The following is a 66,835-nucleotide window of genomic DNA, read 5'->3' on the forward strand; positions in this document are numbered from 1 at the left end:
AGATTATTTTGTAGCTTTCCTGTAGTAAAACTTCTGGTTTAGGACCATTTGTTTGTTTTCTTGTACTGGTTCCTGGTATTTTGGGGCCCTCACAGATGCTATTGTAGAATTAATTTCAGCCAATGAATAGATTGACAAACTTGACTCTTGTGGAAATAACGCAGTGGGATATTCTGTGTGATGCTATTTAAAGAAAGTGTTGGAGGTACAGGACTAAGTCTGAAAATCAAAATGCTAACTTGTGTGTTAATTCTGCTGAACACTGCTAATTTGTCACATTTCCAGAATGCCACCATCGAAAAGAAAACGTGAATGCGTCTAGAGAACACTTGCTGCTTACCTGAATGAAGATCCTTCAAAACTCTAGAAGGAGTACAAAAGTTATTTAAATTAAAATTGTATGTTTCCCTAAAACAAACTCCCCCTTTCACCCCTGGTCTGTTGTTAATTTTCTTTTTGTATTTGACTTTTTCTTTTTATTTGTATTTTTTTTTTTAGGATGTTTTCCATGATGAAGCCCTAACCTCTATGCGCAAGACCGCCCTTGGAATCTATGTGGTCTCTTTGTGGACTTTTGAAGTGTATTCTCAATGACTTCTGGCTTTCTCTAAGTGCAACTTGAAATTTCTCTTGCAGTCTGCCTCCTTTAAATTGGAAAAAAACAGCTAACAATGCATCAGTTGTTCAAAAAAAAAAGACCAATATTTAAAGGACATGGTAACATGGTCATACTTGAAACAAATATACTGTAACACAGCCAACAAGTATTTCAAGTTGCACTTAGAGAAAGCCTATATGAGTATTTTAAAATCCTTTCACTTAAAGGCAAGATGCTTTTATTTTTTTTCTTGTAATAAGGAGAATTACTTCTGGATTTTGAAATCTGAAGGTAGTCTTTTACAGAGTAAAGATTTTGTAAAACTATTTTCCCTAAATGCATGCTAAACCTACTCCTACATGTTCACTGAATACATTATTCATTGAATAAACCCTCATCAAAGGATCCAGAATGTGGAAGTACAGCAGCAGAAGCAGCAGTTTATATACCACTTTTTACAGTTAAAATAGCAAAAAGAATCACTCATCATTTTCATTCTTAACTTTATTCCTGAAATTGAGCAAGAAGAGTAAAAACAGTGCCTTAAAGTGATGACATTTAAAAACAACAAAATACTGAGTCAACAAGAATAAATTAGAATTGGGGGAAAAAAAGACACAATAAAATAGATAAACGAATAAATTTGACATGGTAGAGGTTGAAAATTGTTAAATATGTGATATGTATTATAAATATTAATGGTTTTGATAGTTTCCCAAAAATCAATGAAATTAGCCATTGTGTTTATCATAAGGAAGCCAAAAATGATATCTTTCAGAGACATGGAAAAGTCTTGTATAATAAGTCTCAAAATATATGTTCCACAGAAGAAAGAAAGTCTTGAGGAGTAAATGATGACAGTATCTTCTTGTTCGGGTGAACTATCCCTTTAAGTAAAAGTACAAAAGTATGAGAATCATATATTTAAATCATCAAGAGTAAAAATTCAGAATGACACATTCCAGAATATTATATATTACTGGATTATAGTTATTGAATTTATGTGTTCATCTTTAAAGTTGTTGCTAGTAATGGTGGGCTCACTTTAATTACTGTATATTACTTAGTAAAATTACAGCTCTGCTGAAGATATATAATTTCCAATGTCACCTGTGACTAGGTATTTACCAGATGTGACAATAGCACATCAGTTTGCCTTCAGGACTTTCTAGCAGAAAGACTTTCTAACACGTGGTTGAAATTGTGAAAGGGTCTAGTATCTAAAACTAACCAAATTGCGACTGAAAACCGAAAATAAAATGTCAATAATTTCTGGCAACAAATAAGACAGGAACTCCAACTTCCTGAATGAAATAAAAGTCCATGACCCATTCAGCTGTCAATAAATTTACACTTTCTGAGTTTTGTCACTATTTTTACAACCTCACCTAAACCCTTTGGTAGAAAGCTCTGACACTAGCTTTGCATTAGGTTGATGTACCTATCAACGACTTTCTATAGCGGCGAGTACTTATCCACGACATTGGAGTAACACGTCTATTGAGGCGACGTATCCTTCTCTCACGTAAACGTTTTTTAACATCAATATCTAACATTCAATTGGCTAGATTTGAGAAAAGTTTTGGATTAAAATTATTATGTTGTTTCCATATTCATTTACAGAGGCTCAGTGCAATATCTACAATCTACAGCGTTGTATAGTGAAAATATATAGCTTTTGTTATGACAGTTACCGAATGTTTTTCACTCCTTTTTAAAAAAATCCAATCACTGTGTATCACAGCGTATAAAACATTAAACATATTTGTTTGCAAAGTGTTTGTGGTTTGCATATAGTCCTGTTTAGCTTGTATAGATGATGCCTGTCAGATGAACCATGCTGGTACAAGGCAGATACCAGCAGTCATCAGAACCATTTTGGACTGTAACTTTTAATCCTTTAAAAGACAAAGAACACTTATTTAAAGATTAAGAAATGTATAAGCCCTTAACAAATATTTAAAACAGGACTAAAGATCGCAAGAGAGGCGCAAGTAACGGTGACGGATCAAGAGGGAGGCGCAGGTAATGAGTGAGAGCCGAGGCAGGTAACGAGTGAGAGCTGTAGCAGGTTGAGTGAGAGCCGAGGCAGGTAACGAGTGAGAACTGAAGCAGGTCGAGTGAGAGCCGAGGCAGGTAACGAGTGAGAGCCGAGGCAGGTAACGAGTGAGAACTGAAGCAGGTCGAGTGAGAGCCGAGGCAGGTAACGAGTGAGAGCCGTGGCAGGTAACGAGTGAGAACTGAAGCAGGTCGAGTGAGAGCCGAGGCAGGTAACGAGTGAGAACTGAAGCAGGTCGAGTGAGAGCCAAGGCAGGTAACGAGTGAGAGCCGAGGCAGGTAACGAGTGAGAGCCGTGGCAGGTAACGAGTGAGAGCCAAGGCAGGTAACGAGTGAGAGCCGAGGCAGGTAACGAGTGAGAACCGTGGCAGGTAAGGAGTGAGAGCCGAGGCAGGTAACGAGTGAGAACCGAGGCAGGTAACGAGTGAGAACCGTGGCAGGTAACGAGTGAGAGCCGAGGCAGGTAACGAGTGAGAACCGAGGCAGGTTGAGTGAGAGCCGAGGCAGGTAACGAGTGAGAACCGTGGCAGGTAACGAGTGAGAGCCGAGGCAGGTAACGAGTGAGAACCGTGGCAGGAAACGAGTGAGAGCCGAGGCAGGTCGAGTGAGAGCCGAGGCAGGTAACGAGTGAGAGCCGTGGCACGTAACGAGTGAGAGCCGAGGTAGGTCGAGTGAGAGCCGAGGCAGGTCGAGTGAGAGCCGAGGCAGGTAACGAGTGAGAGCCGTGGCAGGTAACGAGTGACAGCCGAGGCAGGTAACGAGTGAGAGCCGTGGCAGGTAACGAGTGAGAGCCGTGGCAGGTAACGAGTGAGAGCCGAGGCAGATAACGAGTGAGAGCCGTAGCAGGTAACGAGCGAGAGCCGAGGCAGGTAACGAGTGAGAGCCGTGGCAGGTCGAGTGAGAGCTGCCGTTCGCAGTGGCAGATCGAGTGATAGCCGAGTGAGAGATGCCTGCGGTGGTGGCAGGTAAGAGCTGCCACGGAAAGATTTTACCCCTACTGCACGTGCATGATGATATACATTTGGGTCCAAAAGTCTGAAATCATAAGTGACAATTCTGCATTTTTCTATTTTAAAATATTTTTTCATTAAAATCGTATTGAGTTGTCTGCATAACAATTTAAGTTTGAAGTTGAATTGACACTTTTCTTAGTATTTGGTATGTGCCTTATTTGCTTTAATATGAAACAATTCCATCTCCATATGGATGCCTCCATTTCCCCTCTCTGTCCCACCTTTCTTGCCACATTTGGTTGATTCCGCCCCCATTTAACACATGGAGCTATAAGATTGAACCTCTGCTTTACTGATCCTAATTTGCATTTCCCCCAGAAAACCTTTCACCTCTGACCTACTTCCGTGTCTGCGCGCGTACAATCTGTGCACTGGAAACAGAGCCATTCTACCAATTTAGCCTACAGCTTTAGCAACAAAATGCATAACACGGCGGTTCCAAAGACAGTAAATGGGCGGTACACTGGCGAGGAGACAAGAGGCCGTGTTTGTTTGTTTGTTTTAATGGATGTTTATGGAGAAGGTGCTACAGTGTGCTGAATAAACTGCTTTTGTGAGGAAACAGTGTCAGTTTACGGCTCTCCCCATTCATTTGTATGGGATCCGCAAACGGCAAACTGTCGTAACACTCTAGTTGACCTTTACGCTCTCTCCTATGGTAAAAACGCGGAGGTTGAATTCCAATCCCAACATAGAAGATCTCTGTTTGAGATCTAAAGTTTCAGTTAAAGCAAAGCGAAGACTCTTTCCAATAGCACATGTCTTTCAATGATACTCAAAACTGCACGAGAAAATAGCACTAAAATAAAAACAATACTGGCCTGATACTGTTTCCTCACAGAGAATGAAGCGTCATAAGCGTCGTGTTGTCATAGTTACAGCCAGACCATTGTTAAGAAAAGTAGTTTAGACTTGTAACGAAGCGAGAATACAAGATTTTGGGGGGGGGGGTTACAATGTGACTTATTTAGTTGAGAAATGGCAGACGTCCTTAAAAATAAGGACGAGGTTGGGCATGTTTTAGTACAGGTAATTTGTTTTTACTCAAGTGACAAAAGTTGACAACAACTGTTAAAATGTGAAATAGGCCTTTTTAAGTTAAGCTGTTCAAGTATGCTGGCTACATTAGGCTATATATTATATAATCGTGCATTTCAATATGTATGAATGTTTTTCTTGTGTCACAGGTGCAAGATGATTTGAGACAACTGAAAAAGAGTCTTGTTCGAATGACTGTGCATGAGAATGGACAAATCGTTGACATTCAAGCTCTGGATGCAGCCATCAGCAGGACAGAAAATGGAATAAGGGTACGTAAAAGCCTGTTTGAAGACAACTTGACTCTGCTGAATGTCCGCTCTTTCCCATACATAGTTTGATTCATGAAATTAAACAATGTGCATATAAAAAAAGGATTCTTGTTAATATGCTATTTGTTTACTGGTTCGAAGAGGCATGCAGAAGAGTATCTGAAAACCGTTAATAATCAGGTTTTGACTCTACCCTGTATTGAAGAGCCTGAAAAGACTGCCACTGCCAAGCTTGTTAAATGGTAATTCAAAACTCATACCATATGAACAAACAAATACTTTATAAGATTTAAAAAATAAATGTTACAAAAAAATATATTTTTCTAACATTTCTTGTAGGCAGCCACGATTTGAGACAATACCAAATACGAGGCATCAGAAAAGACAGATTTCTGGAGCATTCCTGGGGGGAAAGGTTAGCATCATACTCCCGCCATCCAGTTACTCACTACTATAAACACTACAGAGTTAGCTATATTTAACATCAAGAGATTTATAATCTGTAATCTGTGAGTTGCTGTCTTCCCAACAGCACAAGTCAGCATTTACCATGCATCTGCTGAATAACCCATTTCACCCAAAGAACAAGGAGCTTGTGCACCAAAATTATGGGATTCAGCTACCTCTCCTACACAAGAGAGCTGGGGCCACTGTGAGTTCCTAAAAGAAAATATTTTTATTTAAAAGGGATAGTTCACCCAAAAATGACAATTCTCCCATCATTTACTCACCCTCATGCCATCCCAGATGTGACTTTCTACTGCAGAACACAAATGAAGATTTTTTAGAGGAATATTTCAGCTCTGTAAGTCCATTCAATGCAAGTGAAATGTGACCAAAACTTTGAAGCTCTAAAAAGCACATGAAGGCAGCATAAAAGTAGCCTGATCCATACCACTCCAGTCTATAGATGCCATGTTTATAGATGCGATACAATAGGTGTGGGTGAGAAACAGATCCATATTTAACATTTTTGCTATAAATCTCCACTTTCAATTTTATTTCCACATTCTTCTTCTTTTGTTTATTGGTGATTCGCATTCTTTGTGCATATCGCCACCTACTGGTCGAAGCTGGTCAAAGGTGGAGATTAATAGTAAAAAAAGACATATATATTGAACTGTTTCTCACTCACACCTATCATTTCACTTCTGAAGATATGGATTAAACCACTGGAGTCGTATGGATTACTTATATGCTGCCTTTTTGTTTTTTGGAGCTTCAAAGTTCTAGCCACCATTCACTTGCATTGTAAGGACCTACAGAGCTGAAATATTGTTCCAAAAATCTTTATTTGTGTTCTGCAGAAGAAAGAAAGTCATACAAATCTGGTATGGCATGATGGTGAGTAAATGATGAGAGAATTTTCATTTTTGGGTGAACTATTCCTTTAAGTATCAAGATTAGATGGTATGATTTTTTAATTTTGTAATTTTGCTAAGTAAAACAGGTAAAAGCAGTCTCACAATACCATCGTACGGTGTTTTGTTTTTTCTTTTCGCAAGACACAGATTTTACATTCGACATCAAGTGGCGACCTGACTCAATACCAAAATTGTTGACGTGCAAAAAAAAAAAAAAAAAAAAAAAAAAAAACAATTTATATGCAGCCACTAATTCACAACACAAAAGACACTGTGTCTGTTTGCACAGACAATGTTTAGCCATACTGCAAGTGCACCAATATTCAATGTCACATTTTCTGTTACCTTGCATAGCTCATGATTTGGAGGAGATGTCAAGCAAGCTGGTGAATTTGTTCCCAAATATTGTAGATATTGGATGCACAGCCTTTTGTCAACAACAAAAGATATGGAAAGCATTTTCTCCCCTTTTTTAAAAGTTAATAAGCCTATTTATTTTGATATCCTAAATATGCATGATTAAATGGTTAGTTGCATTTTTTTTGTTTGCATTTAGCATTGTATTTCCCCTTCTGGCTGTGACCCTATCAAATCCCCTTTTTTTGGGGGGTCGTGACCCACCAGTTAGAACCACTGCTATAGTCTCTCATTGTAGTCTACACTCTCATTGCTATATTCTACATGCGTAATTGCATTAGAAATCAGCAGCTATTGCAATTAAGGTTTATTGAGAGTGTTTATTATATGGTGTCCAGCACTGACTGTTGCCTCAACGGCAGCGTCTGTCACTGGAGGCTCATGAGAAAAATAATGGGATTGGTGTGTAATAATAGATGACTCTAGTAACTTTGCTTTCAGACAGGAGATGCGAATTTGAAGGTCACCTGGTTTGGCAGTGACAGTTAAATCTGTTTGTTGGTATACAAATTAATCTTTCTAAAGGTCACCATTTGTTTTGGTGCTCTGTTCTTCCCCCCTTGTGCTTTCTTCCACGAATCTCCTGCATCCTCTACCTGTCACTCGTGAGGAGGCTGTCATGTTGTTGAGAGGAAGGTATGAGACTTGGCTACTGAAAGCGGACAGACGCAGATTGTGGCACATCAGCATTCTTCAGAGGATGGCCACTGCCTGATTGCAGTTGTATGGGCTGCTGCTTTACAGCTGTCTCAGGACAGGCACTGGTTCCTGTTCCTGCATGCCAATAAGACAGCCGTGGCTTACTCAACTGGCATTCACTGGCACTCTGCCTACTGCATCACTACCTCTGTGCTGTCGGCTAGTTCTCCATTGAGTCTCTGAAGGAGATCATACTTTTTAGTTATAATTTTTTTAAAATGCCCCCTGTACCACTTAGACAGCTGTGAGCCCCCAAACCCCTCCAAAAACACCTGGCGTGCTGGTGGCCTGTCAGGGAGCTCATTGTTGTGACAACAAACCGACCAGAGAATGTCAGGGTGAGAGTTTCGGAACAGCAGGATGAAAAGAGTACAGAAGGGTTCTGTCTGGTGCCCACAGCTTGTTCTGTCATGTGCCCACAGCTTGACAAACTCTTAGTGTGTTCTCCATTATTTTCAGAGGACAATAACTGACCTAAAGCTGTGCTGATGCTGTTTTCTGTGCTATGATTAATTTATAGCCTACTCACCGCATAAGATCTGTGCTTTTCTATTACAAACAAGTTTTTGGTTTTAATAGGCTGCACATTTTCCGTAGATAACATGACTTTATTGGGCTCTTTTCTCTTTGTTTTTTGAAGTGTGGTTGGGTAATGTCTTTACACAATTAATAATGAACATTTCATCAGTGACTGGGGTGAAGAAAACTGCAAGAAAACCTGTCAAGAAAATGTCTTGGTCATATTTAACCCCAAATCACATGTTTTATTTTTTTATTTTTTTTATTTTTTAAGAAATTAAAACTTGCATAAAGAAAATTAATCCTATATTTAGGAATATATATATATATATTTTTGTGAACTCCATCCTGAGCCCATGCAGTGGCTCAAGAAGAATCCCATGTGAAATCTGTATTATATCCCAAGACTGGATTATATCCCGAGGTTTCCAGAGCCTCTCGGCTCCATCTCCAACAGGGAAGGAAATAGCATAAAATTAGTGTTCAATTCATTCAATTTAAAGCAGGGTTAAAGAATTAGAGAAGTGTTTTCGGTTCTGGCAGACCTAACTAAAGCAGCTTAGCTATGAATTGAGGGATAAATTAGATGTATGCCTGGCTGTATAGATAAGTCTTTAGTCTAGACTTAAACTAAGAGAGTGTGTCTGAATTATTTTGGAGCTAGACCATTCAAAGCAGGGGCGGACTGGCCATTGGGAGAACCGGGAAATACTTTTCCCGGCTGCAAAACGGCACCGCGATATGCACCTATCAACCGCCCGCCAATCACCCTGCAAGCCCCCCCCCCCCCATTTGTAGTCCGATTATATTTTAGCATTTTATTTTTTTAGGTTTTTGTTCCAATAAATAGTACTTCTGTTTTATTGGAACTGAGTAGTGGGAAATTTCTAGCCATCCACTCATTGATATAATTGAAACATTCTGTTAATTTGGAAAATTGTGAAATTTCGGTGGTTTTCGAAGAAATATAAACTTATCATATGTATCATCGGCATAACAGTGAAAACTAATTCCATGGTTCCTGATGATGTTTCCCAGGGGCAGCATATATAGGGAGAAAAGCAGAGGCCCTAAAACTGATCCCTGTGACACTCCACTTAACTTTAATTTGATCTGACAGTTCCTCATTTACACAGACAAAGAGGTGGTGGTCAGAAAGATAGGACCTAAACCAAGCTAATGCCTGTCCACAAATACCAACATAATTCTCAAGCCTGTCCAAGAGAATGTCATGATCTATGGTGTCGAAGGCAGCACTAAGATCGAAAAGCACTAGAAGAGAAATGCAGCCGCAATCAGATAGTAAGAGCAAGTCATTTGTAACTCTTATAAGTGCAGTCCCTATACTGTGATGGGGCCTAAATCCTGACTGAAATTATTAATGTATACCATTTCTCTGTAAAAATGAACGTAGTTGGGAGGACACTACCTTTTCTAGTATTTTCGACATAAATTGGAGATTTGAAATCGGTCTATAATTTGTCAATTCTCCTGGATCAAGCAGTGGTTTCTTGATAAGCGGTTTGATAACTGCCGGTTTAAAGTTTCTTGGGACATGCCCTAAGGATAATGAGGAGTTAATAATATTAAGAAGAGGTTCTGAGATTACATGAAACACCTCTTTTAAGAGTTTAGTCAGTAGTGGGTATAACATTCATGTTGTTGATTTTGCTGTTTTTATTATTTTTGTTAGCTCTTCCTGACACATAACAGCAAAGGATTGAAGTTGCTTGTAGGGAATAATTTTAGTCTTCTGGGGTGCTGTGGCAGATGGATACGTAATTCCAATTTTTCTTCTGATGGTTTTGAATTTATCAGTAAAGAAATTCATAAAGTCATTGCTGTGATATGCTGTGATGGAATATCTGGTTCAATAGAAGTTTTATTCCTAACCATTTTAGCCACAGTACTGAATAAACACCTAGGATTGTTGTGGTTATTTTCTATGAGATTGCTCAAATTTGCAGACCTGGCAGTTTTTAGAGCCTGTCTGCAATTAGAGACACTATCCTTCCATGCACTGCGAAATACCTCTATTTTTGTATTCTTCCACTTAGGCTCCATTTTCCAAGCTGCTCTGTTGAGAGCATGATTGTGATCATTGAACCATGGTGCAGGATTTTTCTCTTTTGACTTTCTTTAATCGAAGGGGGGCCACACTATCTAGTGTGCTAGAGAAGACTGTATCCATATTTTTGTGACAACATCAAGTTCTTCTGAACTTTTTGGCATACTGAGTATTTGAGACAAGTCTGGAATATTATTAGTGAAGCTATATTTATTAGTTTAAAGAATAGTTCTACCTGAATGGTAACGTTGCATAGATTTATTTACCTTTGCCAAGTGTAGCATACAAGAGACAAGGTAATGATCTGAGATATCATCTCTCTGTGGCAGAATTTGTATATTATCAACATCAATTTCATATGACAAAATTAGATCTAGTGTATGATTTTGGCAATGGGTTGGACCTGTCACATCTTGTCTAACCCCAACAGAGTTGAGAATATCGATAAATGCTAATCCCAGTGTATCATTTTTGTTATCTATGTGGAAGTTGAAGTCACCGACGATTAAATCTCTATTCACAGGGGGCCTGGGTAGCTCAGCGAGTATTGACGCCTGGAGTCGCAAGTTCGAATCCAGGGTGTGCTGAGTGAATCCAGCTAGGTCTCCTAAGCAACCAAATTGGCCTGGTTGCTAGGGAGGGTATTGTCACATGGGGTAACCTCCTCGTGTTCGCGATTAGTGGCTCTCGCTCTCAATGGGGTGCATGGTAAGTTGTGCGTGGATCGTGGAGATGATGGATGGAGGAGGAGGAGGTGGGAGCCGGGTGAACAATCCAAACTTAAAACTTTATTGAAAACACTTATCAGTGTCACACATAACAGTACTACACTTTTCAGTGTCACACAAAACACACTTCTTTTCAGCAGTATGAAACCATTTACACACAAGGCTTGCTTTTCAGCAGTCGCTTCACACAGACACAAACACACAGCTCTGTGCGTCTTCTCCACTACGGCTCTGGCTGCGTCTTTATCTCTCGCCTGCTGACACCGTAATCGCCAACAGCTGCAAGAGATAATTTGCCCCAGGTGTCCATCCCAGGCTGCGTTCCACTTCACATTTAACATCCACTCGCTAACTCCCCTAAGCACTTCCCCTTGGGGGAATCCCCACCGCCATTTTGGAAGTCTGTTCCACTTCGTTAAGTAAGCGAGGGAAGTTTCTGTTGACAGACCCTTGTAAAAAAAGGGGTATTGCCAAAACTATTGGTCCGATGTTGGATTCCAATAGAATGGCCCCTGAAGGTTTCTGCATTGTTCTGTCTTTTCTGAGCACTGAACCAAAAACACTTATTAATTTGCACTTTTACTCCGTTATTAATTTTATCTGACTCCAATTTTATATTAATCTGACTCCAATTTAAATTGACCTCTAATTTAGATTACAGCTCTAATTAATTTGTGATCATTCTTTTAATTTGATCTTTTTAAGTTATTGATTACTCTGAATCATCTTAATTTTAATTTGTCCTTTCGATTAATACTTGAATGTCGCTTAGAGTCTCACGCCAGCCGTTATTTCAATTACGTGGATCTCACGTCACAAGATAGTTAGCTCAGTTCATAGTCAGAAGTTGTAGGGTAATCTAAATATTATCTGATTTGGCTTCTCTCATAATCAGATGATACCATCGCTTAGACACGCACACACAACTTGCTATGACGGACGATAAGCAGTGACTGAAGTCTTACATGGATTCTCCTATCATTAAGCTTCAGTAATGGTCTTATCCTGGCCTCATACATGCGGTAACAAACAGTACCTTAACGCAATCTCACAATTGATTTGGGAAGAATTCAGAATAAATTAAATAATAACAATTTATTTGCCAGGTAGGATATAAAACATTGTTACAAAATTCAATCAAACCCAATTTTACATATGATCAGAATAAACAAACATTCCAAAAAATAAAAGACATGTCAAAGTAACATACACGCAGCGATAAGCTTGGGATATCTGACTACAGATTCCCCGAGCTCCTTGCCAACCCTCCTTAAATACCAAACAATTCTATTGTTATTTCAGGTGTGTTTGATGTTATTCAGGATTTGGTTTACAATTTAAGGGGTTGTAAATAGACCTTCGAAATTGTGATTGAGTAGGTCATTTGATGTTTACAAAGAATGTACCTAATCGGATGGTTCCTGCAAGTGATCTGGGAGGGGGGCATGCCCCGGATAGAATACAGTATTTTAATATGTTCTTAAATCTTACTTGTGATTTGACTTTGCTGAGAGGGAATGAGACCGTTTTACCAGCTGCACTGAAACCTCTTGAATGATACCAAACATGTATGATCAGAAAACTTTTTACATTACAGAACAGGATAAAATCATAACTTAGTTTTTGGTGACCTTAAAGTGACCTGAGGTGAGAGAGAGGGCAGATGTGAGTGAGATTTGTGTTTTAAGATCCTTAATCAGTAGGGTGTGTTGGCACAGGTGGAGATGCTCTTCTGTGTAAGAGTTTTATGACGTTGGCTCTCACAGAGCCTTTTGGGTGTAGACATCCCAGTGCCAGCCTTACACCCTCAACCCCTCGATTTTGACCGAGGGAGCGAGCCTACTCTGATGTACGCTTCAGGCATCTCCATATCCCACAATGCAACTCGACTGTGATGTGACAGCAGATTACACTTCATAAACCCCACCCCCACACAACTCTAATGTATGATAGAAGTGAAGTTAGGTCAATTAAGCAGTTTAGAAAAGTTAAATTGAGATTTAACGGCATAATACTTGTAGCTACCTTAAACTGTTTATCACACAGTTATAGCCTATGTGTTCATTGTTATGTTAACATTTTCATTTGTGCAAATCTTGATTAATCCTTTCTAACAATTAATTCTAATTATTTTTTTTTTAAACATACAAGATGTATACATAAGCCTCTCAAATCAATCTCCGAAAACATTGTTTTCTCAGGTGCTAAAATCACTAAATAATTCCACAAATTGACATCAGCCTTCAACATGCTCCAAGTGATCAAGGGTTAAGGGTGTTCCAGTTAAACCCATTGCATGTCTTCCACCAGTAGTGGACACTCGCGCAACATAAGCAGTGACATACATCCGAGTCCATGAGACGGAGTGAAGTTTGCGAGGGTAGCCCCGGACTCTCTCTGCACCGTTTTCGCTCGGTCACGCCCTGCTCGCCACATGAGTATTTTTTATTTTTTTTTGGTAGTTCAGGGAACTGACACAGTCTCTGTATGATATATAGGTGATTCATTCTCTGTGTGTTGTAGTTTATGTGACCTGTGTGATGTCTCATGGCAGCTAGCAGATGTTCGGATTAGCCAGTTTGTCTGCTTTTGTCTGCTTGTGTTTTTAATTTTTTTAATTTTTTCATTTATTTATTTAAAGATCATTTTTGGGACATGTAAGCACATTTTATCCCCCAGTTCTAATTACTGTTGTACTTTTATTTCCATTGTTTTCAACGATGATTACCGTAACAAAGTGTTTCTTTGTATTACTGTACAGTTCTTACTGTATTACATTCCAAAAAGATGCTAAAATTAACTAATATGTACAACTACTAAATGAGTACTACTGTATATGATGCACAAATTCTACACACTTTAAGTAATATATCATTTATAAATAATATTTAAATAAATATTGGGGTAAAATGTGCATAACTGTCATGACAATAATGTTACAATGTAAAACATATGTAAATGTAATGTACATTTTTTTTTTTTTTTACAACAACTGTAATGGCCCTAAAATAGCCTTCATTTTCTATGTGCAAAATATAATTTAATTATTCGATTTATTTATGTATTTATTTTAGAGTGAAATAGGACCAGGACATTTTCTTTGACAGGTTTCATGAGAATCACCCACTTGTGGTACCTGTTTTATAAAAATAATTGTTGTTCAAATTAATTATATGAGTCGCTTTAGGACTACTGCAAAAATCCTTATTATTGCGTTATCACTGTTTGTATTAATGTGGAACAAGGCTTGCATTTAATTTATTAACTGTTATATGATAATGAGAAGGTACAAGCAATGTAGGCATTGCTCTACTGGAATTTAATTCTAGAAGATTTCAAACAGCTGTTCCGTTGAAAAATGGTACGAGACAAATAAACGGAGCTGTGCTCAAAGTATCCAGAAAGCATTGCCAGCATGTGATTGATTGCTCGAGGGAAGGGGGCTTATTGGCCAGTTTACAATGTCATTAAATGCCTGTATTTCAGCTCCAGCTTTATTTTAATGAATGCAGAAAATCTGTTGGTTGTAATCACACAATATCACCACGCTCTCTCACAAATGGCCACGCACTTGTGATTTGCTAGAGCTAATGGAACAGAGAGAAAGACAAACCTTATTTCTTGACATCTACAAGCTGCCACCAGCCTGATTAATGGATAGTTGTCCCAAAGCCTTTAACAACAAAGTTTTGTTTGCAGGGGAAATTCTGGTTAGTGACCCAAAGCTAATAGCATTGTCTATGAGCAAGTTATTCTCTCTGTTCTACTTCTAGTATAGGGTTAATGGTGGCTTTAGAGCCTGCAGGCAAGTCATTTTGCCCCAGTGAGATAGGCCAGTAGTTTAACAGCTTTTGTTCTGTCACTTCCGATACAGTAATCTTACCACTCAACACTCTGACCAGAGCTATTATTCAGGGCTCCCTAATTCCTCTAGGTATGGACAATGTTTTATTGCCTTTTGAAGACATGCCCATTACTTAGTCTGTACAAGCTTTAAAATGCTACAATCCAGCTCTGGTGTGCCACAGGGGTTACTTAAATAAATGTATATCATAAAAACATACTGTTTATCTTACCTTTCTAGGTAGGGACTCAGAGAGTGGTCGCTGGCCCCACTGTGGGGAGTTTAGCTGTAGTACAAGGGGGCCTGCCTAAACACCTATACCCCAAAACACCACTGACTGAAGAGGATACAAATGCAGGTATACAGTAAACCTGTTACACTTCTCAAATTATGTTTTCACACTTTACATTAATTTATCTTTTTGTGAGCTCATCTTTTTGTGTGTTCAAGAGTAATAAGTTGCAGTTATGAATTCAGAAATATTTAGTGTGTGCATTCTCTCTACAAATTGTAATAAGTCTTTTTTTGCTTTTCAGGATTTGCAGGGCTGATACCCTCAGCAGCTGACCTCAAAACACTAGTACAGCCCAAAGCTGTCCACTTGCAGAAGAGAGAGGACAGTGGCCCAGCTAAGATGGGTGAGTCTATTTTCGCAGTCTTAGCCTAAAGTTGCTAGGCAATTGATTATAAATGTAGTACTTATTATCCGATGATAGATGTGTCAGAAAAGGCATGTAAATGGGAAATGGATGTGAGCAGAGAGGATGGAATGGCTCTTGGATGGTCAACAACAGCGGGTCTAACATCCAGGAGTACACGCACTCCCCCTCCATCAGCTGCATCCATAAGCTCTGACAACAGAGTCCTGACTCACGGGTTTGCTCGACTCTCTCCACTTAACCCACAGGTATTACCTTTCATATTGAGGTAAATAATGTTCTTTAAAAGACACGTACAGTAGATAGCTTATACAGTGCGTTCTGCTTGCTAGGTTAACAAACAGCTACATTATGCATTGTTAACATTTTATCTCAATAATGTGTCTTCTATTTCTAATACTTGTTTGCTTCTCAAACATACAGTTATTATATACTCTCAGAGGCTACATTATTAGCTAAACCTTTCTAGTACCGGGTAGGGACTCCACATTTCCATCAGAACTGAATTCTGGCATGGATTTGTTATGGTGATGGAAATATTCCTTGTTGACTTAATAAGATCATGCAGATGCTGCAGTTTTGTCGGCTTTACGTTGATGGTGTGAATCTGCCATTCCACCAAAGTGAACCGAGTTTATTTGTTTACATTTGTTTTCCAAGTGAAAAGTGAACTTTTACCATTGAAGCAATGTATGATGTATTAGAAATAGCTTCAGATGCACTGCAAGCCAGTGGTCTTTTATAATTAAGACTCAATTACAGTTGTTTCTGATTCTGTTATGGATATACAGTTTTCAGGACAAAAGGACAGTTTTCTGATCCAAGACACTTTTCCCAGTTAATTTCAATAACCTTTGTAATGACTCCGCTTTCTTTCTTCTCAGAATGTTCCAATGTCAACTGCTGTCAGCAAATACCCTTTCAACATAGTTGAGGGTCAGATTGACCCAGGTGCTTCAGACTATTGTAGGTTTCAAATGCAGTACTGTCTGTGCTGGGGTGCAATTGTGGAGGCTCTGGATCAGCTGCAGCAGATACTGTTGGACTTTGCGATGCCAGTGGCACGGGTGTGTGGGGAGCGGCTGGCAGCTTGGGTGCAGAGCGGTGAGCTTGACTGGAGAGGCGGCAGGGGCCGGTGCACTCATGTGGAGAAGCTGCTCTCAATGCTGGAGAACAAGGATGAGGTATGGGAGCTGATGTGTCAGCCTGGCCAGTGCTACAAAGGCAGTGGGGGACATCAGGCAGCGGCTGTGCGCATCCAGACCTGCTGGAGGCGTTACTCTGCCCATGCTGCCTACATGCTCCAACTCTGGCGCAAATGGGCGGCACAAACCATTGCCATGTGCCTGCTGAAGCATGCCAGACTGAACCATTTGAGGAAGAGCCTGCAGGCCTCACGTCTCCGCCACCTGGAAAACTACCGCATCAGGGCAGAGGTGAACCACATACACATATATATAATGTTTGGGTGAACTAGTCTTTTAACAAGAGCGTATACTTACCCACAAACACACACCTAACAGTTCAGTCTTGTAAATCTAAGTACTGAAGATGTCTTGTGCAGTGGTGCTTATACAAAGAATAATTGTGATCGCACGACCCCATGTTTAGATTAAGTTTCCATTTGTTCAGAACAGATGTTTCATCTGTGCTGTCATTCCTATAACATCTTTATGAATCTAGCGTGTCTCTCTTAATTAGTGCCCACATGTTCATTTATCCTCACCGACACTCACTGCGAGAGACACAAGCTTGTATATGTTTCCACCCTTTAAACACTCACATCCTTTTAATTAAGCCTTAATCTTCCCCTGGCAGAAAGCTTCATGTAGCTAATTGAATTAATAGAGGGAAGATGTTTCTAAGTATGCACTTAGCTGATTTAATTAATGTGATTTATGCTTGGTTTATCTCCATGAGACCCAGGGAGAAAAGCAAGCATAATTTCCTCTATTTGCTGCCATCGGTGTGCTGACAACACGATAAATCAATGTGCTGCTACTGTAGGTGCTGTCTGTCACCCATCACTTTAAGTCTCTGATCTGCTATCTGTGATTCACAGGGTCTGGCAGCCAACTGGAAACACATCACCTCTGCCAAAAGGACTATCATCCATGTCCCATCATTGGGTAATGTCTTTCCACCTGTTATGATGTCTATTGGTCAGATAATATTTTTGGCCTAAAAATTACAATAAAACTATTTAGAAGTTCATCTTTTAGTTATTTTAGTTTAAACAGATTATACTGGGAAGACACAAGGGTTATATCTCATGAACTACAAAGTTTTAAGTCGAAATACATAAAAAGTGTGTCTTTTGTAGTGGTTTTGTGAGTTGGCTATTTGAAAACCCTTTTAAATTAGAAGATTTTTCTGTCAATTATGCCCTCCAAATAAAAATATCGGTGTCATATTTTTGTAATCACTGTTGAGTAAACAAGTGAACACATTAAAACCATACTAGCAAGGGTAAACATATAATGAAGGTAGATTTCAACCGAAAGGTTGAACTTTGTTTTCAGGACAAGGTTTTTTCCCCCATGAATGTCAGGTTATGGCAAGTTGTCACATGTGTTTTAAATGTTTTAAATTTATGTATAACAATATTTGCTGGCCAAAATATTTTTGTATGTAATCTTTTACATTTTTCCAGTTTCACATTTTTTTTCCAGTTTTGTTTTTCAAATTCGTTGTACTGTCTAAATTTAGCCAAAAAGCCTAGAATAGTCTGGTTTCATAGTGACAGCTTATCCCATAAAGTGTGACAACGTGCCCTGCTATTGTTGGTGTTCATGAACTGTATCTTTACCTATACAACTTAAAAAAAATAAAATAAAAATACCCTGAGAAATATTCAGTGGTGTAGAAAGTGACAACTAGCCTCAGTTTCTGAGTTTCTCAGTTCCTATTTTTATCAGAAACTGCTGCTTCTTACTGACACCTGCACTGGCTTTTGGAGATGCTGGAGTCGAAAGTGTAAATTGTAATCACCAGCAGATGGAGTGGGCTTTTTGAACTGGGGTGGCTGAGGAAAGGCCTAAGTGAGCTCAGATAATTAAGAAGTTGAACCCCATTGTTTTATTACCTTGCTCTGTTAGATTGCATGCATTTAATCATTAAATTATAGAGATTAGTGTCTAGCAAAGCATTATGTATAAGGATTTGAAGTGACCTGACTTGTACTAGAGCCACTGTTCACTTATTCTTAAAAAAAATGTGTTTTAAAATGTAATTTAAAATCATTTCAAATTATTTGATAGGCTATACCCAGCACCAGCGTCTCCGTCTCAGAGGATTCGATATACTCCAGAATACTCAGATGTGCCGACTATGTGACATCAGAGGTAGGGGCTTTAAGCCATGACATGTTATTCAAATTGTGGCTAATCAAAGCTAATTAGCAGCAGGTACATAAAAGCAAACACAGTACTGTTTGAGGATAAAAACAGCACTTTTCTTTTTTATTTTTTCTTTTTATGAGTATTACTTATATGAACTCAACTAATTTCTTTGCTTTTTGAGTATTTAAGCATTTTTCTTGTATTATATACTGTACATCATTTTTCCATTGTTTTTCCATATTTTATCACTAGTAATAGCCTATCTGTTATATTTCTCTCAAAAAGCACAATGGTATTACACTTCTGACATGTGTCATAGTAAAACCATGGTATTTTTTGAAGTACCTTGGAGCACCATGACAGTATATGAATATAATCATTCTTTATAATGGTGTTACCCTGGTAGCAGCACAGTGTCTTTTTGTTTTAGGGCTCTAATCTTTTTCTTGTCTTATCACTCATTTTCACTTTTCTGATCTCTGCTCCCTCACTTTATCATTTCATCTCTGCTGCTTCCACTCTGACATCATCACCCTCTTAATGCAACTGACACATATTATATTATTTTCCTCTTCATTTCTTTTCTTATTAATATAGTGATATGTTATGATATTCTGTCATTAATACTTAGGACCTTACAGCAATAATGTTGCAGAACCATGGTATTATGATGGTGTCAAGATATACCATGGTTTTGAATGGTTATTATGGTAGCCTACATGTCCAAAAAATGGCAGTACCGTGGTATTTGTCTGAAAGTGATTAGTTTATTAGTTTAAACAAAAACCAAACTGGCTTTGGCTGAATCAGACAGCTCTCTCAGTTTATGACAGTATTCTATAAAAGCTGTATTGAATTCCTATTACTGAAAGCAACGCGACCGCTCCCATGATAATTAATAAATCTGTCTACACTGCAGATGTGTGATGTCGGAAATGTGGCTGCAATCGAGTATTATTGTTTTGATGAACTTCCAGCACAATACATAGAGTGGACCATTTCATGTTCCGGGGCAAATACAAAACAACATTTTTGCTCCCTTAAAGGGCACTGCTGCGGGAGGGGACGCCACTCGAAAGATTTTTCCAAACGAAAGTGAGAAAATTAATCTTTCCTCGAATGGCCCTTCCACAAGACAAAAGTGTACATTAATACAGTAATGCTGTGTTCCCTTCAAAGTACCCACTTCAAGAGCTCTGCATCTCTGAATGAGTATGGCTTAGGCAGGGGCGTGTCAAGGATTTTTTGCACTGGGTGTAAAAGGGTGGCAAGAGTGGAGTAAGGGGTGGCAACCAGTAATGTCGGGGCACACCATCTCCTGTATGCAAGCAGGGTCCGATTTGGGGTGGCAAGTGGGTTGGCAAAGCTCATTTTTATGGTGGCAGCTGCCACCCTGTGCCACCCTTCTGGCCACACCCCTAGCTATAGGGGGGATCACTTGCGAATCCACCTCCAATTTGCAGTAGCGCGCTGTTAAAGGTACCTCCGCTTAATTTTCTTTAATAGGCTTGCGATATACAAAGAAATCTCAGTAATGACAAATTATTACTGTTATTGTGAGATTATTATGATATTTTAATTTAATATAATTATTAAAATGTGTCCCCTTTTTCTGGATGACCAGAAGGGCATCTTTAAATTTGTGAACGAAAGTTGCAGGGGCTCGCAGCCCTGCTGCCCCCCTTCTGTGCACATCACTGACTGTTTGTGTCATGTACAGAAGAGAATGTGGAGGTGATCTATGTGTCTCCAGTGAGCCTGGGGGAGGATGTGCTCCAGTACTACACCAACCTGCTGGGCCTGCAAGCAGCCGTTGAGCTGGGGGATGCTTCTGCCGCTCACACCCAATGTGCCAAACGCTTCACCATCCTCATGCCAGAAGCACTGGAGTTTTTTTCAGTATGGTGTACCACATAATTGCATACTGCACACAAACTCACACACACACTCATAAATAACATAACATTTTCTGTTTCAGTTATTGGTTTCCATACAACATTAATACGCATATATTTTTTTAAAATAAAGTGGTAATTAAATGTATAATAACAATACACAATAGAATAAAATACAGTAAAATAAAATAGTCTAAAATAAACAATAAATATTCTCTTGGTGTTTATGCACGATCCTTTTATCTCCTCTCAAAGTGCTTTCAGAAATGTGGTGAACCACCAAATCTCTGATATCTTGCATATCTCCAGCGTGTGGTCAAATAGTGGCAATTTTTATTTCTCTCCTGTAGAGGGCGTCAGAGGCGTCCTGTTTGTTTACGCCTCTGTGATGAATTGGCATTAGTGCAATGATCTCACCCTGATTGCCTCAGAAGAACCTGATGGTAGAAAAGTTTTTATTTTCTGCTTTTTTATTTATTTATTAGATTAATAATGACATTTCTCTATTTTCATAAATATTTATTTTGTAAAAATATTTATTAAATAAACAACGGCAGAGATGAATTTCTCTTTGATATATTACCATTTTTTTCCCCTGAACTGATATTGCAAATCATCGCTGTAAATTATCAAATTGGACTATTTAAGTAACAATGTAATAATGAGCACTATTCATGATCTATTCGTTGTCTGTACTGTACTACAGTAACTGCATCACTTTGCGTGCAAGCAACGCTGCTGTGTTTATTTATTGCCGTGTAGTGTGCGAACAGCACGTGCTGCCTTTTCCCTTTCAATTCTTCCATATGTAAACTCTGCCAGACGTGGTAACGGGATAAATCTCTGTTAGCAATTGCTGACAGTGTGGCGGGCCAATGACAGACGGACAATTCCGCTCAGATCAAACATACAGATGTGGAGTAATTAGTGCCAGCCCCACAGAGCCCATCACTAAGCACAGTAAAGAAGAAAGCGTGCAATGGTGTACGGCCCTCCCCCGGCTCCCCTTTATCAATTTAAAGTGTTGGAGTACAGAAGAGGTCGTGACCCCTCTGGCTTCATGTAATGGGCCCTATGTGAGTGAACACGCTCATAAATTACAGCCATAGACAAAGGGAGGGGGGTAAGACCTTAGAGCTGGAGTGGAAAGGACAGTTATTTATGTACACAAAAACCTCTGAGATTTTACCTGTGGGAGGGAAATGTACATATTAAGCACATATGTCTGTTTTCTCATTAGAGCACTTTAATATACATTATGTAGAGTAATAATGCTGCATGTTAACCTCAGTCTTGTCTGTTCTGTGCACTTGTGATCATTAACCCAGAATGGTTCTCTTTTAGCGGCAAAACATGTGTCTAGCTTCACTCCTGAAGTACAGCCCACAAACACTAAAGCGCATCAAGAATTTGATACAGGGGAAGCTGGCCTACATGATCGGTGGTTTTCCCCATGTTGACGACCTGGCTGTGGCAGATGAACTGGAAGTTCCTTTTCTGGGCACAGAGCCTGCCGTGGCTCAGCTTTATGGCACAAAATCTGGAGGAAAAAGGATTTTCAGTAGTGCAGGAGTAAACATGCCTCCGGGAAAGTGGGATGTCTATACCCTGGAGCAGGTCAGTGTGCCAGTCACGTGCGCTATGAATTCACACATAGAGATCTTCCTATCTTCAATAAAGCATAGAGCAGTGGTTCTGATGGCCACCCAAAAATGGGTCACAGGTCTGTTCTGATAGAGTCGCAAACAGCAGGGCAAAACAATGCTAAATGCAAATAAGAAAATACAACTTACCATTTAATCATGCAAAGTTAGGAAAGCAAAATAATTAAAATAAAATAAATATCAAGAATACACTTCACATTTGTTTTGTTGTTGACATCAAAGGCTGTGCATCCAATTAAACTGGTACAAATTCATCTGTCACTTGGTAGATGCCAGATAAATTAGGCAGACACCAACATGAACAGTTTGCGTAACAAGCTTTAATTTTCAAAAAACCTTGAACAGAATTGCAGAGTGTAAAAGAAAAATTTGTTCATTGACAAGATACATTTAGAAGCAAATAATAAACCAATTAATAAATTGCATTTTTTGCATTTTAAGACTTCTGTAGGTCAAAGACTATAAAAGTTTTTTGTTTGTTTTTGTTTTACTTAAGTACGTTAAGCCATTTTGGTACTGTGTTGGGTCACCAACTTGATGTCCAGTGTAAAATCATAGGTGCTGAAGGAAAATAATTGAGAACCACTGGAATAGAGCATCTGTTTAAACACACTGTGCAAAACTTACATTTAATAATATAAAGAAAGAATGGAACAATATATTTGTAATATACAGTATTAGTAATTTCATGTGTCATCTGTCTCACTCCCAGCTTCATGAAGGTCTGGCCCAGTTGATGACGGAGCACATGGAAGTACAGCGATGGCTCTTCAAGATAGATGGTGAAATAGGTGGACGGGGAACTGCCTACTGTGATGTCTGCCACCTAAGATGCCATACCTGGGCACAGGAGGAGTTCAACTGCCACAGGCCCAAACTTTGGAGGATGTCATTGGCTCAAGTTAGGGTAAGACTGTTTTACTTTTTTGTTTGCATCATCTGTCTTAACTACACATATACAGAATGTCAGCTATCCTTTTGACTCTATTTTGTATAAAGAAACACACATCCCCACAAATTATATAATTTGTCGATATTACCTTGATTGAATTATCTGGTTATGTTTGATCAGGAAAAAACGTGTTTACACATCAGCTTAGATTCAGATATGCTTTGGCCCATTACATTTTTTACAACCATCTATTTTAAGAGCATCTTAAAGGGATAGTTCACCTTCTTTTAGAAGAATTTCTCAGCTCTGTAGGTCCATACAATGCAAGTGAATAGTGATCAGACCTTTGTAGCTCCAAAAATCACATAAAGGAAACATAAAAGTTACCCATATGACTCCAGTGTTTGAATTCATATCTTCACAAGCAATATAATAGGTGTGGGTGAGAAACAGAACAATATTCAAGTCATTTATTACTATAAATCACCACTTCAACTTTCATTTTCAGATGCGAAAGTGAAACCAAACGGGCACCACGTTTCACTTTCAGCTGTAAAAGTGAAAGTGGAGATTTAGAGTGAAAAATAAAAAAAGGACTTAAATTTTGATCTGTTTCTCACCCACAACTATTATATCGCCTCTGAAGATTTGGATTTAAACACTGGAGTCTTATGGATTATTTCTGTTTACTTTATGTGATTTTTAGAGCTGCAAAGGTCTGATCACCATTCACTTGGACCTACAGAGCTGAAATATTCTTCTAAAAATCTTTGTTTGTGTTCTGCTGAAGAAAGAAACTCATACATATCTGGGATGGCATGAGGGTGAGTAAAAGATTAAAGATTTTTCACTATCCCTTTAAGATTCATCCCTTGAACCATTTAAGTTCTAAACTGCAATAATAAAAAAAATGTGCGGCAAGTTTAAAACCACCCAGATTCAGTGGTATAGGCAGTGGCACACCCAGAAACATTTAGCAAAAATCAGAGTTTTTAATCAGACATAGCAAATACCAGTGCATGCACCTTTAAAATAAATTAAATAATTCTGTTGAGAATTTGTTCAGATTTTTCGTGAGTTACACCGTTCAAATGCACAGTCTGCATATGCGTGCCTATTGTGCAACAGGAGCAATTCAGAAGTATCAAGTAGCTTTTTTTTTAAATGCAAAATGAAATGTGCAGTTTCTGTTATTTGGCAAATGCAGCTACACTTCATTCACAAGTTCTATTCATTATTATATCATTTTTGCCTGGTTTTTATATTCATATTTTGTACAAAACTAACCCTTATCTCAATGACAAGCCCATCATTACTGACGAAGGCCACACTTTGATGCCATGTTTTCTAGAGAGTACTTAATCAGAATTATGGGAAATTCATTATGAGTCATTTGAATTTTAGCATATTTATGTATGCTAATTCAAATAACACCCATCTACACGACAATTGTCGTGTGCGTTAAAAACACATTGATTTTATCCGCCTGTAATCTTGCTCCTAGAGCACTTCTGTATCTCCTGCATCACATGCTTACAATTTGGCCCTTGATTTAAATACCGTGTTTTGCCATTACACCGTAAGCTTTGTGTAAGCTAATTACAGGGTTATCATCATATGGGTTATGTGCAAAATTAGACCTTTTTATTCCAGCCTCTTATTGTGTCCCTCTATCCTGGGGGCAAGATGAGACAGCATGTCCTACCTCCAAGCTATTAGCTCAGTCCCTAATTCACACTGAAGCCAAGCAAGGAATCTGGGGCTGTAATTGTGGTGGCACTGGCACTGTTAATTACAGAGGTAAGCGGTTGAGGCCCAGCCAAGCTCTATTATGGTGATGGCACTGAAGGAGCTTTAAATGGGGGGCTCTTCACCAGCTGGGTCCCAGTGAGAGGAGAGGGAGCTTGGGCCTGATGAGCTGGCCTGCACCCTAAGGGCTTCTGGGCCATATGGAAGCCAGTACCGGCCTTTATTCTACCTTGTCAACCTTTTTAATCAATGGCAAGCTCTGCTAACAGAATGGAGAGCACAGAGGTTATTTCAGCATGTCGTTCATTTCCCACAGATCTGTATTCACTCTTTAGTGGCAATTTTGCAGTTGTGAAGCACCCCTCATGCCGGCAGCCTGAATTTTGCTAAATGCTCGCAGTTCTGTTTATGGTTGTATATTTGCATACCATTCCTTTGATTTATCTATTTTATTCTTTTTCGTTATGCTCATTGCATTTTATCTTTATTACTCTGAGCACTTAAATTCAGCAACAAACGCTGAAATATTGTAGAGTAGATTTATCAGACTGATGTTTTTAATTGTAGGGGTAATAAAGGGTAAATATTGCCTTTTATTTTTTAAGTACAAAGATTAGTATGTATAATGCCTCCTACATATTTGCAAATACATTTAAAAATGTGCATTTGGAGGGCCTCCATCCTTGTCTAAAGACACCAGGAAATTATTACAATGATTTTGTAATGATCAGTCTGCAATAATCAGTGCTGGGCGGCTTCATTTAGGTTTTGTGTTTGGCTTTAGCTGTAGTTATAAGTCATAGGATTTTAAATGCTGTTTCGTCTCTCTTGAGAGCTGTCTTTTTCGGTATAATGCATCCTTTAATTTTCCCTGTCAGGCCTGGCCACAGAGGCCTCTGTTGCTCCCCCTCTATTTACCCTATTTACTGTGTGCATATTGTTTAATTATTGATTATGTAAGGAGCCTCTTATAATGCAAGAGGGAAGAATACCAGAACCCATGTGGTCCTATTGAAATACAGCCAAGCATAGTCAGCCACAGAGACAAGTGTGAAAACAGACCTAGAGGCTGTGTAGAGAATGAGTTTGTGTTGCTTTTGAGTGAAGTGTGTATGGGAGGCCCACACCCTGAGGGGTATTTCAGCCAAGGGCAAGCCTCAAGCTATTCACAGAAGATGGGTTAAAGACATGTGGATCTCACTCTATTCAACGGCTGGATGGGCCCATACATACACGCTACACTTTACACATTATAAACATGCACATTCTGCCAGGACACGGGTCATTAGACACGAGGGAGCATTATACTAATAGCATCAACAGATAGACAGATTGTCTCCTACTTATTTTCATAAATGCATGTGGGATTACATGTTGCATCACGTTATTTTATTTTATTTGGAATATAACGATGCTTTCTGTATTCCCCCTTTGGTTAATGTTGCATTTTGGGATGTTATCCGCAAAGTAATGTTATATCCGTATTATAAGCATCTTTGTTTTGGAACCCACTGAAAATTAGATTAGTATTATTACATGAGATCAAGCCAACATTTGCAACAATGCCTAACATTTGATCTACACAGTAAAATTGGGAACCTGCAATTGTTACCTTAATGAGCTGTTTCTACCTGATCTAACCCTTAAAATTAGTTTTGCTGGTGTAACCTAATTTATTCAGGTTGATTTAGTTGACTTGAATAAAACAAGTTAATTTAGATGTTACCACATGAAGCACATTTTTTATGTTAGTGCTTTCAAGTTTATCAGACAGCTTACTGAAGGAAACATTAGCTGGCTTGAAAAAAGCCCTGTATCTTTCAAAGGAGATGTGCTGTTAAATATGCTCAGAATTGAAACGTGCCCCAATATGTTTCTCTTCCTAGCATAGAGATCAAACAGCAATCAAAGCGCACAGGAGACGTCTATTTTATTTTTCCGTTGTCAAATAGCTCATCTTTATGTGGAAGCCAAGCAAGGCTTGAATCCTCTCTCACAGTACAGCTCGCAGTTTAAGTCCAAATAAAGAATGGCAAAAATTATTCCCTCTCGCTTTCCTTCCCTCCCTGCTGTTCGTGGGAAGTGCATTGGCAAATTCTCAGACTGCGCCTGCTCTTTCGGGGGAACGAGGGCCGTTTCCTTACACTTTTTGCCACACCATTGTGTGCTTTATGGCTTGTGTCGGGGTGAAATCACTGCGCAGCGATTGACCCTGGTTCTTATGGTACTTGAATATGATGATGGCTGTTTCATGACTTGAATATCAGAAGCAGCACCTCTCCCCATTGTGACACAACATCTTCAGATGTTAGTGGAGACATTTGATTGAAGATTATAAATGTAAACTTGAATAGGACAAGAATTTATGAAGATCTAAAATTGAATTCTCCTTACCATCTTCTAAAACTCAATGTTGTATGACAGGACCTGTTGACTTGTTAGGTGCTCTTAAAATAGACATTTTTGTAAATGGTTTCCAACTAGACCTATTTTTCCTCCTCTATGTTGTGCTTAAATTAGAAATTAGTTTTCTGCACATCTCATGGCAGTTGTAAGCACATACAGGTAAGTACTTATGTGTCTATGGTGCAGTCTATAAGTACTCTGTCCATTCTTTCAGTTTTGAGCGGTTCCTTGAGGTGAAATTCTTTTTCTTTTCAGCCCTCAGGTTTTAAACAAGAGGCACTCACAGAAAGTCAAACATTGCAATTAACAACAGAATTAAGTGTAAAAGCCATTATGGTGTTTTCTAGTTACAGAAACAAGGGCTGTATTGATCAGAAACAGCCCCTGATTGATCTGCTGATTGATCGGCTTGCATAGGTATTTATCTGCCAGCAAATGTCAGTGCTTATTGGGGACAGGTGCAGTTGCTATTGCCTTCAGTTAAAGCTATTAGACAAGTGTGATGCCCTGGTAACGGGCTGTCAATCACCCCCTCCCCATACACACAACCACTGTCTGTGCTTTTGTGCGGCATGTCAAATAAAGACACACTTCAGTAGTTACTGCTTCATCATGGATATTGACACTATGTAGTGCTATATGTAATGCTGTATATGTTATACATCAGGCCCAGAGACTAAGGTCAGAAAGTGCTTTATGGCGTATGGGTCAATACATCTGCTTTTTATTAGGAAAATAAAATCCATGGTGCTCAGCTGAGGTTCTGTATGGCTGACTGTTCTTTTATCTGTCATATGGTGCAGGTGCCGGTGATAGTAAAGATCTTAGAAGAGGTTCCTTATCTTCTGGCCTCATATGCTCGGCCAGTCAACATGTCCTGCTATCCCACCTGGGCCAGCTTCCTGGAACATTTCCTCAGGGAAGGTAGTTTTAACTTGTTTTGCACTGAAGAAGTTCTAACCTAAAACTTCTAAAAGGCTATGTTCACACCCCAGCTTTGTCAGTACTGTATTAGAGTGCTAAATTCGATCATTTTCATTCACAGTAATTTATGAGTGACAGCTCCATTTTATAACCGAAGTAACCCCTTTACATTTTCAAGGCAAACGACCGAAATTTAAGTGCGAGTTCAGTAAACTCACACCTCAACTGGACTTGTTTAATTAATAATGCAGTATCCATTGTAATAAAATTTGTTATGGAAGTTGATATCTTTTATATATTATATTTATACATTTACTTAAAGAAATAGTCCACCCAAAAAAGAAAATTCTCTCATCATTTACCCTCATGCCATCCCAGATGTGTATGATTTCTCTCTTCTGCAGAACACAAACGAAGATTTTTTAGAAGAATATTTCAGCTCTGTAGGTCCATACAATGCAAGTGAATGGTGACCAAAACTTTGAAGCTCCAAAAAACACAACAAAGCAGTATAAAAGTAATACATATGACTCCAGTGGTTTAATCCAAATCTCCTGAATCGATTCAATCAATTTTGGATGAAAACTAATATATAATTTCTTTTTCACTATAAATCTTCACATCAGCAGCCTTGGCGATCATGATTTCAAGCTTGATTACACTTGCGTCAAGCATTAGGAAGTGGAATCAAGCTTGAAATCATGATTGTGCAAAGTGACTGCAGTGGCAGTGAAAAAGGAGTTACATTTGGTTTGTTCTCACCCAAATCTGACTGGATTTCTCTTCAGAAAATGGGGATTAAACCACTGGAGTCATATGGATTACTTTTATGATATTCTTCTAAAAAATCTTCGTTTGTGTTCTGCAGAAGTAAGAAAGTCATACACATCTGGGATGGCATGAGGGTGAAGTCACTGGCTGTAACCTTAGTGACATTCACATCTATTGCAAGAATACAAAAGGGCTTTGACTTGCATTATTCCTTCATATAGACAGTTTTCAATTTTCTCCTGTATGCTGTTCTATGAACAGAGCAATTCCAGAGTCACTTCTTTAAGTAAATACAGATATCAATCCCAAACACTGACTGTGTGAACTTTGCCTAACTCAGTGCTGTCAGTTTCCCTGGTTTCCAGGACATATCATTTGATATTCTCACAGCTTGATCTGTACTCACTCTTTCTTTCCCTGTGCTTCCCTTCCTATGTTTCCATTTTGTTCCCCAGGAGGAGTAATAGAGGCATATCCTCCCTCAGACAGTGTGACATGTCTGACAGTGGATCTGTTGGTGGAGCCAGGAGGAGATGTACGAATGCTGTCCTGTGGAGATCAGCTCCATGGCCCCAGTAGCTTAGAAGTGGTGGGCTGCACCATGCCCCAGACCTCCATCTGTCCTGACGTCCTCCACTCAATCTGCACTCGTGTGGGCCAGGCCTGCCAGAAGCGCTCCATCATGGGCCACCTCTCCCTGGATCTAGTCAGCTTCCTGGAGCCCAGCAACCTGCAACAGCAGGTTAGAGAGCCAATTCATTGCTAACTCAGTCTTGAAGACAATGCTCAGCAATATAATTTAATGTGGTGTAGATGTAATTGTATTTTTAGGTAGAACATGTTACAACACAGTATGGTCAAATCTCGCAAAACTTTGATGACTCCTTGTAATTCTCTGAATTATTATTCATATGGTAAGAGTTTATAAAAACTTTAAGAAGTCATTGATGCAGTGAAACCAAACATTATTTGGACACTTTTGGAATTTCATTACATTGGATAACACCATATTTATTTTAATTTTTTTGATTTTCTCCCCAATTTGGAATGCCCAATTCCCAATGCGCTCTAAGTCCTCGTGGTGGCGTAGTGACTCACCTCAATTCGGGTGGCGGAGAACGAATCTCAATTCCCTCTGTGTCTGAGACCGTCAACCCGTGCATCTTATCACGTGGCTTGTTGAGCGCGTTACCGCAGAGACGTAGCGCGTGTGGAGGCTTTACACTATTCTCCACGGAATCCACGCACAACTCGCCACGCACCCCACCGAGAGCGAACCACATTATAGCAATCACGAGGAGGTTACCCCATGTGACTCTACCCTCCCTAGCAACCGGGCCAATTTGGTTGCTTAGGAGACCTGGCTGGAGTCACTCAGCACGCCCTGGATTCAAACTCGCAACTCCAGGTGTGGTAGTCAGCGTCTTTACTCGGTGAGCTACCCAGGCCCTGGATAACACCATATTAAACAAAGTAGGGTCTACAAACAAATGATGCTAGACCTTTACTGTTTTGTATTTAATGCTTAAGAAATACATTCAAATATAAATATAATAATAGATAGGCTAAATCAAAGTTTATTGACATTTGATTTAAATGTACATTATTTAATGATCTGGTAGCATTATGTAGTGTAGAACCTTTTCAGTTGTACATTTGGTAGATGTTTTTATCCTGAGCAACTTAAAGGAGACCAATTATGCCCCTTTTTACAAGATGTAATATAAGTCTCAGGTGTCCCCAGAATGTGTCTGTGAAGTTTCTGCTCAAAATACCGCACAGATCATTTATCGTACCATGTTGTAAATGCCTCTTTTTGGGTGGAATCAAATGCAATGTCTCTTTAAAGGCAAATGAGCTGCTGCTCCCCGCCCCCCTTTCCGGAAGAGGGCTGTGCCTTTACAGCTTGTGCTTCGGATACTATAGCAACAACAAATCAGAACCAATATGACTGACACCGTAAATACTGGAGTTCAGCCATATATGTATGAGCAACCGTAAACGATGCAAAACATAAGCATTTTGAGTTTGTGATAGTGCTTCTTATGTAGAAAATCACTTCCTGCTCTCCATCTGCATTTCACGCCACAGCAATGCAGTGACGTGACGTCATGTACAAACAAGCTATAACGACATAGCTCTGGTCTCCGTGAATACAATCAGTTACAATGGTAACTTTAGCTGCATTAGCTGTGGAATCAGCTAACAAGCACATTCGGAAAGGCGATTTGCAAACATTCACAAAATATAAAGCGCGCTACTTACATCTTCAGGATATAAAGCTGGAACATGAACAGTTGGTACTGATCCATGCTTGAGAGTCAAATTTTTTGAAAATCCTGCTTTATATTGACCCTCATTCACAAAGCAGTCCGGTGTAAAATGATTTGCACAAACATACACAAATTTTGTTATGTTTTGGGGCACATTTTCTTCAAAAACAAAACTTGTCCACACGTCTTCAGTGGCTCTGATGCCGGGAGTACATGAAGACTCTTATGTTCACTTTTACAGCCAACAACAGAACACTTATGATGCTTATGAAGCTGAGACATTATTCTTCCTACTGTAGCTGCTCAAGTGCGGAAAAAAATGGCGGACTGTGTGTTGTTGGGCCTCATTTATTCAGATAGAAGACAAAGGCAGGCCTAACACAGTCGTAAAACCTAACTCAGGCCCCCACATACCAGGTCGTAAATCTTACTGATAAAAACCGCGCCAAAATCAAACAAAGGGAGTCCAAAACAGACTACAAATCCCATGAAGCCTTGCTCACTAAAGGATCGAACTCTCAACTCCTATTGGATGAGGCACATGACAGAACGCACCTCAACCATGACATCATCAGGAGAAGAAATACCTCTGAAATGCTTCCGGGATTTGCTTCCAGCAACTTTGTTTGCCGTGTGTAGACGCAGCTCATCGCTGCTCTCAGTTGCAGCCTCGTGGCACAAGGAAGTAACGTCCGACTTGAAACTGTGGCCATACAATCTCCATCTCGCTGGACAAGTTGAGATTACTCTGTGTTCCACCGAACACTCTAATGGATCCGAAGGAGACCGCTGAGCAATCCGCATCTTCATCCGTTTGCCTGCAGAAGTGAAGAGATTAAAGATTTCTCTTCCATCTTCAGTCAAGTCGACGTCGCTAATTTCTCCGCCAGCCCGCCGAGAATCAGCAGCCGTACCGCCCGCCAACAGAGCGAGGAAACGGCTTCCCGTCATCAGCGGGGCTCGTAAAAGTCCTGCGTTATTTGACTTTAATGGATGAACTCAGTTTCTGTCTCACCCGCAATGGCGAAATTGCACAGTCCAATTTGGTTGGACCACAATACAGCAAAACAAATTTGTGATAATTAATACCCTGAGTATTAATAATGAGCGGACATGGCGATCCGTAAACTGTACAAGCAAAAACCTTGAAACACAAGAATAACACGCTATAATATTCTATCTCTGCCCAGACGTAAACCTCTTACTTGTATCGCATGAGGACACAGGTAGAATGTGTTTTCCTCCGTCCTTTAACTTTGACCCGGTTCCTTGAGGCTCGTGTGATGATGGGAGGCCATTTCCTCGCTCTGTCGGCGGGCGGTACGGCTGTTGATTCTCGGCAGGCTGGCGGAGAACTCAGAAATGTCCACTTGATTGAAGATGGAAGAGAAATCTTTAATCTCTTCACTTCTGTAGGCAAACGGATGAAGATGCGAATTGCTCGGCGGTCTCCTTCGGATCCGTTAGAGTGTTCGGTGAACTCAGAGTAATCTCAACTCGTCCAGCGAGATGGAGATTGTATGGCTACAGTTTCAAGTCGGACATTACTTCCTTGTGCCACGAGGTTGCACCGGAGAGCAGCAAAAGCTAAGTCTTTATTCGGTGAACGAAGGCGCTGGAAGCAAATTCTGGACGCATTTCAGAATTATTTCAACTCCTGATGATGTCATGTTTGAGGGACGTTCTGTTGTGTGCCTCATCCAATAGGAGTTGAAAGCTCGATCCTTTAGTGAGCAAGGCTTCATGGATCTGTAGTCTGTTTTGGACTCCCTTTGTTTGATTTTGGCGCGGTTTTTATCAGTAAAATTTACGACTTAGAATGTGTGGGGGCTGAGTTAGGTTTTACGACTTGTGTTAGGCCTGCCTTTGTCTTCTATCTGAATACATGAGGCCCAACAAAAAAAAAGCTAACACTGATTCTCATCAATGTTCTGTTGATTTTAATAATTAATAATTATCTTTGATAATTATTCATTATTGCTAATAACCAAACCCGCTCCTAAACATAGCGCACTACATTTACTGGAGACCCATATGAGGTTTTAATGAGTTAGATTCAATTAATTAATTTAAATATTAATTAATAACTAAATAAATAATTATTAATTATTTCTGATAGTAACACTGATCAAAACAACCAGTAAAGCCCTACAGTGTAGATCACTCGGGGGAGGATCTATGATAATAGGGTGGAGTCCGTCACCAGTCGTGGGCGTGGCCTGCTCTAAAGTGACGTCACTTTAGAGCGGATACGAAAACCAGTCATTTTGAGACACTGGTTTTGATTAATAGAAATATAAGAAAGAGGAGTGGGTGGACTTTTAACATTGTAGGGTGGTTGTGTACACACACTGCCGACTCACGTTTATGTTCAAACACCATGTAAAAGTGAATTTTGCATAATAGTTCCCCTTTAAAGGGCATTCAAAGTAAACATTTTATCATTAGGTGTGTTCCCTGGGAATCGAACCAGTGCCTTGGCATTGTTACAGTAACACCACACTCTAACATTTGAGCAAGAGAAACAATGGCAACACTCAGCTCTATCTGTCTTTCATCAAACAAGCACACTCAGAAACAAATTGACCCTTAAATATCAGTGGTGTGTTTTACAGCTCTATGAAAACAGATTCTGTCATGTTAAGACTTTGTTGAGATGGGATCTGACATGGGTTACTGTTCTATCAGAGTTTGTAACACTGCTCTTACCCTGCTAGTGTGAGTACTCAATCTACTGGTCTGGCCGCTTATTGGGATGTTATAGGATCACTCCTATAGGATCCCCTTAGGAGCTGTACAGATGAGAGAATGACCGGGGGAGAGAGGGGCTAATGTGCCAAAAGGCTATCTAATAAACTGTCAGGTCTTATTGTGTCAATAAACTAATTCCCCTTTTAAGGCCTTGCCCCTGTGACCTTACAACACCCCTACTATGTACTGGTGTCAGACAGAAGGTCAGGCTATAGTGTCCTTTCCTCAGATGTTGGGGTTCTTGATCACTGTCGAAAGCAATGGAGAGAAATTGAACGCTTTCTCTGCCTGCATCACTGTTAGAGGCTGATTGATAGTGCATTTTTCTGATACCGATAACTAAGGTGGTGGAAAATGCTGATAACCGATTAATCGGCCGATAGTTTTTTAAATCGATATATAGAGTAATAAAAATCATATTCTTTCCTTACAAAAACAGTTTATTGTGCAACCAAAATGGTTATCCCAATAATAACCAGAGACATGAAGATTTGGTGCATAACGTGGAACTTTTTACTTGAAACAAGCCCGAAATACACCGGGGAATCTTATTTGAAATTACAGAGATTTGGCTCTGTTACAATGCTCTAAATGTAATTAATTATCAAATTAAGCTTTTTATAGCCTATAGATTCACCAGATGAAGAGTTTTATATGTAAATATTTCATCAGATGAGGTTTATTGATAAGGTATAAAAACAATTAGGGGAAAATATTGGCAACAATCGGCATATATTTTTTCTGATAACTGATAATTCCTAAAAGCAACTATCGGGACCGATTAATCGGTAAAACCGATATATTGATCTACTTCTAATTACTGTTTACAGTATATTCTCAAGTCAATAAAAATACCAACATTTTAGCTTTGTTACTTGTCAGATTTTGCCATTCCTAGTCTGCAAAAACTACTGTACAGTTGGAAGATACATTAAGTAGAAATTCATTGTGCAGAAGAACTGCACTAGTGGTCGACCAATGGGTTTTTCAATGACCGATGCAGAAACTAATATCTAGATAGCAAGGTGCTGGCATTATGCAATGTACTGATATCAAATTAGATTAAAGGGATAATTCACCCAAAAGAGTTTGGTGAACTATCCCTCTAACCCACAATATTTATTGAAAATAAAATGAAAAAAAAAGAAAAAAAATTCATTTGCCGATAATCTAAAAATGGTCAAAAAGCCTGGCCAACAATCACTAATATGTACTGTAAAAAGAGAATATGTGCAGTTTTTACCCCTAAAACGGCTATTTACACCTGACCTGACCCTTTAAAAGGAGTTCCATTGGTGTAAATGTAGTCAGATTGTTTCAGTAAAACCAGTTCATTTAGATATTTTCACATGAAGCACATTTTTTAACCATTTTATTTTTATTTTTTTTCGTGCAAAGCCACTCCTAACCATAGGAGGCTAACTTGCATTCCATGCATTTCAGTGCACGGCTATTTGCCTTGAATCTCTGCCAAAATGCATGACAACTGAAAAATCTCTGTGGGAGAAATGGGAGGGGGTATGTTGAAATAAATTTGAGTCTAATGTGGAACAAAAGTGGTATAGATTTGACCTTCACTGACCTTGCTGTTTTAGAGACTGATTTTGTCGTTTTTCAAGACTTTTCTCTAAATTTAGATTCAGTCATGGAATGAGAGTATCCCCTGTGGAAATGTTGTACATTCTACAAATGATAAGTGAGCACAGAAATGAGTATATAACTAGGCAACATGATGCATAATTAATTAGGGTACTTTGATTTTTATCAATGATCCCTGCTGGCAGGCAGGGGCGAGTTTACGATTTCTGAGGCCCCAAGCAACTGACCAACCCGGGGCCCCATTTGAAATTCATCCTGTCAGCCGTTGTAGCCAAATACATTCAAAATGTTTAATAAAATAAAAATCTAGTTAAAGATGATTAGTGCATGCTTTCCAGTTTTTCCACAATACAGTGATAAAAAGGCAATGTTTACCTACATATATGTTTACAAAACACTTTTTTATGAACAGGGTGTGCAAAACCTACTACTTCACTCACTAACATTTTGCAATTCAGTTGTTCTTTAATATTATTATAACCGAACAATTATTTATTGTTGTCCAGTTTGTCATAATATGATACAGTATTATTATTATTATTATTATTATTATTATTATTATTATTATTACTTTAAGGATTTGTTGTATACAATAGTAATATATTTCTGTCTTACTTACTTTAACCTGGAGCTCATATTCAGTATATTGTTCACCATGTTGCAAAAGGCAGTATTTTATGTAAGCATAGTAGGCAACATTCATAACAGTAACGGTAAACATCAGGGGCGGACTGGCCATCACTTAACGGCTGATGTGGCCCCAGTACCAAAATAACTGCACACCTCTGCTCAACTGAATATGTAAGACTAATAACTGGCAAGCAGATTTCCTTGAATCCCAGCAAACACACAAAATGCTGCATCAAAACTTACAAACGTGTATAATTTTGCAAATCATTATGTCCTTATCTGCAGGCGCAGCATTTTGCTGTCATTTTCAGCGACAGATCATGTGAAGAAGAAGAAAAAAATGAAGCAATAAATGTTTTGTACATAAAAAACAAACTTTCATTACATTGTTTTAGTAGCCTAGTATTTAAACATGATTTAATGTATTTGAAAAAAAAGAAATAGTAATAACGATACATCTCCACTTTATACAGAGCACCCTCACTATATTCAGAAGCACCCTCAATGATTTTGATCTGGAACCAGGCCTACTTAAAATGTGAACTCTCGTGACAAACACAGAGCGGCTCACATGCGTGATTAATTCGGGCTTCCATCGATATCGTTGCGCATGCGACCCATTTGAAATTTACATGCCGACATTCTGAACAGCACTAATGAGGGAAAGAGAAACACCTGCTATCCAGCACTAGCATCAGTTATAAGACTTTACACATCTACACATCAACACCCTTACTAACATTTATCCCAGTTAACTGTAACAGAATTTTTTCATTACAACTGTGGAAGTTGTAGCCAAGAAAACCGCGGATGGCACAGATAGTTGGAAACAAGTCATGGGTATGCAAGTACTTTGAATTGGATTAAACTGAAAGATAAGCTGTAATCAAATGATTGATGATCACTTGTGTGTGACGTTATTTTTTATATTATTATCTGTATAATTTTTTTCAACATCTGAAGTACTGTACCTTATTTTACTGTGGATTTTCCAATGTGGATACTAAATTTGCACTTTTCAGAGAGCTCAAAATATTCAAATTATATTTTGGTTGCATTTGAGGGCAAAAAATGTAATTCTGTAAAATAGGCACATAATATCGGAATATCGATCGCAGGCCCTGAATCAAAATTAAATCGAATCGAAATCGTATTGAGGCAGACAGACTTTTAAGTAGCGGCAAATATAGTATGGCAGGCCAAGAGAATCAATATAAGATCGTATCGTGATGAAACGTCCGATTTGCACCCTATGGAATAGATATATTTTCAAATGATATATTCAAATGAAAAAGTCACACTGCTGTTTTATTCATCAACTCAGTTGGCATGCTGTGATTTTAAAATAGTTGATTGACTTTGGAAGGCAGAGAGCCAAGGCATTTTGAAATAAATTGCATATTGAGATGGATTCCACTCTTCCTCAGATAATTTTACACTTGAATCTAATATAGTCTACAGATAGAATAGCTTTAACTCCAGCAAATGAAAGTAATTCATACAGTCTTCTAAACTGAATAGCACAAGGATTCTCTATATTGTGAATTCTCAGAGGTATGGGATGAATTGATTCAGCGTGCCTTATTGAGAATAAACTGCGTGCACAATTAAAATCGACAAAAGGAATTCAGACGGATAAATCCAAACATGACTGTCCCATCACTCCTGACACAGAGGCAGACAGATCAGCTAGACTAGTGCTAACCTGTCTCTATTTAAACATCATTTTACATTCAAACCTGTTGCTAAAAGCAGTCTGTATTTTTGTATGTGAGGGGGAGAGCTGGGTCGCATGTGTTTGCCCTTGCAGGCTTGCCTCACATTGTGTGCAGAGGGAGGCTCAGCTGCAAGATTGCAGTTTTTAATGAAAGTGAAGGGGCTATAGAAGACAGGTACAATCTGGGCGTATGTATCAAGCGTCTTTGTTGTGGTTGACAATGAAGCAGGCTTGGCTGATTCTACAAACTGGCTAAATGGTTCCACCTATCCTACAAGCACAGGTATTAACTATGGACAGGAGGAGCTTCTGGATGAATTCAGCTCTATACTGAAATCTTCCTGTAAGCTGGGACACTCCTGAATTATGCATACACAGGTCATCTTGACTTGATCCATTTAGATGGGCTTATTTCTGACGTGAGTTTATTTCTTCATTGCTTAGTTTAAAAAGTTTAAAGATCACATCAGAGGGCATCATAAAATATTGTATTTTCTCCTCTTTCACAATTACAACACTGACAGTAATAATTATTTCAATATGAAACATAATTAAAAACACAGAGGCATATTATAAAAATAATCCTTTATTTTGTTTTTATATACTTTAAGTATATAATAAACTAGTGCTTTCAGTTGTATTAAAGTCAGTTTAAGTACACAAAAAAAAAAAATCCTGTTGTTTTTACAAAAAAAAAAAAGAAAAAAAAAGGCAGCTGTGGTTGCCAGAATAATTATGTAAAAAATACGGTAAAAATATAAACTACTTTACAGAACAACCTGTAAATTTTACAGTTTAAAACTGTTGTAATTTACATGACCATGCTCGCACTGTAAAAAGAAAATTCTGTTAAATTTACAGTAAAAAAACATCATAAACTTGATATTACCCTTCTGAAACTGTAAAAATCTGCTTTTTACTTTATAAGGTATTGTTAATCACTGTACAAATGACAGGAGAGCACATGATGACATGAAGTTCACCAATTGTGGCCCAGTGTCAGTGCTCAGTGTCACTCACACAAACAATAAACACCATCGGGGTAACACATGTGAAATTAAAATAATGCAGTAAACATTAACTAAACTACATTAAATATAAAACAGAACACCCCAATGTACGTAACTGATATTAAAAATAAGAAGAAACATAAAATATAATGAAATATGATGGGTCATGCAGGGAATTGTTGGAATGCCCGATTATTGTTTTTTACTGTAATTTTAACAATAATTTACTGTAAAAAGTACATGTACTCTCTTGTTAATGTAAATATTTACCATTAATTATACAGGAAAATGCCGTTTTTATTGTAAAAACTACTGTATTGTCTTAAAATATATTAAACAATTTTACTGTATATTTTACAGTTAATATTCATTAAACAATTAACATTTTTCTGTAGCATTTTTACTGTCTTTTACCGTTAAAATTACAGACATGTTTTACAGTGTAGAGAAGCGATTCAGTTAATCGTATCTCACACGAGTGAACATTGGTTAGAGCATGATACTGTGATCAGAAAGTGATTTCAGCAGCTGGGCCGCCGTTTGCATTTGCTGGCAGGAGCGTTTAGGTTGACAAATAGGGACGGCAGGAGAGTCAGCCAACTGCCACTTAGTTATTAACAACTCCTTCACTGGTGATTTATTTGCCACGTTTTGAAGAGAGGGCATAGCTATTAGATTATTATCAGGGAAAATTAGCCCTGTTTAAGCATAAGGCCACGACTCGGCCTGACCCCTTAATATCCTTATAATGATGCCATTAACCATACAGATGTGAAGAGAGTCTCCAGTTGGGCTTTAGACACAGTGTCTCTCTCTCTCTCTCTCTCTCTCTCTCTCTCTCTCTCTCTCTCCTCTGTTTCTTTCTGTATTTCCCTCTTTCATGCACACACTCAAAATCTGTTGAATCTGACTGGGAACTCTGGTTGTTACCTGCAAATACACCACATTTTTAAATATCCATCTTACTAAAGGATAGGTTTTTTTTTTCTTCTTCTTTCCATTGATCATTTCATTGTAGGACATTGCACAAAATGACTAAAAGGCACTGAATTAAATACTAGTAAGTAAGGGAATGTGTACAGTCAGACAGTCATTTGCGTAACATAAACCCAACAGGGTCATCAGGACCCTGAACACGACAGACATTAAACTAGCACAGCTGTACAATGATCAGATATACAGTTTAGCAATTTTTAATTCAAAAGTATTTGTCTGCAGAATGCTGTGATTGACCAATCAGAATCAAGTGTTCTAGAGAGTTATGTAAAATAAATAATGATAAACTAAGCTATTGTCATAACATGTTCTAAAGAGTAATTGGTGCATCTTTCCTATTTCCAAATGACATGGAAATAGCAATGACAGGAGATTGTTTTTGCTTGTTTTGCCTTTTCTGTAGGCTGAAAATAACTTGATACATGTGTTGGATCTACTGTCTCTTGTGTGCATTGGGTTCTATTTAGGTATGGGCTATTGATCTTGACCTGGGCTACAGGAACCAGCTGGCCATGACCCAGCTGACGCTCATGATGACAGGAGGAACACTGGACTGCCTCACCAGTAAATTGGAGGTTCCTCCTCCAGTCAAAGAGGTGAAGCCTATTGTGCGCCAGGCGAGGTTAAAGAGCAAAGCTGTAAGAATCACTGATTTTAACTTAGAGATCCACTCTCTGTCTTGCCATTAAGAAAACATGATTTAAACACACTTGTTGAAATATGTATACTTTATATTTCAATATACTGAAAATATGCTATTAAAAATGGTATTGAATGTATTTTTTACATATTCAAGTGTTTTTTTGTTTTTTGGAATAGTCCAGTAACAGTCTTAAAGGTTCATGCTCTTAAGTGTTTGGGTTGCTATCAGGTCGTGAAACACCTTTCACAACCCATTTTATTTCCTTAATATGCTGTATATTCAATGAGAAAAAAACATAGGGTGGGAATTTTATCCATTCTGAATTTTTCAGGTGTTTGGAGGGTAGCAGTTGAAAAGTGTGATTTGTGACAAACATTGATTTTATTTGGATTTATGTGCATTGATGAATTGTGCACAATTAGACCAGGAATGTGCACTGAGAAAGTAAATAGGGTCAGTTTCGATTCCATGTTAACTTAAATCATAGAAATCCCATGATCCAGAATGTGTTCTCTGAGACGGGACCAGAGAGCAATAAGAAAGTCCTTTGCTGGATATTATCCTGATAAATCATATCATCCATAAAGATTGATCTAGCTAAGCTTTGTTGTTTTATTTTTGTTAAATACAACTAAAAACAGTAATTACGCTTCGGACCTGATTGGTGTTCAGATGCTGAATTCATTATCATTCTGATAGATGAGCCTAAATAATCAACCCATAAATAATGCATACCATATTCATTATGCATGTGTATGCATGCCTGAGCACCTCATCAACCTGATGCCATCCCCTAAACAAAAGACTTCCTTCATTAGCAGCAAACTGGAGTTTACGCTTGTTAATCTGCGACTTGTATTATTTTATCAAACATTCATTTAGTTTGTATGTGGTTATGTCGCCCAGCTCCTGCCTGTCTGTCTTAATGGCTGCAGCTTCGGCCATCATTTAGTCCAGGAATATTACAATTAAATCCCTGCAGGAAAGGCTTTTTATTGTTGTTTGAGAATAGTGTGTTTGACAGCTGAAAATAGAGTTCCATAGAAGAGAATTTCTCATCCCCTACAGACTGTGACAGGGCTTTACCCTCTGTTTCATATGTCACTGAGAATATGCCTGATGCCCGCTATGAGTCCTGTGAGCCCTGCCACTCTTAACTAATCAGCTCCTGTGGCATTCTTTTAGACACATCTTTTATCTGCTGTGTCTGCGAGCATTGTTTTCAAGTAAACCTCTCTGTTTTCTGTGGTGGTGTAACCTAATAACACAGGACTCAGTATCCCCAGTGCCCAATATGGCTGTGAGACTAATGCCCCTTTTCTGTGTGGGCTTTTAAACCTTTCTGTTTGTTTTTAGCATGACTGCATCGCTAACCCCAATAGGTAGATTTATAATTTAGATATACTGGTAAAAGTTTTAGCAACAGAATCACATGCAATTTGCTTCTTAACTGTCTGTGTACTATTTGTGTCTTTCCTAAGCGAACTTCAGTGACCAGTCGCTTTGCAGTGATGGGCACCCGAATTACTCACACCAATCTTTCTTTGGTATATTATAGAAATTTTTTTTCTGATGTGCGAAGCACAGGGAATAGGCTATGATGTCAAGGTAAAACCTCCGCTTTCTCCTCATAAACACAATTCAAGTTCTTTGATATCAGAGCAAGTATTTTTTTATTCAGCTTTGCCTAATGTTTCAGGCAAGGAAAGGCACCGTGTTCGCCCTCCATGACAGCAGAGATAGAAGAAGTCTTGGCATGCTGTGAGTTCCCACAAGAAGCAGACAGACACATTACCCTTATCTTGCTCCAGTTGTATTGTGTCTTTTTCTGTCCTCATTACCATTAGAAATATATCTAGACCTTGAGCACACTCCCAAGAGCAGATTAAACATTATGTAGTGAATACCTCAATTGAAATGTGTCAGCACATAAAATATTGTCAAGTAGAATTAAAGGCATTCATCACATAAATCCTATACCTATCCCATTGAGGCTCTGCTTTCCACCCTCATTTCTTCCTGAAGAATAGCACACTCTTTAAGGCTGAGAGTTCTCATTAAGCTCCTTACAACCCCAGCAGCCAAACAAGGTGATTGTTTTTTTTTCTCTGATGACGGTTCTGGGGGATCATTAGTAAGCTCATTTGTTTCTGTGTGTCGTTAACAGAACAATCTCGGAGCATCTCCAGGGAGCTCTGCTGACCTTTGCTCGCAACCTGTCAGTTATTCATCAGGAAACATCAGGTCCAAATATGCACGGAACAAATAATTTTAAGGTACTGTGATGAACTAACAAAAACATCCTTTTTTTTACATAACCTACTTCTAAACTAGAGGTTATGGTAATGGGTTCTCCCAGCATCTACTAATGAACATGAACAAACTTTGATCAATTATCAGGTTTCATGTTCAATTCATCTAGCAAATTAGGAAATTAGTCATAATGCACTGTTAAAAAATGTTAACCTGCAACCTTGGTAACCATGTTACCCTACGGATCTATTCACTATAAAAAAAAAATTGCTAAGTAAACTTTAAAAAAAAAATCAAGGCAACATGATGTAGTAAGAGTTTTTAGTTCTCTTAATGACTGTTTTAATAATTGACCTCAGTAATATTGCTTTGTTTAGTCAATGTGAATTTGTTTGTTCACTAAATGCAAAAATTCTTGTTGAGAGAACTACTATTTTTTTGTTCAGCCATCTATCAAATCACAATCCAAGAACTTTCATTTTGTCACCATTTCAATTATTTTTACATGAAGCCAAGTGCAATCTTTGCCTCTGAAGAAAGGTATGTTTTACAAGGCAGAATATGAACAATTTTGTTTAGTTTTTGGATTTTTCTCCCCTTTTCTCCCCAATTTGGAATGCCCAATTTCCAATGCGCTCTTAAGTCCTCGTGGTGGCGTAGTGACTTGCCTCAATCCGGGTGGCGGAGGACAAATCTCAGTTGCCTCTGCGTCTGAGACCGTCAATCCGCACATCTTATCACGTGGCTTGTTGAGCGCGTTACCACGGAGACATAGCGCGTGTGGAGGCTCACGCTATTCTCAGCGGCATCCACGCACAACTCACCATGCGCCCCATCGAGAGCGAACCACATTATAGTGACCACGAGGAGGTTACCCCATGTGACTCTACCCACCCTAGCAGTCGGGCCAATTTGGTTGCTAGGAGTCACTCAGCACGCCCTGGATTCAAACATCTATGCTTGCTGAGCTACCCAGGCCTCCCAGTAACAATTGTTTAGCATAGACACAACAGACCTTAACCCTCAATAACGGTGACAATCAACAAACTTCATTAAGTTGAAAGATTAACTCCTACCATCAGCACACAACAACTGACTAACAGTGGCAACAAAAACAGCATAAATAAAGTCAGCAACCAGCAAAAAATAAGCCTATAACACCAACCACATAATTTATTCAGTTTGCAATGCATGCAGGGAAATGCATATCAGCAACATCAATATTAAATCAATATTCAATATTAAATTGTTTGTCCAGACAACTCTGTTAGGCTAGATGGGACAACATGTTGGTTAATATTGTTGGTCTTACATTTGTTTTTATGTAGAAGCAAAGTAATACACATTTCGTAGTGACTCAAAACCATATTTACTGGATAAAATGCAACTTCATTTTTTATAGTGTTTCTACCTGATCTAACCCATAAAATTAGTGTTGTTGATGTAACCTAAACTAGTGAGGTTGCTAAGTCAACCAGTTAATTTAGACCACATGAAGAAACATTTTTAGGTTAACATTTTTTGTCAGGATGATTTTTGATGTATTCACAATTTTGATGGACCACAGTTTTCATAGTTGTTCAGTTTGATATGTAAAATGTAGTTTTATCTATTTCCAGTCATTATTTAATTTAGTTGAAAATTGGTACAAACTGAAAACTGGCACAAAACCATTGGCAACATACAGGTGCGTCTCAATAAATTAGAATGTCGTGGAAAAGTTAATTTATTTCAGTAATTCAACTCAAATTGTGAAACTCGTGTATTAAATGAATTCAGTGCACACAGACTGAAGTAGTTTAAGTCTTTGGTTCTTTTAATTGTGATGATTTTGGCTCACATTTAACAAAAACCCACCAATTCACTATCTCAAAAAATTAGAATACATCATAAGAATAAGAAAAAAACATTTTTAGTGAATTGTTGGCCTTCTGGAAAGTATGTTCATTTACTGTATATTTACTCAATACTTGGTAGGGGCTCCTTTTGCTTTAATTACTGCCTCAATTCGGTGTGGCATGGAGGTGATCAGTTTGTGGCACTGCTGAGGTGGTATGGAAGCCCAGGTTTCTTTGACAGTGGCATTCAGCTCATCTGCATTTTTTGGTCTCTTGTTTCTCATTTTCCTCTTGACAATACCCCATAGATTCTCTATGGGGTTCAGGTCTGGTGAGTTTGCTGGCCAGTCAAGCACACCAACACCATGGTCATTTAACCAACTTTTGGTGCTTTTGGCAGTGTGGGCAGATGCCAAATCCTGCTGGAAAATGAAATCAGCATCTTTAAAAAGCTGGTCAGCAGAAGGAAGCATGAAGTGCTCCAAAATTTCTTGGTAAACGGGTGCAGTGACTCTGGTTTTCAAAAAACACAATGGACCAACACCAGCAGATGACATTGCACCCCAAATCATCACAGACTGTGGAAACTTAACACTGGACTTCAAGCAACTTGGGCTATGAGCTTCTCCACCCTTCCTCCAGACTCTAGGACCTTGGTTTCCAAATGAAATACAAAACTTGCTCTCATCTGAAAAGAGGACTTTGGACCACTGGGCAACAGTCCAGTTCTTCTTCTCCTTTGCCCAGGTAAGACGCCTCTGACGTTGTCTGTGGTTCAGGAGTGGCTTAACAAGAGGAATACGACAACTGTAGCCAAATTCCTTGACATGTCTGTGTGTGGTGGCTCTTGATACCTTGACCCCAGCCTCAGTCCATTCCTTGTGAAGTTCACCCAAATTCTTGAATCGATTTTGCTTGACAATCCTCATAAGGCTGCAGTTCTCTCGGTTGTGCATCTTTTTCTTCCACACTTTTTCCTTCCACTCAACTTTCTGTTAACATGCTTGGATACAGCACTCTGTGAACAGCCAGCTTCTTTGGCAATGAATGTTTGTGGTTTACCCTCCTTGTGAAGGGTGTCAATGATTGTCTTCTGGACAACTGTCAGATCAGCAGTCTTCCCCATGATTGTGTAGGCTAGTGAACCAAACTGAGAGACCATTTTGAAGGCTCAGGAAACCTTTGCAGGTGTTTTGAGTTGATTAGCATGTCACCATATTCTAATTTTTTGAGATAGTGAATTGGTGGGTTTTTGTTAAATGTGAGCCAAAATCATCACAATTAAAAGAACCAAAGACTTAAACTACTTCAGTCTATGTGCATTGAATTTATTTAATACACGAGTTTCACAATTTGAGTTGAATTACTGAAATAAATGAACTTTTCCATGACATTCTAATTTATTGAGATGTACCTGTATTACCTTTGGCAAATGATATATGTACTGGGGCATACAGGCACAATGAAAATGACACATTGCATATGTCTTGTCTAAATATGCTTTTATAAGTACATTTTTACTAGTACTTGTAGTTTTACTAACATTTCTTATCACTATCATACAAAAGTTTCTCACAGCCTTTGGGGGAAAGAGTAGTGAACTTGAAGCTGTTCTTCTTCCTGCTGCTATTTGTCAAGCTCAGGTGTGGACATAATTTTGCTTAAACACATTTTTGAGTAAACATGTTAATTGAATGTTTTAATACCCTATACAGAATATGAGTTATTCATTGATTGCAAGTCAAGGCTTTATCTGTGGCCACATTATCTGCAGCTGAATCATTCACATGTCTAACACTTTGGACACTGTCAGACACCTATTTTTGAATTGGAGATTCAGCCTGCCACTTCCTAAATTACTGCATTCAACCACTGTTGCTTAATTTGTTGGAGGAATTCTCATTCAGTGTTTAAAGGCTAGAGGTTGGGATATCTTAAGTCAGTACGCTCTGCATAGACATATGCTGAAGGTCTGCTTTTGTGTGCTTTTTTTGTAAGGACCTGATCAAGGACATTGAGGAGGTCCTGGGCATGACCATACAAAACCAAACCAAATCTCAAGAAAAAGAAGAAGAAATAACTACAGCTGCAACAGAACAGTCTGATAACCCCGAATGAATCAATGAATTCAGTGATAATTGCAATCTCTACATATTTCTATAGAATTCAGTTTTAGCTGTAATGTGCTTAACATGACATTAAAATGAGACACATGTATATATAAACCTGTTTTCTTTTCTCCTGAGCGGAATTGACCATGAACTTTTTTTTTTTAAGTGAAACAATATTGCAAAGAGGATAATTATTTCAGTTAAGTTACATCTGCTATTCATGACATTTATCTAGCTCTTTGGTAGAGACTGGAACAGGTGACTGTTACTTAACACTACATGTATTGTAAAAATCTAATGCAAACAATCAAAGAGGTAAAATTATTATATTTCATCCTCAGAGACCCAAGCCTTGACATTGATGATGTATTTTCTTTTTTTACTCCTTGGAAGTGTTTTTAGGAAACCACAAATTAAAAAAAACATCTTGATTTTTAAGCATACTTTGTGTGACTTCAGCAAGCTGTGAAATTCAATATGCATTTTTCCCCACCAAAACTGTTGTTCTGATATAGTTCAGAGAATCAGCTACTGTTACGAGTAGTTTTTAATACAAAAAAAGGTATTTATTTAATTGCTTTAAAGAAACATTGCAATTCTGCCACGTTGGGTCGATGAGTGTTAAAACATGTATTCAGTACATTTAATCCATGAAATATTTAATGCATTCTATTTATGAAAGAAAGTTAAATGTTTAAGTGACAACTCAAGATCCTCTTTGAAGGACAGTTCACCCAAAAATTTAAATTCTCTAATCATTTACTCACCCTCATGCCATCCCAGATGTGTATGACTTTCTTCCATCTGCTGAACACAAATACAGATTTTTAAGAGAATATCTCAGCTCTGCAGTTCCATTCAATGCAAGTGAAGGTCCAATAAAAAAAGCATATAAAAGTAATCCATATGACTCCAGTGGTTAAATCCATATCTTCTGAAACAATATGATAGGTCTGGGTGAGAAACTGATCAATATTTAAGTCCTTTTTTATTATAAATCTCAACTTACACTTTAACATTCTCCTTTTGTTTTTGGCGATTCACATTCTTCAAGCATGTCACTACATACTGGGCAGGGAGGCAAATTTATAGTAAAAGGGACTTAAATATTGATCTGTTTCTCATCCACACCTATCATATCGCTTCAGAAGACATGGATTTAACCACTGGTGTCATATGGATTACTTTTATGCTGCCTTTATGTGGGACATTCCAGAATTGGAGGACATTTTCTGTCCCAGCCATACATTTTCAAAGAATAGATGCTTAGAATACTGAATTTTTATTTATTTTTTTACTTGCTGTGAACAATAAAGCTGCCTTAAAAAATTACTAATATAAATTTTAAAAAATTATTTCAAAGAACTCATTCGAATTCAAGCATACCCCCTAAAATAGCTATTTTTCCTTGTCCCATCTTGTTAATGACCAAATTGCATGTCAAATATAATAGTTAAAATGAGTGTTAATTTTCTTTTTTGTATGATGTGTTTGATAAAAGTGTCTTTTTAATGGTGTAAAACGCATTTTTATTTATTTTAAATATTAGAAATATTTCATTTAAGTTGTGTCCCACATCTTGTGCTCAACCCTGTTACCGAAACCAATCTAGCCTGATAAAGGAAAGGGAAAAACAATAGGTCACATGGCAAACAGGTAACTACATCATCAAGAAATTTGCGAACAGCATGGCCATAAGAAAAGTAATTTCATTCTTCCTTTTTCAATATTTGTATAATCTTTTCAGCATCGGTTGCCTTTGTCGATCTAAACAACTCAACCCTGTTACTAACATTATCAGTATAAAAGAGTACTTATTTCAAAGCTTTCTTTGTTTATTTCATAAATATGACTGCAATGATCTTGACATTGACATTTAATTCCCAAATTAGCATTTTTCCTTGAGAAATTGCTAATATTAGTGAGTGTGCAACACTGTTACAATGTTTTAAGTAACAGGGTTGCACCCTCATCAGTTTTCTTAAAAGGTTTAAAATGCTGGATGAATACAGTTTTCTGAAGGTTTATTGCCTCTTTTTTTAAAAATACATAACAAAAAATGTGAACTAAACAAGTAAAATTTTGAAGAGTATTGATACCTAAATTGTCCTGCAATTCTGGAATGTTCCATGTGCTTTTTGGAGCTTCAGAGTTCTGGTCACCATTCACTTGCATTGTATGGACCTGCAGAGCTGAAATATTCTTCTAAAATCTTCGTTTGTGTTCTGCAGAAGGAAAAAGTTATACACATCTGAGATGGCATGAGGGTGAGTAAACGATGAGAGAATTTTTATTTTTGGGTGAACTATTCCTTTAAGTTAAAATAGTTCATATAGGAACAAATAAAGCGCTTGTTTGTTTCTTCCCGGAGAAGAGATCAAATACACCAGTGACGGTTATTATACTACAACGCTTCTTATATTTCTGCGGAATACTAGTTGATGAATCGTTTTTTATCTTTTCATTAGAAAGGGGAGATGCAGCGTAATTTAAATGTTTGTCAAACGAGTATGAACGTCGTTCCGGTAAGTTGCAACCTTCACTGACAACCGAACAGTCCTCGCACGAGCTGTACTATTACACTGATTCAATCAAGATGCAAAATATTTTTCTTCAGTAAAGCAGCTCAGATCCGTCAGTTAATGATGATCGGTTGTGTGCTTTTATTTATCGTGGCGTTGTTAGTAAACAACCATAGTTTATGACGAAATGACGTGAAGTCCCAAGAGCTGCTTTTGAAAACCTTCTCGACATTATGACAGAATGTCTGCGGAGAAACCACAGTGGTTTCTGAAAGTTGTGCTCTTTCCCAGCACGTTTGGGAATAAAGATAATCGTCCTGCCGCCTCTGAAGTGTTGACATGTCACCTCGCACAGCGCAATCACCCGCCCTGGACTTCATTCTGTGTGCGCTACAGTGCCGTCATCAGTGATCATTTCGGACTGTCCAACTTTAATTGGCAGGTGCAGGGAGTGAACTACCATATTCTCAGAACTGGTGCTTTCCCTTTCATTAAATACCACTGCACCAAAGCACCTCCACATAACCTGGACTTTGAAAATAAGTTTTTTGGTGCAAAAAAGTCATCAATTTAGGTCAGTACAATAATTATTTGTAAACTATGTTTATCTGGTGTTTTGACAGCACACTAAAGCCATTTGTAATATTTTATGTTCTCTAATTTTTTTAAGGTATTCCATGCTTGGCATATGGCTTGGGCTCATAGATGGTCACTGGAGTGACAGAGACAGTACAAACCTCTGCAGGACTTGTTACTGTGTACTTCGCATACAAAGGGAAATGGAGGGCGCTCAGTACTAATGTCAGAGACATTTTGACATATTGGTTATTCTACTTAAAGTATTTGAAGAGAAGGACTTATGTTCAACTGGCAAATATTTTAATGCTGAATTTATTGTGTCCAGGGCCGTTTCTGACCATTTTGGTGCCCTAGGCGAAATCCCTATTGTACCCCGATTTCAATATACGATAAATATTTGGATTTCTGATCATATTAAAAAAAATTCCATCTTTCATGTTAATATTCAGCTGCTTAACATTGTGCTTAATGTCACTGGTCCTACTCGACCCGCCCCAAGCGGGATTCGAACCGGCAATACCTGGCATGGGTGGTAGATGCGTCAGCAAGGAGGCTAGAAAAGCCATTGCCTCGGTCGCTAGCGCGTCTCTTAAGGCCAGGAGAGTGAGGTTTACACACTGCACAGCTATCACGTACCAGCTGGCTACCGTTACACTCACCCACCCCTAAACCTTACTCTCATCCGGGTCACAGCACCAGTGTAACCGGTCCTGTTTGACCTGCTCCGAGCTGGATTCGAACTGGCGTCAGCCGGCGGCATGCTAACGAGGAGGCTAAAGGCTACAGCCTGTAGCGTCAGTCGCTAGTGCGCCTCTTGAGGCCAGGGGAGTGAGGTTACACATACTGCACAGCTATCATGTAGCTGCTCCCGTTACATTAACATGTAGTAAATTCTTGCTATAATGCAGTTTCATTACGTGTTGTGCTCATGATGGAGCGCTTTCAGTAGCGGTCGTTGTCATTAATGTGATGAGGCCTTCTTGTCGCAACACCTGACATACCACCATCACACAACAAATGACCACATAAAATACGTTTTTACCGCTCAAACTGCCTACGAAGCTTGCAAATGTTAGCTAGTGAGCATCTTGGCAGCTAGCGACAAACAGTTCCATGAATATACCTCTATATTTCTCTCTTTTTTTCCCTCTTCCTCATTTTTTTCTTTTTACAAAATTGTGCCCCTGAGGGCTGTGACCTTTTCATGATTACACTCTGACACTTGATCCACTAGGTGCGCACTCTCGCTCCCGTACCCCATCTTTCTCTCTCTTCCCAGCAGCAGCGCCCACTAAAACCAACGAGACCAGACTTAATTGCTGTCTCCGATACTGCATCCATAAAGTGTCACCTGATTGGATATTGTTATAAAACTACCAACTAAATTATATTAAAGCAAAAAAACGAAGTGTGGACTCTGACGGTGGATAATTGCACATTTTCACGCACACACAAAAAAAAATATGTATACTGTATATGTGTGTGTGTATATATATGTATAAAATCATATACACAACGATCAGCCAAAACATTAAAACCACCTGCCTAATATTATGTAGGTCCCCCTCGTGCCGCCAAAACAGCGCCAACCCGCATCTCAGAATAGCATTCTCTGAGCTGCTATTCTTCTCACTATAATTGTACAGTACGGTTATCTGAGTTACCGTAGACTTTGTCAGTTTGAACCAGTCTGGCCATTCTCTGTTGACCTCTCTCATCAACAAGGCATTTCCATCCACAGAACTGCCACTCACTGGATGTTTTTTGTTTTTGGCACCATTCTGAGTAAATTCTAAAGACTGTTGTGTGTGAAAATCCCAGGAGATCAGCAGTTACAGAAATACTCAAACCAGCCCGTCTGGCACCAACAATCATCCATGCGATTTATCTAATCAGCCAATTGTGTGGCAGCAGTGCAGTCCATAAAATCAGGCAGATACAGGTCAGGAGCTTCAGTTAAAGTTCACATCAACCATCAAAATAGAGAAAAAATGTGATCTCAGTGATTTGGGCTGTGGCATGATTGTTGGCGCCAGATGGGCTGGTTTGAGTATTTCTGTAACTGCTGATCTCCTGGGATTTTCACACACAACAGTCTCTAGAGTTTACTCAGAATGGTGCCAAAAACAAAAAACATCCAGTGAGCGACAGTTTTGCTGATGGAAATGCCTTGTTGATGAGAGAGGTCAACAGAGAATGGATAAAGTCTATGGTAACTCAGATAACCGCTCTCTACAATTATGGTGAGAAGAATAGCAGCTCAGAGCTCAGAGAATGCTATTCTGAGTTGCGGGTTGGCGCTGTTTTGGCAGCACGAGGGGGACCTACACAATATTAGGCAGGTGGTTTTAATGTTGTGGCTGATCAGTGTATTATATGTATACTATTCAACCTTGGTAAGTCTAGCTTATTTTGAAAATTGTAATTTCCACATCATAGGATATTTGTTTCAGAAATGAATTCGTTAACCATGGACTGCAGATTATTCTGGCATTATCTTGATTATTAAGCATTATTGTGATGTGTTCATTAAAGTTCACAAGCAAAGCAACGCCTTGTTTTTCCACTTGTTTTCCTCCCTAAAGCTAATGCAGAATTTTAAATACCTTCAGCTCATTTATTTCAAGTCAAATTAGAGCTCACTCCCTGCCTGGCGTATTGTCAATAGGAAGCAAGAGGGATTTTATAAAGGACAGGTCTCATAAAATGGTTTTTAATTACAATAGAGAAAGTGTGGCCTTCGTTCAGTGCCCTCCCTACCCACTCCCCATGTCATTCTCAGATGCTTTGATTTCTGATAATGTGCTTTGCTGACTTGGCGTAGCAAGTCTTCTGCAGAATCCTTAGTCACATTACCTCTGAGATTGAGTTTGACAAACTACCATATTGATCCTCTACACTTCTAAGAGCTTTCTGCTGAGCACATTTATCAGAGGCCTTGATTTTCTGGCCTTCCAGAGTTCTCTTTTAGTAGCAAACAGACCGATGTAATAATTTCATGTATTACATTCAAATCAATGGACCTTTTGGCACACTGTAATTCCAAGGGACAGAACAGATTTGATTGGGCCATTGTATTATGTGTAAATGTGCAGTCTGTGGAATATTCCTTGTAAAGATATTTAATTAGTGTGAGAACAGAATGTGGACAATTTTTTAATGACCTAATACTGTCTTTTACAGTTTCTTTGAAAGGTTTTCATACCTGCCTATCTATTTCCACTATGTGCAGGCATACAGGCAGCCCCTCTATTACATCATCAATGAGGGCTCTAATTGGCCTTAATAGAAGTCATTTAGACATCCAGCAAAATCTGATCAGCACTATTAGCTGGAATGGCTGGCTCTTACTTTTCATCTATGAGTTGAAATGCTGCATAGGGACTGCTCAGGGAACCATGTTCTAATTGCTCATTGACTCTTTGACCTTTTCCTCTTCACTGTTACTGTAGCAGGACTGGAGGAGGAGTAGAGTATCACAGCACAGTGGCAGGCCAGACCTTTGTCTTCTGCATTTGACAGGGTGATGTGAGCTCTTAGAAACTCAAGCCGATGTCACCATTTCACAGTGTACCTGTTTTTGAACGAAGTGCAGTGCTAAGCCACAGGAGACAGCATTAGCCTGAGCAGGTACTTGTCGTTACAGCTCACCTCGGTCAAAAGTCTTGGATAACGGAGCAGCAAATTGGCTACTGTAAAGTAACGGAAAATTTAACGGTGCCATGTTAAGAGAACGGTGCCTTGTTTTTAAGGGCCATGCAATCAAGACTCGTGTCTGTAATTGGAGGTCTAAATTACCCTCTCTGAATATAAGGTACTAATCAACAAAGGATTAAGCACTTGTATTAACAAGTTCAATTATATGCAAATAAAGGAGACCAAGTTGAAATCTTTAAATACAAACCCTATTTACATCTTGGGTAACTAATGAAAATTGTAAAAACTGGATTTGATTGTGATATGATGAGCCACAATCAGGTGGTCTGTCTTTGTGGCAGATAATATATTATTTAGCAGGAAAACTCAAATTAATTTTTGGTTGACGTAGAGATGTATGGGTTTGGCAGAAACAATTATTGTATGAATAACCCCTGCAGCTAATTCTGTGAAGGTTATCATTGAGTTCTCAGACCAACCACAGGCTCCTCTGTCTCACAGGGTTCTCCATCAGCAGGGGGATGTCAGCCACGTTACAGTTTGTGTCATCTGTGCCAGGTACACAGTCATGTCAACAGAGGTACTAAGACAAATAGGATTTGAATTGAACTTGTGTTGATTTGAGTCATTTAATGATTGTGACAAACCACGGTAGCAATTATAGCTCAATGAATCACGTTCAGGAGGACATCTTCAAGAATGTCACAAATCTGGCAGTGTATTAATTGCATTTGTGTCTCGTGATATCAGTATTGGCTGCAGTCCATATTACGTTTATTCTAGAACTAAATAGGATTTTCTTTATAAAATCACTATGAAGAGAGTATTTTCATCTCTTAAAAAGGCTAGGAAAACACTTTGTGAATTTCTTGTAGCTAACAAATCTAAAACTAGTACAATAGCAACTTTAAATTTATGTAAAGTTAAAGAAAATGTATGTAGTTAAAATTAAAGAAATTCTTTGCTAAGCAAAAAAAAGGACCTTTTTGGGTCAGCAATGGCATGAGGAGAGAAGCCTTCCAGCCGGTTTTTCCTTGTGCTTTGCAACACTGTCCTTGAGACCTTCAGCAGCTCTATTTGTTATATGTAAACCAACAATTTTGGTTCTACTTGTGTAATGCACAAAAACAGTTTTCAGGGTGGACCCAGGCTTATATTGCCTGCAATGTATAGTATAGCCTACAATTGATGCTCAAAAATTATTTGAGCCTATTTCTAAGATTTACACATTTCAATTTCATAACAAAAATTCCAACAAATTGAATTGTGTAATGTTTAACCAAATGAAATTATTTTTTTCAAGATTCATTTCAATTTGATGGAATTTTGTCATGTAATTAAAAAATGCATACATCTTAAAATGATTATTAGCATTATTATTATTATTATTATTATTAAGTGTAGTAAGTATATGTTAATGTAGATTTCCTCTTATTGCATCATGTTGTCATAGACAGAATCAGACAGAAAAATTAAAATAGATTTAGTGCGATTGTTAAACCCTTGGTAATTTTTATGTAATATAATTGCTGACCTCACACCACTGAGGCTGGAATTAATTTTATTTTATTTTTTTCATATTCTATTGGGTGCTGAGAGTGGTTCTTATAGAGAGGGGAAAAGCCATTAAAAATCTATTAAAGTAGATCTTTATGCCCAGAGGGGAAAGCCTTCTCATTACTAAGCAGATCAGAAGGGATGACAAGTGGCTCTATATTTCTATTTTATTTTCCTTTCTCCTTTTTTTTTTTCTCTCCTCATCATTTTTTCTGAAAGGGCAAGCCGAAAGACAGCATGCCCACTGTGCCAATCAGTATTGCTACAGGCTGCAGGTGGTTTCAGTGGCTGTCAGTCATGCAAGGCACTGACCCTTTCAAGCCTGAATTCATGCAAGTGTTTAAGATTAGTGCAGAACAATTCCTCAAGGCCATCCTTAAATTGCCATCTCTCTTCATTAGTTTGTGCTTAAATACAACATTAATTAATGCAAAAGTTCATTAAAAAGTTGTTAATTTGAAGTGTGTAATGCTGAGATGCTTAGATAATGTTATTTATGAATGCATGTTAATGGCTCTAAGCTGTCTTATCTGTTGACTGACACATTCATGAAAATGTATCACCAGCGCATTTTGTCTGAATTTGGGTTTTCTCTTTTGATAGTTTTGAACATTTAGCTTAATGCATTGTTTTTGGTTTTCGTTCGAGTTGATTACAAGTTTTTGCTTCTCCCTTGGAGCTTGTAAGATGTTTGTCTCGCTTATATTTACTGCTTACTGTGTTGACATTAAGAATTATGGATACTAATGGTGTCTCCATGAATTATTGTGAGTTAAATGAACTCTCCATTTTATTATATATTATGCAGTATTTAAAGTTTTGGGTCATTAAAAACCAGGCGGCACCCTCTACCCCCACCCAGGTTGTCTTTTACCCCCTGCTATTGTGCAGTAATGCCCTTGTTGCTGTAGGCTACATTTTTATTTGTTTTCAAGAAAAGCATTATAACAATATTCTGAAATAATACTTTGTTTTTGTTTCTGTGTGCTTTCTATTCTTTACTATATTACTGTTGTAATTTTTAAAGGAGCCTATACTAGTCAAAGGCACATGAGGTAGAGCTTTTCTGGTTTGTGTTTGCATTGTCATCATATGGTAAATTCAAGTTCTGTAAATTAATCTAGAGGGGTTTTTTTTTTTAATTATTTCTGGCATCTAAAGCCTTGTCTGACAGAATTTTCATTTTTGGGTGAACTGTCCCTTTAACGCTGATTTAGATTTCAAAAGTGTTTATTGACTAGGGTCACCAGAGCTCAACAACTTTGCTCTTTCCCTCTGGAGGTCATTGTCATCTGCCAAAGGTTATGACTCCAGGAAGAGGTTTGAGTTATAATCCTACAGAAATGTGTGTTTCTCTGTTTTATACATCCGTATACATCCATTTATGTATTTAAACAGGAATCCTGCCTATCCAATGCAGATCTTATACTTGTATTCTGCAATGAAATAGCCACCCACTTTAAATACACTTTTTCAGAGTGCAAGCAGTAAAGAGCATTCCATTGCAAAGTAAAATAAGGGGGAGGAAAGAAAGTGAAATAAATCATTCCTATTATCCACTTTGATACTCTCTCTTTCTCTCTTTTTTTTTTATTTTTTTCATATGTGATGTTAGATCCCCAATCTTTCTGCAAATGAGCCCTGGCTCGCTGTAATGGCTTTCTGCTTCTCATGGGAAGTGCGAGTCGTGTGCCCGACCCAAAAGCTGCTGATTGAAGAGGAAAATGTAATACAGGTGTAAAGCAGACTTGATGGGGGTCTTATGCAAGGGTTATGAATTTTAACCATTTTCATCTACACACTTATGTACATACATATGGAATTGGATCTGAATGTGCTGGCTGGACTGTTTGCTGCTCCACAGAGACTAAGCCAGGTTTCTGCTGGGCTGTCGCTAATTCCAGATGAGAGGATTGCTATTATACTAAATTAATAGGAATTAAGGAGGATTGAGTTGGTTAAGCAAGCACTTGATTAAGCCGGGCTGTGATAGAGGCTTTACACAGTCCACCAGCTTTATGAATGAAGGCGTTGCAGGCTATGACCGAACAGGACAACAGAACTGTGGGCAAGAGTTCATTTTTCATGTACAACTGATATTAGGAACTACAACTGAAATAAAAGTATTTTGTAATCCCAGACTGAAAAATTCCACACCTTGTCATGATCATTATAGTGTCCTCTTTTTACTTTCTTTTTCCCATAGAACACAAACAGTTTATCTAGCAGAATCTGTATTCTACTGTTTAACCATACAATGAAAGTAAAGGGTGACCAAGGCTGTCCCTGATCCCCTTTCAGTTTCATTGTATGGAAAGTATACCCTGAACATTCTAAACGTCCCCTTTTGTGTTCCGTGAATTTTCATTTCTGGGTGAACTTCTTCTTTAATAGTGCTAATGGAAGACTTACATTTATGCATTTGACAGACGCTTTATCGAAAGTGACTCCCAAAGGAATTCAATTATACATTTATCAGAATGAGCATTTCCTGTGAAAACCGTTGTCTTTAGATATTTTTTTGAAAGAAGGGAGTTTAAGCTTTTCCAATGGAGTTGTGAAGATCATTCCATTATCGAGGTACACAAAATGTGGAGGTTTGGGAGAATGATGTTGTGCCTCTTTGTAGGCATCTATACAACAGCCCTATTTAGTTATTGTCCAACAAAGGGGGAATTCACTTAACACAACCTGCAGAGATTAGTGGGTAATTGTTGCCATAATCTATAAATCACCGGAGCATAAAATAAAGGTGTGATTGTTTGATGGAGGGTTTGCAGGAGTCTTTTCAGTTTTATGGAAGCCATAGATTTCATAGCAATGTACTTGCCATGGGTTCATAAGCCTGCATTTTGAGGCCTGATTTTTGTGTGTGACAGTGGAGCTAGGTATGCTTGGATGAGCCTCATTGTTCCTGTGCAGCCTAGTGACAACGCTGGCGGGCATATAGGGATGAAACCTGAGCAGGGTGACAGTGATAAATAGCCCTTTTAATAACAGCTGCCCCACTTGGCCAGCCACTCACAGCCTGTGTCCACTGTGTATTTATTTCTGTGTTTATTTATGCATATATAGCAAGAAGGAAATCACAACCGTTGGGCTCCAATATGTCTTTTTGGTGGTGAGAGTATTAGAGAGTGTTGTTTCTTAACAACCAAATCATTCATCTCTTCCCAGGTCTCAAATTACTTTGTGTTTCTGCATCAAGGCCCTTTGCAGATCCATGTTCTTGCATATTCAGCATCAATATTACCTCTGCTGTTCTTTGTTTCTACAAACCGATAGATCAGTGATATTTTCAGTCATTCGGATTTTCATAATTTTATAATTTCACTTGAAAGTATACTGCTAGACAAGGGATGTTTTAAAAAAAAATCAGTCATATTTTTTATTTCAACAGAAAGTGGCAATGACATGAACAATTTTAAGTACGAACATCCAAAGAATACTGACACAGTCAGTGATATGCACAGACCTTATCAGGGACAGGGGTGGAAGGATGAAAAAAAAATCAATTTTTTTTATTTATTTTTTATTTCTATGAGTATTGATTTTATATATATATATATATATATATACTAAACTAATTGCTTTTTGAGCATTTTTCTTGTATTTTATATATATATATATATATATATATATATATATATGTACATTTTTTCCCCCCTTTATCACAGGTAATAGCCTGTTCTATTTCTCACAAAAAGCACCATGGTATTACACTTATTTGGTTATTTTCAGACAATGGACTGTGTTAACCCTATGTTTATGACGTGTCATAGTAAAACCATGGAATTTTTAAAGTACCATGGAGTACCATGACGGTATCATCAATGAATATAATAATCATTCAGTACCATGGTATTACCCTGGTAACGGCACAGTGTCTTTTTTTGTTATAGGGCTCTTATGTTTTTCTTTTCTCATCACTCTTTTCACTTTCTCTTATCTCTGCTCCCTCACTTCATCTTCTCTTTATAGGCTATAATTGACACTTCTTGTAATACTTTCACTTCATTTCACTTAATTTCTTTTAATTTTCATAAAATGTTATTTTACTGTATTCTGTTATTAACATTTATAAATATATAGGACCTTACAGCAGTAATATCGCGGTACAATAATGGTGTCAAGATGGTACCATGGTTTTGAATGGTTATCATGGTAGATTGTATGTTCTAAACATTTTAATTCTATGGTATTTTTCTGAAAGTGGATTAGTCTAATGGCTTATTAGTTTCAATAAAAACCAAACTGGCTTTGGCAGAATCAGACAGCTCCTTAAATTAATGGCAGTATTCTATAAAAGACGTTTATAATCCCATTATAATTAATCTGTCTACGCTGCAGGTCCGCGATGTTGGAAATGAGGCTGCAATTGAGTTTTATTCTTTTGATGAATTTACAACACGTGCAGTGGACTTTTAATCTGACCTGGTACCAGTAGTGTAGTCTAGGGCATACGTATGCCCACCTATCTTTCATAGGATTTTGCGTATGCCTACCTAAAATAAGTGATGATACTATGGCCGCCAGTACAACGAGTAGGCTTTTGTCCCGGAACTTATTCTAATAACGCGATGCCGTAGCACCATGAGGTGAATAGTGTTCTTTTATTATTATTATTTTAAAAAGTGGACAGAGATTCTTTCTAAATACGCACGGAGCTGCGGGAGCGCAACTGATGGCGCTGGCAAGACAGACAGTTCGACTAATCTGATCCACCAATCGGAACGTTCATTTCAGACGAGATAGGATATTTGCTATCCAATCATACTTTCCGTTTCAGTAAGGGGCGGGACATTTCCAGCGTCTAATACTGATGCACAAGCAACCCTGGAGTAAGCATAATTTGCGCTATAAATGTATTTCCCTGCTAATATATATATATATATATATATATATATATATATACACACACACACACACACACACTTAACTTTAACTTATGCAATTACATTTTGTGACGTGACCTTCATAAATTCCCAGTAGTCCCACCTCTTCAGATACTACTACGCCACTAGCTGGTACTCGTATGAGCCTGGTAACAGCGCTTCGATGTTCCGGGGTGCAATCAAAACTGCATTTGTTTGCTTCCTTAAAGTGCACTGCTGCGGGAGGGGACACCACTTGAAAACTAAAAACTAAAGTGAGAAAATTAATCTTTCCTCGAAGGGCCCTTCCACAAGACCGTTAGCGAAGAGTACATTCATACAGTAATGCCATATTTCCTTCAGAGTACTCACTTCAAGGGATCTGCGCTTCGAAATGAGTATAGGGCATAGGGAGGATCACTTGTGATTGCAGCACGCCCTCGATCTGCTGTAGCGCTCGCTCTTAAAGGCACCTCCGCTTAATTTTCATTAACGTCTGCGATTTACAAACCAATCTCATAATAGCACATTATTAATGTTATTGTGAGATTATTACGATATTTTACTTTTGTTTTGGCTTGCGACTCTCTGCCCCCGTTCTGTGCACGTCACAGGACACAGTTACAGTTAACCTGATTTCCTATGGCCTTGAATGTGCATTCTCACAACAGACTCAATCTGTTTTCGTCCTGAATTCTGAGCTCCCGTAATAACATAATATTTTGCAATATCAAGAAAAATTTGGATTTACAGACCTGGAAAAGTCTATTTAATTTCTGTTATTAAAAAATAAAAATAAATTATATTTTATATTTAAATTTCTTTTTATTTATTTTTATAATATAATAAAACTTTTCAATAATAAATATATATGTGTGTATATATATATATATATATATATATATATATATATATATATATATATATATATATATATATAATTATTGAAAAGTTTTATTATATTATAAAAAATAATTTTTGTTCAGCTTCACAATATTTCATCAGCTAGAAAATGATCTTTATGAATGCCATCTCTACTATTCACAAACAACTGAAAAAGTCATGGAAAATCATTGGTCAAAAGGTACATGTGGGTTTTCTGTTATTTTAACCAGTTTTCTAACTTTCAAAAACATTTTGTTAAAAATGATAGAAAGATAGATAAGCCTTTATTTCAAGTGAAATGCCATGAGTAAATGTAATTTTTCACTCTGAAGAAAACTTCTTAAAATTTGCATTCAATTTAAATGTGTTGACTGTCCACTTTTACACCATTTACATTTATAGCTCTTCAGCTCCTTGTTACTTCCTGTGCATGGCCTGTAGAAATGCTCTGTTGTATTTAAAGACTTACTGCTTGCTTTTACGTTGATTTTAACAAAGACATTAGACTACTAAGGGCAAGTCCTTTTGTCTGCTGAAATATGACCCGGGGCTTGAATGACTGAATAGTGAAAGTTGTGGCAGTATATCAGAGGTGCCAGAGCCCGTTCCTTTAGGGCACTGTCTGCCCTGCTCTCATTCAAAGCAATTCTCCCACCTTAATTGGCTCAATTAGTTAAGTATCCATGTACATTATCATCTATGCATTTTTCATGATCTGTTTTAACACTGTGGCAGCAAAACAGAGTTACTTTTGGCTATGATTTACCATTTGGTAAAATGTTAATGTCAGAGCCTATAACTGATTGGGATAATTAAGTAATTAAAAGCAGATGTTGGAACAAATGCTAAAACAGGCTTTGCCCTGCAGAAACTTTTCTTTGCGCTGGTTTTGACACCCCTGCTGTGTGGGGATATCCCAAAGGTACCTGTAAAATAGTTACAGTTTCACCCTTGTGATTATTCGGTTGGAGTCTTTGATATTGAACAAAAATGGTCTTTTATGTTATTGTGTGGACGGGAAATGGGCTGTAAAGAGAGCGCGATCGGAATAGCAAATCACAGCACCTAATAGCCATGGCCAGTGAACCACAGCTCTGGCCTGGAGTTAAAGCTGAAACACACAAACACACTTGCATTCATTCTCTGCAAATTTTACTTTAGGTTGATAAAGACTGGCAAAGAGTGTAGCTAAACCCATACGATCGTATATACAGGATTCCTATGGTCATGGAAAACCTGGAAATATCAAGGAATTTTAAAACCGTTCATTCCAGGACTGGATAAGTTGTACATTTTCAAAATAAAAAAATGTCATGCCTTGGAAAATTCTAAAGTGAATATAAATCGGTAACACTTTACAATAAGATTCCATTCGTTAACATATGTCAATGTGATATTTCAGTTTTTTCTTTTTAATACATTTGTAAAGTTATCAAAAATCGGGTTTTTGCTTTGTCATTATGGGGTATGGAGTGTAGACTGATGTGGGGAAAAAAATCATTTAAAGCATTTTAGTATAAGGCTGCAACATAACAAAATGTGAAAAGAAATTAAGGGATCTGAATAATTTCTGAATGCAAAGTACAAATGGAAATCTGCCCCAGCAATCTCTTAAATAATTATATATATATATATTATCAAGTAAAGATGACCGACTGGAAAGGTCATGGTAAAGTCATTCAAATTAATTGGTCCAAAAGTGTGGGAAACCAATATATTGTACAGTACTATCTGATCATAAACTATCAGACGATCGATAGTTGGAAAGTAATGTGCTATGACATCACAATTGTGCACAGTGATCCTGTCAATTATTTTGACAGCTGTCATAATTGGAGTGTGGCTGGCAGGCATTGCGATGTGTCAGTCGATAAGCAGCCAATTTTCCATTAAAGAAAGATTACGTGGACATTGCTGTAAAACAGCCAAGGGGTGGCTCCATCACTGATAGACTTAAATTGGTCAACATTTTGAACATTGGGGTGACGTGCTGTCGGTATTTCTAGATACGAGCACTGGCCAGATCAATCCCTGCTTTAAATCTCTATTAGATCTATATAGCTACATACTGTATATAGCTGTGCATGTATGTGTGTGTCCAAACATGTATTGTACATAAAGAAGTGTGTGCATGTTTACCATGGACCGCCTAGGGATAATCATAATGGGACAGTGTAGTTTCATCTGGCTAGTAGTCCAAAATTCTAGAGTGTTTATTATCATAAACACATCATTAAACATAGATCCACAGGCCACCAAGGAGCACAAATCTACAGTTAATTGGTAGAGAACTGTGAGGGATGATTAAGAAACAAAGAATGCTGGGAGCTGTGCACAGAAGAAAAGACACAAGCAAAAATCAACACTGGCTGCGGGACAATCAATCAAACCTGTCAGTGCCTTTACCACACTGTGTAATTTCTTGCGATTGTTCTTAGGAAATGGGTACACTCTGTAATGTGTAGCTAAGATCACTTTCTAACACCTCGCAGCTGTTGACATTGAAACCAATCTTGGGCTGTGTCCTTTGATCTGTGACTCTGCCCTTTGTTGTCGTTGCTGTTTTTAAGCTGTTTTAAAATGAGTTTGTGAAGTATCTTAGCCTGACTACTGTAGGCTTGTGGTAGAGCAGTAACTCCCCATCCATTGAGAATTATGCACAAATTAAGTACTAGCGAGAACTGACAAGGTGTCATGGGAATGGCAGTTATGATTGAGGTCAAATACATTATTGTTTTAGGGTGAAATTTTCAGTATTGTGAATCGGGGTCAAATGTACAACTGACAGCAGTTGATTAGGCTTTTCGAATACATTTCAGAATGCATCAGTCATGTTTAAACTGACAGCTGCTTCACTAGATTATTATCATGGCGTGTATTGCTTAAGCACAGGTCAGGTGTGTGTGTGTGTGCCTGAGAGAGAGCTGCTGCAGTGTTTAAATACGAGTCAGACCCGTGTGGTGGTGTGTAAAACGGTTCGCTCTAATGCTCGCTCTGTCTCTCTCTCTCACACACATTCTCACAGGCTCTAGCAGAGACCTCTAAATCATGTTTCCTAATTCCCTGAGCCACATCTCAATCATTTTCCCTGCTAATTTGAGAGTCACCCTCATTTCTTTTTAAACGATTCATTTTCTGCACATTTGTACAGTAAATGGCCCCGATGTGTTCTACAATTTAGTCAATTACTGTTTCACCCACTGGGGCTCCAGGGAGGCCGAGCACACATGGCCTGAAGGTACCATCTCAATAATTGTTTCAGGAAAGTTGGGAGTGGATCGGAAATGCTGTGTTCTACTTATTGAAATGTCAATTGGAGCCAGGACTTCACACTTACCATTCGCTATTTATACTTTTTCATGTTCCATATTAAAAATTTATAGATCTCCTTTCAACTTGTGTGTCTAACCTGAAGCAAGGAAAGTGCAACAGATGTTTGCATCCATTGATAACACTTCCTATTTGGTTAATGATTTAAAATAGCTTTTTCAACACAGTCGCATGACAGCTCGTAATAAATTGTGTGAGATGGCAAGATCATAAGATTTTGTACAACTTCACGCCTATGAAATGTGCAGCTTTCAGTGCCAGAGACGATCAATAATTTTTATTGGTTTTTTTTTTCAAATTGATACAATGCAGTAGTCTTCTATCCAGTACTTTATTTAAAGAAAGAAAACGTCTGTGGACATTTGGTTACACATTTCATGTTTATTAATGCATTATAAATGCAATTCAATTGCCTGTAATACGCTTCCCTTGTCGTCTTGTTCCAAACTCTGATGTTTGCTTTCTTCCGCGGTATACAACAATCATTTTTCTATTAAAAATATGGTTAGGTTTCGAGGTTTAGATAAAGGTATTATGGCAAACATGCGGAAAATAAGAGTGCTTGATTAAAACCCCAACGTTTCTCTTTTTCCTCTAGTGTGTAACAGTCATATTAAAATCATGGTAAGGTTTGGTAAGGGGTTACAATTTATGGTTCGGTTTAGGTTTGAGGTTAGGCTTAGGCAAAATCGTAATAACATTGCTCATTGGTTCGTTTATTTGTATGGGAGGAACAGTCTTACGTTTTCGTACGAGACAACTTGTGCGATTTCTTACAAGTTTGCCACATACTGTTATTACAACTTTTTTCATTGTGAACTGACAATGCGTGTTTTTTTGTTTTATTTTTTAGGTTGAGTTATCGTAATTAAACCTACACAGATTATGTAGCACACTTGTCTTTTAGACGCTTATTTCTCTTGTTGGATTTTTCAAGTGTTCCATAGGAAGTAGATATCTTCTTTTGCTGGGGTTAGTCTCCACTCCTCTCAAAATATTGTTTTCCTGTTTCGTATTTCCCATCTGTGCACAATTTTACATTCATCTTCTAACTGCAGGGACTCTCAATTTCCCTATGTGTAATTTTTCAAAAGGCCGTAAAATTTGCAGAACTTCTCCTGAGGTCCTCTTTAATTACAAATTAATTAAGTCAGAATCAATTAAAAAATTAGATCCCCTTAAATGAGGTCTTAATGGGTGTTAATGAGGGGGAGAATGTGTAACTGGACCAAACAATGTGACCTGGAGACCCCAATTAACAAGCTAATTTTTTGCCATTAATCTTCTGTTTGGACAAACATCATTAAATTTAGATTTCATAATGGCAGCTCTGAAATGTAGTTGCTCAATATTGCTTTGGAGGTCTCTTGGATGTAACGAGTTGCTAATCTCAACTATTTGCACAGCAAGTCTTACTGAAACCAAGGTTCCAGAATGTTGCCATTCAAACCAATATGCAATTGCAATATACAACATGCTCTGATCTTATCCTTTGCATTCTGTCCCCATATAAGCCATCACTGAAGTTCCTATACAAAATGACCCTTTGGTTTACACAAATGGCCTATTACACTGTAAAGAGGGTGCCCTTAATCTAAAATGCAACGTCTTTTGTTCATTCTCCCTTAATGCCGGCCTATTAAACAAGTCTGTTTATTAGATGCTAAGGCTGGTGTGGCATTAAGCAGTCAGTCTATCAGTATGTATTAAGTTGTCACTGTGAGGTGATGGAGAAGGGAGGCAATGAGCCTGAGCCGGGCCAGTCTGCTGAGATGGGCCCCGGTGCTATTAACTCCTATTGACAGTGACACACATATGGCCTCCTCAATGTGTGGTTTCTTATTGATTTTTCTCTCTAGCGCTTTTCACTTCCCCTTTCATGCTGCTGAGGGGGAGATCTTTATCTTGACTGATTGGCGATGTGAATTGTCTCACACATACACACCCGAACAGGCCACAGGAAGCATGTGTGTAAGGCGGACATGTATGACCCAGACTATTAAGGGGAGACTGGGGCTTGTTATCAAACAGGGAAGTGGTCACAATGGTCTTGATTACTATGGTTTTGAGTCAAAAGTCCAATTACACAAATGTGTTTTGTATATTGGTTCTAAACTCTTTGAAATTATGTCCTCCATACTAAAATTCCAAAATTATATTTTTTTTGCAATAGTGAACACAATAAAACAACACTGGTATATATTTAAAGAAGGGTCAATATGATAACTGAAGGTAAATTTGTGTTGTTAGGACAACAGTATTTTTTCTAAATCTCAGGTTAGGGCAAGTTGTCACTAGTGTTTAAATTTACACAATTTATTAATTACAGTATTTATTGGTCAAAATTATTTGATGCGTTTCATTTATTTTGTATTTCAGAATTGTTTTACTGTTTACATTTGGTCAAATTTATTATTGGTTGTTTAATGATAGGTAAGTGACAACTTAACCCATAAAATGTTACAACATGCCCCGCTATTGGGGAAAGTTGTCACAAAAGGCCAAGGTGTGTTAAATGAACTTCCCCCCCCAGTCAATAAAATAATAAACATAAAACGTATACTCAGACTCGAGGATGATGTTTGAACCCAAGCAGGTATTTACTGACACACAAACAAAGACAGCAGGTAAGTGATGACGTGACAGTACTGGGTTGCAGTGGTGGTAGTTTACGTGATGAAGACTAATGCT

At 38.2% G+C, this 66,835-nt stretch overlaps 1 protein-coding gene, 1 long non-coding RNA gene and 1 pseudogene across 2 annotated transcripts; all 3 read left to right on the forward strand.

Annotated features, from left to right (window-relative positions):
* The first annotated feature begins 4,049 nt into the window (after positions 1-4,049).
* LOC127417228 (IQ motif-containing protein H-like) lies at positions 4,050-47,142 on the forward strand. The gene is given in 22 exon segments (XM_051657086.1): positions 4,050-4,192; positions 4,857-4,979; positions 5,121-5,221; positions 5,319-5,394; positions 5,512-5,631; positions 14,859-14,976; positions 15,155-15,256; positions 15,335-15,525; positions 16,162-16,713; positions 17,340-17,406; positions 18,538-18,621; positions 20,339-20,517; positions 21,858-22,130; positions 22,890-23,084; positions 28,028-28,148; positions 29,375-29,661; positions 40,363-40,533; positions 42,020-42,094; positions 42,096-42,146; positions 42,238-42,299; positions 42,706-42,814; positions 46,628-47,142. Coding segments are annotated over 22 exon segments (3,192 nt in total). The 5' UTR covers positions 4,050-4,177; the 3' UTR covers positions 46,748-47,142.
* A 1,974-nt stretch (positions 47,143-49,116) lies between these two features.
* LOC127417249 (uncharacterized protein C15orf61-like) lies at positions 49,117-51,395 on the forward strand (annotated as a pseudogene).
* Positions 51,396-52,092: 697 nt separating this feature from the next.
* Positions 52,093-57,191, forward strand: LOC127417253 (uncharacterized). The gene is made up of 3 exons (XR_007893244.1): positions 52,093-53,471; positions 54,000-54,078; positions 56,671-57,191. It is a non-coding gene; the product is annotated as an uncharacterized LOC127417253 (long non-coding RNA).
* Positions 57,192-66,835: the final 9,644 nt, after the last annotated feature.

This window comes from Myxocyprinus asiaticus, chromosome 26 (genome assembly GCF_019703515.2).
Source record: "Myxocyprinus asiaticus isolate MX2 ecotype Aquarium Trade chromosome 26, UBuf_Myxa_2, whole genome shotgun sequence".
Classification (NCBI taxonomy): domain Eukaryota; kingdom Metazoa; phylum Chordata; class Actinopteri; order Cypriniformes; family Catostomidae; genus Myxocyprinus; species Myxocyprinus asiaticus.